The sequence below is a fragment of the Furipterus horrens genome, unplaced genomic scaffold (genome assembly GCF_987537825.1).
Source record: "Furipterus horrens unplaced genomic scaffold, mFurHor1.1.pri manual_scaffold_7, whole genome shotgun sequence".
Classification (NCBI taxonomy): Eukaryota; Metazoa; Chordata; class Mammalia; order Chiroptera; family Furipteridae; genus Furipterus; species Furipterus horrens.
The window spans coordinates 748,647-801,254 of NW_028327177.1; the positions used below are offsets into that span (position 1 = coordinate 748,647).

The following is a 52,608-nucleotide window of genomic DNA, read 5'->3' on the forward strand; positions in this document are numbered from 1 at the left end:
CTAGAGGGAAGTTTATAGTTCTAAATGCTGATATCAGAGACGTTTGCGTTCCCATCTTAAGAAGCTAGGAAGCAAAGAGAAGATTAAACACAAGCAGATAGAAAGAATGAAATGACGAAGACAAGAATAAGAGTCACTGAAATAGAAAGTGGACAAGCAAGAGAGAAAGCCAGTGAAAACCCAGTTCTTTGAGTAAACGGAACGAAATGTATCTGGACATTAAAATGAAGTGAGAGACAGCCCATTACTACCAAACCCAAAAACCTTGAAAAGACAATGCGCATTTATTATTACCATCCTCACACCAACACATTTGGTAACTTAGATGAAATGGCACATTCATCGAGTGTCCCCAAACTTAAGTGTGAACTGCAAAGCTAGCAGAGTAGAAGGTGCCGCCCTGGAAGCGGAGGGAGGACTGGGGGCCACCTGGACACGCTGAAGGGGATGAGAGCTGTACTCACTTGTGGAGGCTCCAAGGCCAGGAGGGGGGCTGTGATCAGAGCCCACCCCAGACCCCCCTTGCCCCACCATCTGCCATGAACCCCAAGCCAGAGGAGGCCTTGGCTCTGCCATTGTGCCACTGAGAATGTGGCCAATGAGCAGAATTGTTCCAACATCAGTGAATTATCAAATCAATTTCTAGTGGACATTTGTCTCATCTATTAGTTGTATTATTGTTATTATTATTGTTTGCTGATTTTAGAGAGGAAGGGGGGAGGAGGGAGAGAGAGAGAGAGAGAGAGAGAGAGAGAGAGAGAGAGAGAGGGAGAGAACCATCGATGTCAGAGAGAAACATTGATCGGTTGCCTCCTGTATGTGCCCTGGCCGGAGACCAAACCCATAACCTAGGTGTGTGTCCTGGCTAGGAATAGAACCTGCAACTTTTTGGTGGATGGGATGATGCTACAACCAAATGAACCACCGGGCCAAGGCTATTAGTTGTTCTAAAATCTGCTATTATGTATTTTTTTCTTGGGGCCATTATTTCTCCCAAGTCCCATTTTCCCTTGTTCAGATATCCTTGCAGACATCAATCTTGTGAAAAGATTTTATTTTCTTATCAATTGTTAGTGAACAATAGGTTTTGGTCATATGCAGTGGTAGCCTTTGGCTTTCTTTTGAGTGAATGCATTATCAACTTGGGGTACTTATTATGCATTAGATAAAAAATTAGCCCTGGCTGGTGTGCCTCAGTGGGTTGAGTGCTGGCCTGCAAACCGAAAGATTATCAGTTCAATTCCCAGTCGGGGCATGTGCGTGGATTACGGGCCAGGTTCCCAGTTGGGGGAGTGTGAGAGGCAACCACACATTGATGTTTCTCTTGTATATCGATATTTCTCTCCCTCTCTAAAAATAAATAAATAAAATCTTTTAAAAAATGGACTGTAAATTTATTTTTTATTAATTTTAGAGAGAGACATTGATTTACTGTTCTACTTATCTATGCATTCGATTGATTCTTGTATGTACCGTGACCCAGGATGGAACCTGCAACCTTGGTGACTCTCTGACTCACTGAGATACCCAGCCACAGCTGGACTGAGTATTTAACTTTGGGCTCAACCACGGGCGGTATAGGGAGGCCTGGTCCAGAAGACCCAGCGTCAGTGGGGAGTGGTGGTGGCAGGTCAACCCCTCAGGTTGAAACCACCTGGTGGGAACCTCCAGCTTCAACCATCACCAGCCTCCTTGTAATTTAGGAGACCAGACCCAGAAGGTCCCCTGCACCCACCTCCCAGGCTGCAGACTGTCCCAGCCCAAGTGTGTGGGCCCTGCCCTCCTGTGTCACGGTCACTGAGTGAGGGCCCCGCCCCTTCCCTGCCCATCAGTGTCAAAGTCTGAGTGGATATCACAGCTCTGTCCCTTTCTCTGTCACACTAGCCACTGCCCTTCCTGTCTCATGCACAGCCTCCTCCACCCTGCTGGGCAAACCTAGTGTGCTCCTCCAGCATCCAAGCTGTCTGCTCCCCGCGTGGGCTACGGACTCAGGTACCCAGGTTACTTTGGGCACCTGCCTGGGCCCCTCCCGTGAGGGCTAGTTAGAGTTATGTTTATGGTGGTCTCTGAGGTCCTGCTCCAGACTCAGAAATGAGGCTGCCTGAGGAGGTGAGCCTGGGAGGAGGCATTTATGAGCTTTAAATCAAGGGCAAATCACCAAGAAACTCAGGAGGCTGGAAGGACTCACAAACTCTGCCCATCGAGTCCCTGACCTAGCAACAGAAATCATAAGGCCAAGGTGAACCCAGATACTCCCGTGACAGCTGTGTCCCACACAGGAGCCCAGAGGGGCAGGGGCCATGTGGCCTGGGAGGACAGGGCCAGCTTGTGAAGGACCAGACCGGCCAAGGGAACAGGTATCTGCCTCCTGTGGCCTCAGTTTTGCAATCAGCCCAACAGGGAGCAGGTCCCCAGCAGGCCCTGAGGATGGTGCCGCAGGGCGCGGGCAGCCACAGAGACGCAGGCATGTCGGTGCCAGGCCCTGAGGGTGGCTGGAGGGAACACACCAAGGGTCTCCATGAAGCCCCCCGCTTGCAGGTTCAAGGTTTTCTTGTTTTTGTTTTCCCTTGTTTATACTCAATCTTTTGTAAATTTTCTCTAAGTCAGGCACCGATGCCATATTAAAAGCCCGTATTATTGAAGGCCAACATTCAGATGTTGTTTTAGTTTATCAGCAACATTTCTTTAATACTTTAATGTTAAAACGGAGTTTCTGCATTGTCTTGAAATATATGTCCTCTTATTTTTATTTATAAAATACTTTTTTCTTTTTTTTGCCCTGGCTGGTATGGCTCAGTTGGTTGGAGCTTTGTCCTGTAACCAAAAGGTTTTGAGTTTGATTCCTGGTCAGGGCTCCTACCAAGGCTACGGGTTCGATCCCCAGTCCGGGTGTGTATGGGAGGGAACCAACAAATGCTTCTTTCTCTCCCTTCCTTTCTCCCTAAAAGCAATGAAAAAGTGTCCTCTGGTAAGGATTTTAAAAAAAATACGTTTTTTTTACAAGAAGGAAAATGCCTCAACTGTGTTCCTACTTTAAAGAGGCTCTGCCACTCCTTTCGTGCAGGTGGGGCTATGAGTGAATTCCCACGACTCTGAAAGCTACCTGCTATGTCAAGTCTAGCAGGTGGAAAGTGGGAGCTTCTCGGGCTCTGGTAGATTCGGAAGCAAGTCTGACGACGTCCTCTGGACACAGAAGTTCTCCACGTCCGGGCCTGACATGGGCAGGGCGCATACACGGATATCAGGAACTCTGAGTGAGAGTTAGGAAGACTGGAGGTGGGGGAGCAGGGCTGTTGCCCAAGAACGGTGTGAGAGTGGGGGAAGGGCAACTAAGTTCTGTCTCCATGGAGACTGTATGGGCTGAACGCCAACATTACTCAAGGAGGTCCTACCGACGGAAGGCCAAGGTCCCCAAGGAGCCCACGAGTAAAGGTCGGCCACGGTGCCCGGACTCCTGATTAATCCCATACGCTTGATTCTATCTCTCCCAAACTCCTCCTTCTGAGACGCATCCCACCCCGCTAGAATATTCAGGCTGGGGAGGGGAAGGGCTGAGGTGGAGGAGCGGGCTGCGGATGGTGCCCTCACGCGTCCCCGTGCCCAGGACCAGACCCATGGCAGCCAAGAAGAAGAGTGGGCAGAGGACGGGGAGCAAGCCAGGCGCGGTGGAAGAGGTCGCCCGGCCGCAGCTGTCGGAGCGAGCGCAGTACCTGCAGCGCGAGTACAAGCTGCTCTCAGAGCAGCTGGACGCCTGCGAGGAGCGCGTGGACCTGCTCCTGCAGGAGAACGCCTTCCTGGATTCCGAGGCGCTGCGCCTGCGCGAGGAGAACCGGCTCTACTCCAGCTTCGTGAGCACGCGCGCGCAGCGCTGCGCCAACGCTGTCGTCCGACTTGACGACCAGAACCGCGTGGACCTGACCAAGATCCACCGGCAGCGGGCCGATCTGGAGTCTCTCTATCAAGGGCGCGAGGACGGGATGCGCGCCCAGCTGCTGGAGATGGAGGCGCGCGCGGCGCAGATGGAGCGGCAGGTGCAGGAACTGCAGCCCTACAAGGCCAGTGCGCGCGCGCGCCTGGGGGCGGGCCGGGCGGGGGCGTGCCGCCGCCGGGCTCTGACGGGCGCCGCCGCTGCAGGAGCTGCAGCTGGAGCAGCTGGCCCGGATCCGGACGCTGGAGCGCGAGCTGCTGCACATGCGCGTGGAGCATACGCAGCTGCTTCACCGCGTGAAGGGGCGCTTCCTGGAAGACAAGGCGGCCGTCGAGCGCGAGGCGCGCCAGCGCGTGCAGTCCCTGGCGTGCCGCGCCGAGCGGGAGGCGACGCGCGCGCTCGTCACGCACACGCAAGCCATCAAGGCAGACAATGAAAGGCTGCGGGAGGAGCTGCTGCGGCTGCTCCACCGGGCCCAGCTGCTGCATAACATTCGGCGCCAGCTGCTGGAGCAGCGTGAAAAGCTGCGGCGCGAGCACCAGGACGCATGGGACCTGGTGCGCGTGCACGGTTGGCTGCGCCGGGGAGCCGGGGGTCCAGCGCTGTGGCAACCGCCGCAGCCCGCCTCTCGCCCGGCGTCCGTTGCCTCCCCCGCAGGCCCGTCGCACGCGGTTTCCAGGAACCCGTCTCAGGTCTCTTTAAGCGCGTTACCCAGGATCCCGTCATTGATCCCCCTGCATGTGGGCTCCAAGGTCCCGTCGCTGACCTCACTGAAGGCGGGTTCTCGGATCTCATGCCAGGACCTGTCGCAAGCGGGCTCCCGGGTCCCATCCTTGGCTCGGTCCCACCCTGACTCCCAGGTCCCATCCTTGGCCCCGTCCAGTCCTGACTCCCGGGTCCCGTCTTTGACTCCGACCCGCCCTGGCTCCGGGATCTCTTCGCGGTCCTCATTGCGCGTGGCCTCACAGAACATCACTCCCTCTGCTAAGTCTGTCCCCGGATCAGGCCATTCTCATCCCCCAGTCGAAGGAGACCGTGAACACTGACGCTGCAGCCTGGATCTACCCGGAAGAAGGCCAGGGCGGCGGCGATCCGTGGGCAGGACGCTTATTTGGTGAGTGCTGTTGTTAATAAAAGTGCCCTCCCCAACACGCACACGCCGTTCTGGCACTGCCTGCCTCGCTGCTCCAGCATTTCCTGCCGCCTCAGGGGCCACTTACTCTGGCTTCCAGCTTCCAGGCAGCAAGGTAGCTTGATGCATCCTTTGCCCAGTGTGTCAGCTGGGATTCGGCATCCCTTGACAGGATGGCTGATGTGCTGCTCCAGCCGGGGCAGAGAAAGTCGGCCACATCAGCATCCTGCCCACTAGGGCTGACAGTGGCGGCAGAGAGGAACATCACCAGCATGGCCAGCCAGATGGTGGGGCGCAGGAAAGGAGCCTGGGGGGCCAGGGAGGAGCTGGCGACCGCGTGTTGCGGTCAGGGGGAGCAGGGTGGTGCCAGCTGCGGGCGGGACCATCACTGGAAGCCACGGGGAGTTTTCTGTTTAACCTCTTGGCGGGGTTAATTATATCAAAATAAAATAATTTTTATTTTGATATAATTTCCAACTTAGAGAAAAGCTGCAAGAATAGTACAGTGAAGTCCCATCTACCGCTTATCCAGAATCACCAGCAGTTTGCTTTTTACCACTTTTTGGGTGTGTGTGTGTGTTTGTGCACATGCATCCTCCCTCCCCCCACGAGGTTTCAGATTAGGCTCCTTAGGTCGTGCCCCTTCCGCTCCAACAGTGTTCCCTGAGTGCAGCGACGTTCGCCTACATCACTGCAACACAGTGACCCAAGTCAGGAAATTGCGCGTGGAGCAAACAGCATTAGCTTAGCCACACACAGCTCACATTCAAGTTTAGCCGTCCCGACAGCGCCCCTGGTGGCCGGCCGTCGGCCGGGATTACACATTTAGTAGTTCGTCCCCACATGCACAGGCCGGGTAAAATGTCCCTTGGGTGTGGTGCGTATTCATTGGTGGCGGCACCAGGAGCCACCTGGCTTTCTGAGGAGGCCAGGCTCCTGCAGCATCAGTGCTGGCTCCAGGGCAGCGACCTCATCCTCAGCGTAGAGGGGAGGTTTTTAACTGGCTGGGTCTTGTGCAACCCTTTGGTTCGCAGGCCGGCGCTCAATCCACTGAGCGACACCAGCCAGGGCCCTTTCTCCTTTTTGAGCTGCAGTACTAACAGCAGTGTTGCTTTTTATCTCTGTATTTTACAGTTTCTGAATTTCGGTTCTCGTTTTGTTTCCATTGGATCCCTCCCATTTCATTCGCTCTACTTTGTGGAAGCCACGCCCCCTTGCAGTGGTCATCTGAAGGACGTTAACATGCACGTTGAAGCTCATAATCCATGAAGACCCCACCCTTAGCCCCCCCTAACCCACAGAACGCTGTACCGTCCCATCACACCTTCCAGGTTTAGAACTGATGTCAGGTTACCCACAGACCGGCCACCGCTCCTTCCTTTGTGAGCAGCTGTTCTGCACACCTGCCGTGCGGGGCACACCTGTGTGCATGTTATGCTTCAATACAAGTTCACTGTGAAGCCCCGCTGCCTGCTTCTCATTCCTAGCACAGTTTTCCAACTCTCCTGCTAAACAAGCTGCTCAGTCCGGCCACGGTCTGCCCCATCCGTCCAGGGCTGCCTGACCGCTCCCGGGGCTGGAGGCGGAGGAGAGCGCGGCCCTGCAGGCTTGAGCCTGGGCCACGGGGAACACCCAGCAGCGGAAGGGGCAGCCCAAGCCCCATGCAGATTATGACACCCATCGTCCTCTCTCCCCTCACCACCTGCCTGCCGCTCTGTGGCTGCTGCCCCAAGTCACCACTGCTCATCAGGCGGGGGCTGTGGGGGCTTTCCTGTCTCTGCCTGGAGCCCCTGCCCAGGGTCTGCGGGCCAGAGATCAGGACAAGCCCAATTGCTGCCATGTCCCCTGCTGAAAAAGCGCCGCTGACCCAGTTCGGCTTCCAGTCACCTCAGCAGGGCTGGGAGGGACACCAGGATCCAAGAGACTATGGGGAGGCCCTTTAGAGGAGCGCGAGGGCAGCACCTCAGGGGTTGTGCGTCAGGCTGAGCAGCAGGACACGCCGGCGTGAGCAGTAGGCCGTGGGAGGTGGATCCGGACACAGGGTGGGTGCTGGCACCCCCCAGCCTGCTGGGGAAGGCCTCGTGGGCAGGGATGGCGCCTGTCTGGTCCTCCCTGCCTTGTACAGAGGACAAAGCCAGGGTGCAGGTGCTCAGGCCAGGCCTCGGGGGATCCCTCCAGAAAAGCCATCCCAAAGCAGATGACACCGCATTGTGATGGGCTGTCCCTACCCCTCCACACCCAGAGCTGCTGCGGCTGCCTGGGGACTTGCCAAAGGTCAGGGAGCTGGGGAGACCCAGCCGCCAGAGCGGAAATGGGAGAGCGGTGCTGGGGAGACACTTGGTTCATGCACTGGAACACCCTGCCCGGAAGGCAACATGCTCCTTCCCTTGTTAATGGGACAGCTGCGCAGGGAGCGTTGCGGGTGCCTCGGTCCCCTGGCAGGAGAAGACCTGCACCCTGGGGTCTGGCCCCTTTGATCTTTAAAATAAAAAAACCATTAAGAAAATGAAAGGACCAAAGACTATATTTGGAAAGAGACTTTCATCTAGAAAAGTCTTACAAGTCAATAATGAGACAAACCACCCAACTTAAAAGTGGGCAAAAGCTGTGAACACACACCCCACGGATGGTCCCCAAGGGAGTAGTGCAGGCGGGAAGGTGTCTGCGTTCACTCAGCACGAGCAGGACGCCACGTGCACCTGGCGGGCGCAGCTCGGGGAGAGCGAGGCCACCTAGCGCCGGCGAGCACGGGGCGCGCTGGACCCGGGACACACCGTGGCGGGGGTGTAAAGCGCTGCGGTCAGTGTGGAGGAAGTCGTGGCCGTTTTTTATAAAGTTAAAAACGCCGTGCGCAGTTGTAACTCAGCAACTAAATTCCTAGCCATTTACCCGAGAAATAAAAAAGCACATCCAAATAAATCCTTTTACACAAATGCTCGTAGCAGTTTTATTCACAAGAGTCCAAAATGGAACGCAAAATGGAACGCAAAGTTCTGTCCCCAGAGGAAGAACAAGTGGTGGGTTATCCACACAACCCAGTGCAACCCACAGCGCGCTGGGCTGAGTCTCTAGAACATGCCAGCACAGATCAGTCGGACACAGACGGCTACACACCAAGGGCACCCACGTGCACGAAGGCCTAGAACGAGCAAACCCACCCGCCCCGAGTGGCCCCCATGGGCGGGGCGGGGCAGCTGAGAGAGGGCGGGGGGCCTCCGGGCCGCGTCAGCACTCTGCGCACCAAGGCCTTGCCCTGCGCGGAGGCCGGATCTCAGCCACGCGGATGGAGCGATCCACGTTTCCAATGGCGAGTCCTCCGGCCAGAGGACTGGAGGCCCTTTCTGATTTACTGCCTGAAGGTTTTAGGGCTGCTAGAATTGGTTAGGAACTCAAAACACTCTTTCGTTGGGAACAAAAATAAGTTTTATACAATTTCAAAAATGGTTATTTTGGTCAATGTTCAGAACAGGAAATGGTCCCGGTAGACAGTTCCTGCTGCGTAATGAAACCCGCCTGCTTCTGAACCGCTGTGCCGAAGGAGGGGTCTGCAACAGCCCCTTCCTGCTCCTCTTCCCTTCCGTTCCTGCTCCTCTAGCTCACAAATGTCTGCTCTCTCTGGCCCAGTTCAAATGCCACCTCTCCTGTGAAGCTGCCTGGGGCCTCCCCGCCACGCAGGTCCCCTCCGCGCCCGTGCACCCGCACAGCTGGGCGCACGCATCTCCCTTGCACTCGCCCGTGCCCCGCGATGTTTGCCCCGCCAGACTGGGAACGATCCCAGGCTGGACGGTGTCTTCCTCATCAGTTCTCCCAGAAGTTCGCACTGGGCCCGACAGGTCAATACATTTCCACAAAGGAGACGGAAGGAGCCCAAGAGCAGGGACAGTAGCAGGAGCTGAGCTCAGTCCTGGAGCCGCTCAGACAGATAGAAGCCGTGTGCGGCCCTGCGGTGAGCCAGCCAGGCGGAACGACGGAGCACAGCGAGGGCGTGGTCACGGCCGAGCTCCGCCCCCCGGGAAACGGCCTCGGCGAGCAGGAGACTTCAGCCAGACTGAGGACGAAGGAGCTTCCGGAAGACCAGTTATGATACTTTACAAAACTACAACAAAGCCAAAGGCTTGGCAACAGCAGTAAGAAAGGACCAAGCAGGAGACTCACGGCTCACACAGATGGGGGTGTGCTTTTCACTGTCCTGTGCTAGCCACCAGGGATGAAGAAACCAATCGGATGTGACAGCTGTCCTCCAGGCGGCAGTGTAATAACGGAAGAGACAGATATAAAACCTATCACAGTAAGTGCAGTACAGAGGTGAGGGCCCGGCAACACTGCGGAGGACGGGCGCGCGCTCACGGTGAGCAGCTGGCCAGGCGAGGGGACGCCATGCGGACGAGGCCAGAGGCCAGGAGGCAGGGACAGCGAGGCCAAGGGGAACGCCAGCTACCTGGCCGGGACTTGGTGGTGGGAGACAAGGCTCCAGGACGCAAAAGGCCTGAGGACAGATGCAGGAGAGGGGGCTTAGACTGCATCCTGAGGGCCACAGGGGACCAACATGTGGTTTTAAATATGAGTTTTCCAACTAGCCTTTTTGATAGATCCAAATTTGCTACATAGCACTCGTAAAGGACTAAGACTAGACACCCAGTTCTCCTTCAAAGGAGTCTCACTCAGGGACTAGCTTTAACTGCAGTAAAACACAGGAACGTTTTCCAGACCTTGCTCCTGGCCACGAATGGTCCCAGCTCTGCCAGCTGTCCGGCCAGGCGGCTCTCCCAAGACACGCTCCTGGCCCAGCACTGCGGCCAGGGGCAGCTGGTGCCCATGTGTAAGGCAGCCCCGTCCAAGGCATTGGGAGACGCTGACTCGTCCACAGACACTGGAGGAGGATCGCGCTGCTCACGGCCAGACGTCACTCACTCACCAAGGTGGAGAATAATCACTCTACGAGCTGTCTGTCTGTGCCCCCGGACTTACGGGTTTGTCACTCAAATGTAGGGGGGTCTTACTCAAGGGACATCCCTCCTGAACATCTTGATTAGTTTTAAAGTTTGGGGCAGAACTGAAATCTTTCCCGTACTCACTACATTCATAGAGTTTCTCTTCGGTGTGAATCTTCTGGTGCTGAAGGAAGTTTGACCTCTGAATGAAGCCCTTCCCGCAGTAGCTGCACACGTAGGGCTTCTCCCCGGTGTGGACGACCTGGTGCAGCAGCAGCTTGGAGCTCTGGATGAAGGCCTTGCCGCAGTCCTTGCACTCGAAGGGCCGGTCCCCGCTGTGGATCTTCTGGTGCTCGGTGAGATGCGCTTTCTGGAGAAAAGCCTTCCCGCACTCCTTACATTCGTACACGCGCTCTCCGGTGTGGATTTTCTGGTGTCGGATAAGGTATGAACTCAGAAAGAAGGCCTTCCCGCACTCATTACACTCGTAGAGCTTCTCGCCCGTGTGGATCCTCTGGTGCTGCGTGAAGTTGGACGTCTGGCTGAAGCGCTTCCCGCACTGGCCGCACTCGTAGGGCCGCTCCCCGGTGTGGATGCGCTGGTGCTGGATGAGCTTGGAGCTCCGGATGAAGGCCTTGCCGCACTCGCCGCACTCGAAGGGCCGCTCGCCCGTGTGGATGCGCTGGTGCTCGATGAGGTCGGAGCGGTGGCGGAAGGCCTTGCCGCACTCCGCGCACTCGTACTGCCTCACCTCCGTGTGGACCTGGTAGTGTCGGACGAGGCTTGAGCTCCGGATGAACGCCTTCCCGCACTCGTTACACTCATAGGGCCGCTCGCCCGTGTGGATCCTCTGGTGGCGGATGAGCAGCGAGCTCTGGCTGAAGCCCTTCCCGCACTCTTTGCACTCGAAAGGCCGCTCCCGCGTGTGGACGTGCTGGTGCCGAAGCAGGTCGGAGCTGTGGCCGAAGGCCTTCCCGCACTGCGCGCAGCGGAACGGCTTCTCCCCTGCGTGCGCCCGCCGGTGCTCGGCGAGGGCCGGGTAGTGGGCGAAGCCCTGCCCGCACGCATCGCACACGCAGAGCCGCTCTCTGGGCCGCACGTCCTGGTGCTGGGCAAGCTGCGGGCTCGGGCTGAGGCCCTTCTCGTGCCGGTCGCATCGGTAAGGCTTCTCCCCGCTGTGAGAGATCTGATGTTGAACTAGGTCCGAAGTAAGTGGGAAGCTTCTGCCACAGGCTCCGCACGGGTGGGCCTCCCCCCCTACCAGCTCTCCCTGAAGGATGAGGAGGTTGGAGTCCAGAACTGCGTCTCCTGATTCACTCCCCGCCGGGGCTGCCTCTCCTGTTTGGATCTTCCAGTGCGTAACTGTCACCTGCTTGAAGCCTCTCTCCTGAGATGGGGGGCTCCCAAGGCCTTGCCCTCGCAGATTCCCCAACAGTCCCCCTATTCCGGGGTCAGAGACCCTCCCCGACGCAGATTCAGGGGTGGGAGGCTCCATCACTGTGAGTGTTTCTGACATCTTCATATGTGGATTTCCATCCTCAGAAACTCGGACTCCTGGGTCACCTTCTCGTCACCAGCTCCCACATCAGAATCTAAAGAAAGACAGAACAAGGTCACCTTCCCCTCACTGACAGCGACCCGCTGGAGCAGGTGGGGTAAAATCCACCCAGAGTGGGAAGTGTGTCCCCTGCCCACACTCTCGAGCCCGAGAGCCTCCTTAGCCCATGCACACAGCCCGAGAAGCGCGGCCCCGCATGGGGCCTCAGCCGCACTGAGCGCGTCTGGCCCGGAAAGGCCCCCTCTGCCGGCAGTGCCGTTGCTGCAGGTGGGCCCAGCCTGTTTTTTAAGTGTATTTACATGGAGCCACACAGCATGCTCTCATCTGCTTCTCTGCAAACTGTGCCCATTTTTAAAATTGAGATACATTTCACACACCATTTTCAAGTGCACAGTTCAGTACTTTTTCTAGAGTATTGCTATGGCTGTGGAACCATCGCCAATGTCTGAGTCCAGACTTTCGCCCCAGAGGCATCTAACAATGTTGTGCTTCTGGAAGTCCCTCCTCCCCACAGTGCCCAGAGCCCCGCTGTGGGAGCCATCCTCGTCCCTTTCACCCAACTTCTCTCTGCATCTCCCATAAAAGGGACAGTTTGGTTATTGCCAGTACTAAGATACTGCTACAACGGTCCAGATATAATAGACGAATGTCCCACCTCTGTGGACAGGAGCAAGGCATTCCTGAGAGCTTGGTCAGACCGGCATCTCTCGGGGGAAAGGCTGCAGAGTGATGGTGAGCCTGAGCCCGGCAGACAAACTGCTTGAGATCAAAGCCTGCTTGCCGCTACGTCCTCGGGATGCAGCCAGTGCGCGACACCCCTGACATCAGAGACACGGCCAACGGGGCCGATGAAGGCTTTTAGGGAAAGGGGCCTTCAGGAAAGAGCTAGGACAGCGCAGCCACACCGCCTCTCCCCACTGGCAGTTCTCCTTCGGGCCGAGGGTGGGAAGAAATTTTATTCATCTTATCCTCCTGTCCACCCCACGCCCGCCAGGCAGGGGCGGCCCTGCACCTCCTCCAGCACAAAGAAGCGCAGGGCCCCGGCCACTGTCCCATCAGCATTTGCAGAGCTCTCTCGGGCTCCCGGGAGAGGAGGCTGGTTTAGAGCAACCGCACCCCCACCCGCAGGCCCCCGCCGGGGCCAGAAGGCCAGAGAACTGCCCCACAGACGCCTGAGCTAGAGGCTCCGTGGCTGGGTGGGGGCTCCTGGACCCGGGTATTTACCGACAAGACGCTCCTTAGGGAGAGAAGCTGCGAGCCGCGGGTCGGGGTGGCAGCCCAGCGGGCTGGCCGTGACGGTTGCGGGGAGACGGCTCCCCGAGGCCCGGGCTCGGGGACACAGTGCGGGGCTGAGCGCTCAGCCCGTCCGCCCCGCCCACCCGGACAGCCCGCCCGCCCCCGCCTGCGGCCCGGAGCGCGCCACTCACCCGGCGCCGGCGGCGAGAAGACGGCGCGCGCCCCGCACAGAGCCGCGGCCGCCCGCCCCGCAGGCCAGCCGACAAAGCCGCACGGCATCCCGCACCCCGCGGCCGGAAGTCGGCCCCAGGCTCCGCCCGGGGAACTTCCGGTTCCGCTGTAGGCGTGCCGGCCGGCGGGCCTCTGGGGGCGTCAGGGTTTCCGGCCGGGCGCCGGCGGGGGGCGCAGGCTGAGCCTGGCACCCCGGAGCGTGGAGAGCCGCGAAGGGCAGAGGGGGGCCGTGGCTGCCAGGGAGCTGCCGGTGCCGGCGCTGAGGCCGGGTGCAGCTCGGACGCGCCGGCCCCAGGGGCCCCATCCCCTCTCAGCATTAGGGTGCGAGTGGTGGGGGACTCAGGTACCAGCTAACAAGCTTAGTAACGGAGTGTGCAAAAAGCCGTTGTTCCAGGAAGTGCAGGTACGGCCCACCTTGACCCCAGGAGACCACAGCAGTTCCACCTTTGTGCGTCGGGAGGACCGCGGGCCATCAGACGGTCTCTGAGCCGTTGTGCTCCAGGGTGAGGTGACCACGGCCCAGGCCACAGATGAAAGGATGCTGCAGCTTTTATCCGATTAACCTTTTCCCTGAATCCCAGACCCCTTGCCTACGCTTTTCTTCTCCTTATGAAAAGGGCCCGTTTATACTGGAATTTAAGACAGTCTGTTAGGGCACAAACCCGCGGTCTTCTCAGATCGCTGACCATCTCAATAAAGCGTCCGTAAAGATCCTGTCCCTGTGCTTATTGGGTCTGGTAGGTGGCAGGCGGCGCGGACGCCGGCTTTTCCAGCTTCACAAGCAGGACCTGTAGACCTACAAACACACATGCTTAAGAGGGATGTGAATTATTTGATAATGCAAAATTTACTAACATGAACGCTACACTAATTCGTGAGGGCCTCTGAAGCCACAAACTGCTGCATAAAAACGTAGTAGTCTCTGTGTGTAGATGGCTTACTGCTGGCGGCCATGAAGCCTTTCCGCTCCTCCTCCCCTTGGCCACGCATCTGGGCAAGCTGATTAGAAAGCCTGGCTGTGTCCTGGTCAGGTGGCTCAGTTGGTTGGAACATGGTCTCGCACAGCAAAAAGGCTGCGGGCTCCAACCCCGGTTGGGGTGCGCGGGAGAGGCAACGTATCGATGTTTGTGTGCGTGTGTGTGTGTGTGTGTGTGGCGTCACAACAAGTGCACATCAGAACCACATGCTCGGTGAGGGTCTACCCTGTTCCTGCAGGATGATTGCAACAGAAAAGAAGCAGGAAAAGGGACCGTCCTCACTACTACGAACTGCTGCTTCCTTGGGCAGGATCAACTGCCCGCTAAGGAAGAATGCGACAACTCGTTCATCTGTCTTTCCTCTTCCGGAAGCAGCAAGTCCGCTACTCACGTCCTGGAAGCGGTGTTTCCAACACCAGCTGGTTTAAAAGTCAAACAACTGCAAACGTTCTTGGCATCTGGACCAGTCACCGCTCTTTTTATCTTTCTAAGGCACATTTGTTCCAGCGCCCCGCTCAGACCTGGGGGACAGGGGCGCCCGTTAGTGTGTTACTTGAGGTCCTCTGTAGGGCGGGCACAGCGCACCACTGCCTAAGTCGTGGATGGGAGGTGGACTGTGGTCGCAACAGGAGCGTCCGGGACAGGGTTCTTACGTCTCCACTCAACAACTCTCCAGGAGAGCAGTTAAAGTGCATTGCCTAGTCTACCCAGACACGCAGAGCCAGAACATCCACGCCCCAAAACGGTACTTCGTGCCTTAAGCAAGGATCCCAGGTGAGCCAGAGTAGGTAATAGAAAAAGGTGGGACGTAAGCGCGCGTACGCGAGGGAGGCGGGGTCGAGTGCCGGCGCAGGGGCGGGGCCTGAGCGCGTTCACGGAGGGGGTGTGGCCTGTGGAGCAGCTTTAAAGGGCGGGAAGGGGCGGGGCCTGTGGGAACCAAGAGTAGGGAGGAACCCGTAGGGGACCCGCCCACTGCACTTTAGCCGGGTCTGTTGGTCTTGACGTTCGTGGGCGCGCTCAGTCCAGTGCGGATTCGGCTCCCGGACCGCGGCGAGCCCACCTTGGGTGCCCGCTGGACCCAGGCGGTAGGCGGGCCGGCGCGTGGGTTCCATGCCCGCTGCGGTCCCTGCCCCGCAATCCGGCCCGCGCCAGTCCCAGCCGGGGTCCCTCGGCTTCTACAGCCGAGTCCGCACTGAGGCGGCCCAGCTCCCCGGATTTATTAAGTGCAGATAAACCGCACGCGTGCGGGGAGTGTGGCCGCGTCGTCACGCGCTTCTCCACGCTGAAGCTGCACAGCCACAAACGAGTCCACAGCAGCAAGAAACCCTTCGGGCGAGCGGTGAGGGAAGGCGTTCAATTACGGTACAGCATCCTCCTTGCCCAGCACCAGCGGTTCCACACCCGGGAGAGGTCGTTCTGTTGCGCGAGACGCAGGAAGACTTTCATCAGGAAGCCAAGCTTTAGAAACCATCACAAATCCCACCTGTGCAGTGGTGCAGCTTGGACCTCAGTGAGTTGACCTTTGAGAGCAGCAGCTGGAGGGGAGAAGGCTTGGGACCGGCTCCAGGTCTCTATAAAAATGAAAGGGCCCCAGGAGGAAGGCCCGTGGCCAGCAGGGCAGCGCCACAGCAAGACCAGCCCAGGACAAGAAGTCATCATTTGGTTCTGGCGTTTTCTTTCCAGATTTGTTGCAGTGGAATGTGATTCATGCATCCTGCGTCGTTCAGGTCTGATGCTGTTCTGCACTAAAGGCCTCACCTGCTCAGGTTTACTTCCGGGCATGCGTTTTGCTTGACAGGCAATATGAAGCATGCAGAGTGCATTTTATTGAAATTGTTTTTTTCAGTCAGTCATTCTACAAAGAATTAGCTTGCATAGTACAAATGTTTTCTGTACGATACCATTAAAAACTTAAAACACATGGTCGAAATATGAAACCAGTTATATGAAGTAAGCCAGTGGTAGTGAAACACCTAAGATCCCTGTGGAAGTTAGTTGGTCAATGCTGCCCAAGCATCAAGGAGCCGAAGAAGGTTGTGCCTCTGCATGCCCCGATCTGGCACTGAAATCCTGGCATTCCTGAGGTCTGCCTGCCTTTGGCCAAGGGACCGCGGGAAGGCGACAGTGGAGGGGAGCCCAGCGAGCCTTCAGCTCTGCTTGTGGCTTCTCCCTCCGGGAAGCCTGTGGCCAGTCACCATCGGGCCTGCAGGCGCAGAGCGCGAGCCCGCGGAGACCCTGGTACCACCCAGTCTGCAGAGTGCCCGCGGAGTGGTAACTGCTGCTCCTCCCAACTCAGGCTACGGAGCTTCGGCAACGCACAGTCTCTCTTCTCGTATTTCCCTATCCTCCCGTGCAGCGTCAGACCCTGCGCCTCGGCTGGGTTAAGGCGGTGGTGGCCCGGGCAACCTCAGGTCACTGTGCCAGAATCAGCCCCCCCGGACCCGCCCCGCGGGTGCAGCGCCGGCGAAAACTACATTTCCCAGGCTGCTGTGCGGGCCCGGGCGTCTCGCGAGTACTCCATGTCCCAGAAAGCTGCGGGAGGGCCCCCGGGCCCCGCCCCCTCCGTCTAGCACCTGAGTGCGCGGCTGGACACTGCCAACGCCGGAAGTAGCCGTCTGGACGCTGAGCAGGTAGAGTGGGGTACAGGTGAGACCGAGAGAACCCCAGGAGGGTGCAGCGTGGCGAGCCAGGGCATGGCCCTGGGCTCTCCATGACGGCAGAGAGCCCTGAGGGGTGCCGGGACCCCGGGATCATGGGACAGGACCGAGGGCGCGGGCGGGGATGACGGGCGTAGGAGGGTCCTGGGGACATGAGAGGGGACCGTTGGGATTGTAGGTGGCCCTGGGCCTAAGGAGGGATCCGAGGGAGCGGTAAGGAGGCTGGCTGCGGTGGGGTCTCCCCCACAGGCCTGCTGCTGGACTGCCTGTGCCGGGAGCAGCAGATGTCTGGGCATGGGTCCGTAGGGGCTTAAGCAGATTCCCAGCCCACAAGATAGGGTACTCGAGGGTGGTGGCGCCCCGAGGCCTGGGGACCAGTGGAACTCGGGACAGGCTCTCTTAGCTGGTGGTAGCCCCAGGCTCTGGGCAGAGGGCTGAGAGGAGGGATGACCCAGGCCAGCTGGGTGTCTCTGTTGCCCAGAAACTATCTCCCCTCCCTAGGGGCATCACTCTGGGCCAGCCTTTGGACAGTTGTTGTGGGCCAGTGCTGAGGGGCAGTGACTCCAGGCAGGGGCGTCTCAGGGGAGTAGGGTTATGTTGGATGGAAGCCCAATGGCGTCAGCCCCACAGCCTTTGGCCCTACAGGTGCAGCCAACATGGGTGAGCCCCAGGGGTCCATGCGGATCCTAGTGACCGGAGGCTCTGGGCTGGTGGGCAGAGCCATCCAGAAGGTGGTAGCAGATGGAGCCAGGCTGCCCGGGGAGGACTGGGTGTTCGTCTCCTCCAAGGATGCTGATCTCACGTGAGTGGGCCCATCTGTGGAGCACCCACACACACCCTCTCTGGACAGAGCTCTGGGCCACACCTGTCCCAGGGCCTGGTGGCTTCATGTCTGCGCCTTCCCTGCCACGTGGCTGGTGTGGCCTGGGTGTGCACAGCTATGCTCCTAGGCAAACATCCTCCCATATCTTCCCGGAAGCCCACACCATCATAGCAGCCAGGGCTTGAACTGGCCACTTTCCCTTCTGGTAGCCTGTCCCACCACGGGCCCTGCCCAGCATCTGTTCCCAGGACCCCAACCCCAGGGTGCTAGTCCCTTCAGGACTTCAAGGAACCCTTGATGGTCCGGCTACCCCCAGGGATGCTGCACAGACCCGAGCCCTCTTTGAAAAGGTCCGACCCACACACGTCATCCATCTTGCTGCAATGGTGGGAGGCTTGTTCCGGAACATCAAATACAATTTGGACTTCTGGGTAAGTGAGGGACCCCATGAGCACCAGGAGCCAGGACTGGGTTCTGGGAATTTCCTGGCCAGCTTCCCACAGTCATGTTCTAGCCTCAGGAAATCCCTGATGGTCAGGCTTGACACAGGCCGATGGGAGGGCCCAGTGACCCACACTTGCTCAGTATGTAGGCAGAGGGGCACGCAGGTGGATCTGGGGCATTTGGCTCCATAGGAAAAACCATGGAACTGAGAGAAGCCAGTGTTCACCATGTGACTTGGGGCTGGTTCCTGCCTCCTGAGCTGCTAGACTCTCCTGCTCCTGGGACCTTTCTGGTCCAGCTGCACTGAACCGGGCCCACTGGTGCCAGGTCGTGCGCTGGGTCCTGGGTCTGCAGCATGTGCCCCGGGGGATGGGGGTGATGTAAGAGCCAGAAAGAGAATGGGGCTCTTCCAGGCTGTGCCCAAGGGTTAGCCTCACCAGCCCTGGGCAGCTGGCCTTGGCATAGCTCAGCCTTGCAGCAGGCACTGGGACGGCAGAGACTCAGACGAGGTGTAGGCCAGGGCCCTCCACATCTCAGTTACAGCCTTCCCACCACCTCTCTTCTCCCCAGACCAGTCCAATCTCCAGAAGGGGTGGTGAGGCCCTGGAAGGGCTGGGGCTGGCCAAATGCTTCACTGTTCCTGGGTAGTTGAACTGGGTGAGCTCCTCTGCGGTGGGTGACAGGATGGCTCCTTCTGCTGCAGGGCCAGCTTGGGCCTTCTGAGTGCCTTTCTGCCCCTGTGCCACTTGCCCTGCCCTTAGCAGCCCCCGTGGCTGCGGCCCAGCGCCAGGCTGAGGTGTGCAGTCCTGTCCTCCAGGGCCCCAGGATAGGCTGGCTCAGGCCCTCCTGCAGTCCTGGAGTGGGACTGCCAGCTCGGGTCGTCACAGCTGGGAGGGCCAGAGCAGGTAGGAGAAGCAGGCTCAGATACTGTCCACATCTGAGAGGCTAGGGTGTGTCCCCACTTCCGTCCCTGGGGGAGCAGGTAAGGGCTCCGGTCCTGCTTGGAGTGGCCTGAACCTGCCGCCCCCCGCAGAGGAAAAATGTGCACATCAACGACAACGTCCTGCACTCGGCCTTCGAGGTGGGGGCACGCAAGGTGGTCTCCTGCCTCTCTACCTGCATCTTCCCTGACAAGACCACCTACCCCATTGATGAGACCATGGTGAGGGGGCGGGCCGGGCTTGGGGGTGGGCGGGGCCGGGCCTGGGGGCGGGGCCGGGAAGCAGCGGTCTCCTCTGCTCCTCCAGATCCACAACGGGCCGCCCCACAGTAGCAATTTTGGCTACTCCTACGCCAAGCGGATGATCGACGTGCAGAACAGGTTCTCCTGGAGCCCGCCCAGCGGAGGCCAGCCAGGAATAGGGGAAGCGGGCCCGAGGGTGGGTGGGGCCCAAGGAGTAACCCCTGGAGGGCTCCCAGACCCCATCTCCCTCTGCCGGACTCTGGTTTTCCAGTCGATAAGAGGCCAGGGTGTGGTGGGGTAAGTGCTCCCAGAGCAAGGGCCGGAGGACACGCTGCGCCTCTGCAGGGCCTACTTCCAGCAGCACGGCTGCACCTTCACCGCTGTCATCCCCACCAACGTGTTCGGGCCCTACGACAACTTCAACATTGAGGACGGCCACGTGCTGCCTGGCCTGATCCACAAGGTGCACCTGGCCAAGAGTGAGTGCTGCCGCGCAGCACACCGGCCAGATCATCCTCCCGATGGGATACCTGGGGCTCAGCTGGAGGCACAGCCTGACACCCACCCCCTCCCTGAATCTGCAGGCAGCGGCTCAGCCCTGACGGTGTGGGGCACCGGGAAGCCTCGGAGGCAGTTCATCTACTCGTTGGTTCGTGCAGGAGGGTGCACAGCTGGCCCCAGAACATCTCCCCAGGCCTGCCGTCCTGGCTGCGGGGAGGCAGGAGGGAGCCTGGGGAGGATTGAGGGTCTGGGCTGATACCCTAGAGGAGCAGTGGCTGGTTCTTGCTGAGTCCCTGCATGCATCTGGCCTCATGGGAGTTCCTGGGTGCAGCTCTGAGCTCAGCAGGAGAAAGGGTCTGGTCCGTTGGGGCTGAGCTGGGCAAGGACTGCTCAAACGGAGGGACCCTGCTCTCTGGGCTATGCCCTCACTGGGCATGGGTGCTTGGGAGAGGTGACCTGTGGCCCCACTTGACCTGCCTGTCTGACTCTAGGACCTGGCCCGGCTCTTTATCTGGGTCCTGCGGGAGTACAGGGAGGTGGAGCCGATCATCCTGTCAGGTGGGCACTGCAGCGGACAGCAGCAGGAACATCCGTGGGTGGCTGGGTGGCAGTGGGGCCAGGCAGAGGAGGTCTGACTTGGTCTCCGGCCCCTCGATCCCCACAGTGGGTGAGGAGGAGGAGGTTTCTATCCAGGAGGCAGCCGAGGCTGTGGTGGAGGCCATGGACTTCCACGGGGAGGTCACCGTATCCTTCCACTCCCGCGGGGCGCTCTGTGGGCAGAGAGTGCTCGCACTGGCAGCTGGCGCAGGGTCTGCAACTCTCCCAGAGGCTCCTGGGGAAAGGCAGAGGAGGCTCAGGGGAAGGCTGGGGGGAGGGTGGGGCTGCCCTTTCTGCTATGGCCTTGACCAGGCACCTAGTTTGATACAACCAAGTCGGACGGGCAGTTTAAGAAGACAGCCAGTAACAGCAAGCTGCGGGCCTACCTGCCTGACTTCCAGTTCACACCCTTCAAGCAGGGTGAGCCCCCGTCCCTCCCACAGCCCTCCTGGCTTCTTCTTGGCTTCGGGCAACCACTGCCCCTTCCTAGGCCTCAGCATCCTACTGCCCACTGGGGGCGGGCACCTTGCAGGCTTGACCAGACCCTCACTGGGCAGTGTGGCACAGGAGTGACCCCCGCCCCCCGTGGAGGCCAGCGCTGTCCTCGCCCTCACCTGCCACCCCCTCACCTGCCCTCTGCAGCTGTGAAGGAGACGTGTACCTGGTTCACCGACAACTATGAGCAGGCCCGGAAATGAAGCGCGATGGCGGGCCAGGGGCCGGCTCTGTGCACCGCCACCGCGGAGACCCTGGTAGCTGCTCACCCTCCGACCCTACCAGGGGTCAAGGGCACCGCCCAGCAACTTGGGCCCACACCCCACGCCCTCCAACAGGGTGACTCCAGGCAGCTGTCCAGTAGGGCCACCATCACGTCATTCCTCAGGAAAACCCAGGCCAGGCCAGCCCTGGCACCTTGCTCCCCAACACCAGTTCCAGGGCCCTGAATGTGCCCACTTGTGGTCTTGCTCTCCCACTCCTGGGAACCAATAAAGTGGATTTCACAGGCCTGGCCCTGGCAGCTCTGTGCCAGCTGTCCCCCACACCAGGTACTGCCTCCTGGAGTCTGGCCAGCCCCAGGGTGCACTATCCCCTGCTGACTGCTCAGCCCCTGAGAGCTGCTGGGCCAGGGTGGGCAACTGTCCCTGGGTGACAGACGTGGAAACATGGAGAGGCAGGTTTGTGGGCAGGGAGCAGGCAGACTGCAGGGGTGAGACAGTGGGCTGTCGGCCAGTGGGGATGCAGGATGGGGCATTCCGTGCAAGAGCCCTACCTGAGAGCAGGCCAGATGACCAGGACTTCAAGGGATTCCCTCCTCAGCCCCAGGGCTTGGGGAAAGAGGCTGGTCTGGATTTGGACAGGCCGAGGGGTGTGGATCTGAGCGAAAGATGGCTCAGCCTTTCCTGAGACGGCAGGAGAGCTGGGCCAGGCCTGGCCCCTCATCTCCCTACCTGACTCTAGTGGCAGCTGGGCTGATGGGTCCCAGCCTCCCCTTCTCCCAGGGACAGTAACAGGGGTTACCCAGGGGGCCTGCTGGGCCTGGTGGGCAGGGAGATGAGTGCTATGGGCCTCCCATTCTCAGTGGGAGGTGTTTCAGGTCCAGACAGGTTGAGTGACAGGTTCCCTCCGCCAGCCAGTCGTTATTGAGGTGGGGACCCAGGAGTACCCTGCTCCAAAACCCTCACTGGACTGCCCCACCCAGGACCCTTCCCAGCCTGAGGTGCACCTCTTCTCAGGGGCTCTCACTCCCATGCCTTCTGCCGCATTCGTGCTGAGAACTCCCAGCTTCCTCCTGACCCGGAAGTGGCTGCCGCGTCTGTGCCTTCCTTGTCTATTCAGACAGTATTGTCTGTCCCCAGTGCCCAACCTCTCTCTGAGCCCAGCTTTGCTTTTACTGCACGTGCCCCGCCCCCGCCCCCCCCTCCCCCGCAAGCCCGGATGTTTATCCAGTGAGCCACTCAGGTCAGGGCCACCCTGCCTTTCAGGTCTCAGCTGTGGCTCTAATGCCCACCCAGCCATGCTGGATTGTAGCGCTGCCTGTTTGCTGTGTAGCAACTCCTGGGAGGCCCCCTCTCCCCCACACTTTGGAGCTTCAGGGCCTGGGTGTGGCCTTCAGTGTAACCCCTGGGAGTCAGCCCTTTGGCATGAAAGCTCTGTGTGAGGTTCAGGGATTTGGTGGAGGGCATGGCACCTGGGTTGTAGCTCGGACCAGCTGGGTGAGAACAGTGGGAATGGAGCCAGCACAGAGCAGAGAGGCCTGGACATGCCTGGCAGGACACAATACTAGTCTGTCCTGAGTCCCCTGGGTTTCCTGTGTGTGCGTGTTTGCTATAGAGGGGCTGTCTCCCAGATGGAATGCAGGCCCTCAGGCCGAGACTGCAGCTGTCAGTTCTGCTGTGTGGCACTCATGCCTGCCCAGAGCAGAGCCACACGCGGCAGGGCAGCGTTGAATTCCATTGTTGAAGAGCTTAGAAAATAGAAGTAGAGTTTAAAAGAAAATAAGATATCCTTAAAATGCAATCTTAGCCCTGGCTGGTGTGGCTCAGTGGATTGAGCGCCTGCCTGCAAACTCAAAGGTCGCTGGTTCAATTCCCTGTCAGGGCACATGCCTGGGTTGCGGGCCAGGGTCTCCAGTTGGGGGCGCGCTAGAGGCAACCACACGTTTCTCCCCCTCTCTTTCTCCCTTAGCTCCCTCTCTAAAAATAAATAAAATCTTTAAAAAATAAACTATTTAAAAAAGTAGAGCTGTCACTCCTGGAAGCCCAGCTGCGCAGCGACCACCAATCAGTGGCCTCCTGGGTTTTGCAGCGTCCCCACGAGGGACACCCACCAAGCACGCTCTAGGGCACTGGCCTTCGGGACAGGGTCAGAGGAGACCTCACCCTTTCCGACCCTTCGCTTTGACTGGAGCTTCTCAAGCTGCCCTTTGGAAAGCCAGGACCTAATTCGCACATACGCGCTCAGAATTGTGCCTTGGCTCGCCACCGTCTTCAGCACATGGACGCAGGTCTCTGCGACCCTTGCGATGTCACGCGCCCCGCCCAGGCCCCCGCCCACCGGAGCACTGACGCACACTCAGACCAATGAACATAGAGGGGGCGGGGCCCACCGCTCAATTCGTAAAGCGAGGGAGGAGGGGCGGAGCGTGATGTCCCGGTAGCCAATGACGAGATGGGGGCGGGGCTATAAAACCATTGGCGGGCCCGGGGGCGGGGCGAGATGCGACCTAGGAGCCTTGAGGCAATATGGCGGCGGCGGCTGTGGAACCGGGTCCTAGGCGCGTGGGTTTCGTGGGCGCTGGACGCATGGCGGAGGCTATCGCGCAGGGCCTCATCCGAACAGGTGGGGCGCCGCGGGTGTGAGGCGCATGGGGGCGTCCGAAGCCGGCCTGGCCTGGGCGGGACGGGCTTGCCAGGCCGGAGCTCTTCTGCTCAGAGGGGTGAATCCTGCAGAGTCCGTGGGCGGAGCCTGGGCAGCCGGGACCCCGCGTGCAGGGGAACCAGGGGGGTGCAGGGCCGGGCAGCCGTGGCCGGGGAGAAACGCGGACCCTCCCCTGGGGCTGCGATCCCCTGAGAACACGGCAGGGATCCTAAGGGTCGGCGGCAGCTAAGCCGCCTGTGGCCTTCAGAGCTCTTGAAATGTGGCCGGTCCGAATTAAGTGTTAAATGTGGAGAGTAAAATATATATCTGACCTGGAGATGGAGCACACAGGAAGGGAAAGCAACGTACCTAGTAATTTTTAATAGTGATTATGTGTTGGAAGGATACTATTTGGGGGGTGAATAAAATACAATACCGTTAACTCCACCTGGTCCTTCTTACTTGTTTCATATGACTTAGAAAATGTGGTTGTGTGTGTGGCTCCAGTGACACTTCTCTTGGGCAGCGCTGGCTGAGAGCCTGGGATCTCCAGCCAAGTGTCTGGCCTTGGTTGGGGTGCTTGACCTCTCTGAGCCTCCGATTCCTTTTCCTGTTTGGGTGCCAGCCCCACTGCTGGTGGCACCCCACAGGATTTCTCAGCCTCCGCACTGTGGACACTTGGGCCAGGTCATCCCTTGTGGAGAAACTCTGGTTTACTGCAAGGGACGAGCGTGCTGTCTTAACCCTACTCCACCGTAATCAGAAACCTTTACATGTAGGTAGTGGTCCGTCTTTCTGCCTTCAGCCATCAATCAAAGCCCGGAGGGGTCAAAATCAGCCACAGAATAGCTTACTGCAAGTCTCAGGTGTTTCACCTGTAACACCCAGCAGTATCGCCTGCCTCCCACGCTACCCAGATTCCGTGTGGAGCACAGTGGACATCACTGTCATGATGAATCCGTTCTGGGTTCAGGTTGGGGTGCACTCCTGCTGTCCTGTTAGGCATTCAGAACTTCAGCCTCCTTAGCCTCCCACTCTGCCAGCACAGGTGATTTCTATACCAAATAAGCACCCAACCTCTGCTCGGACACAGACGCACCCTCTCCTGGGGAAGCTCAGCCCCATTGAGCCTCCCTACCCGTCCCGTCCCCCTCCTATCCAGACTCCCAGTTTCTGGAAGCAGAGGCCCCTGGAATCTGTGTCCTCACAAGACGAGGCAAGCTCCTGGACCCTGTGTAGCAGCAGGCAGTAGCGGTTACTGCGAGTTGAATTAAATGGATCTGATTACTTGGTCCTGGCTGCACAGAACACCCCTGCTGGGCACTTGGGTTCTTGGAGAGTAGTGTCAGGCCAGCCAAAGGCCAGGATGGCCCAGGCATGGCTGAACCTGACAGCCTTCAGTAAGGGGCAGGCCAGTCTGACTCATTCACCTCCTCCTTCCACCCAGCCTCCTCAATGACCCCAGGCCTTTGCCTTTCCAGGAAAAGTGGAAGCCCAGCACGTGCTGGCCAGTGCGCCAACTGACAGGAACCTCTGTCACTTCCGGGTGAGCTGGGGACCAGCTCTTTTGAATTGAGGCTTCCCACAGTGGCCTAGGGTAGCTCTTGGCTCCTGTCTTTCTGAGATACTTCTTGAGCCAGGGAAGTGCTGCTTGTGTAGCTAAAGTTTGAGACTGGCTGGGCTGGGCTGGGCTGGGGAAGGGGAAGTCAAAGTCCAGAAGGAAGGTCAAGGCTGTGAAGGGTCAGGGCACAGTGAAGGGGTGGGTGTGTGCACGTGCGAGTTTGCATGTGTATGTGTGTATGCACATGTGTGCGTGCGTGGTATGTTGAGTGCACAGGGATGTCTTGGGCACCCACTGGGGTTGGAGTGTTCACAGAGGTGCTGGTGTCAGGGTGTCTGTGGGGCTCAGGGTTGGGTCCTGAGCAAGACTGGATGGGCCGGGTGAGTCCTGGGGGTGGTGCAGGCATTTGCAATGGGAGAGACCCGTGGGGACCCATGGGAATGCAGGGTGGCCTCCAGCTAGAAGGATGGTGGTCTGGGAAGATGGCCACTTACCCAGTCTTGGTCCCTGTGTTCCCGGTACAGGCTCTGGGCTGCCAGACCACCCATTCCAACCAGGAGGTGCTTCAGAGCTGCCCACTCGTCTTCTTTGCCACCAAGCCCCACGTCTTGCCAACCGTCCTGGCAGAGGTGGCCCCTGTGGTCACCCCTGAGCACATCTTGGTGTCTGTGGCTGCTGGGGTCCCTCTGAGCACCCTGGAGGAGGTGAGTGGCCCATGGGATGGGGGTGGGGATGAGGCTATGACCCCAGAGTAGGCTGTTCTGGCCAGATTCATCTTTCCAGCCTTTGCCATCTCAGATCAGCTCTGTCCTGGGCTCAGTGTGGGTGGGACAAATGGCAGACAGCCTCCTGGGCAGTCTGCAGAGGTGGCCAGGTGGCTAAGGGGACTGTGGTTTTCAGGTTTCTCCGGGCACCATCCCTGGGAAGTAGGGGAGGGGGCCTGGCTGAGGCGCATGCCTGCCCTGCAGGCCGGTCCCACAGGCTCCCTCACTGCAGCTTCTCTCCGGCCAGCTGCTGCCCCCAACTGCGCGGGTGCTGCGGGTCTCCCCCAACCTGCCCTGCGTGGTCCAGGAGGGGGCCATGGTGTTGGCCCGTGGTCGCCGTGCCAGGAGCAGCGAGGTGGAGCTACTGCAGACTCTGCTGGAGGCCTGCGGGCGATGCGAGGAGGTGCCTGAGGCCCAAGTGGACATCCACACTGGCCTCAGCGGCAGTGGTGTGGCCTTCGTGAGTGTTGCCTGGTCGCCTCATCCCCCACAGCCGGCCACTGGCCAAGGGAAATAGCCCCTGCCCTTGGGACCTGGCGGCTTGGTCCCCAGCTGCCTGTGAGCTCTGCTCTCCCCCACATCATTGCCTCCCTGGGCCTTTGAGCTGGCTCCTGGCTGACCCCTGGGCCCAGGCCTCGGCCCTGAGCCCTGCCCTGGTGGCCAGCACTCTGCGCCTTGTTCCTGAAGCTTCTGAGCCTCCTCTGGGCTGGGTGCCGTGTCCAGGGGAGTGCTGGCGCCCTCATGCCGCTGCCCCCACAGGTGTGCCTGTTCTCGGAGGCCCTTGCTGAAGGTGCCGTCAAGATGGGCATGCCCAGTGGCCTGGCTCACCGTATCGCCGCCCAGACCCTGCTGGTGAGTGACTTCGGCCCCAGGGGAGCCAGGGACAGGGGATGGGCCTGTGTGCCCCCTGGGAGCCATGGGGACGCTGATAAAGCTGGCTGTGCAGTGGGCTGAGCTGGAGAAGGAAGGGGCCGCCCACCACCCCTGAGTCATGGGCCCCCAATGTTCCTCTCCCCAGGGGACAGCCAAGATGCTGCTGCAGAAGGGGCAGCACCCTGCCCAGCTGCGGACAGACGTGTGCACTCCCGGTGGCACCACCATCTATGGCCTCCATGCCCTGGAGCAGGGCGGGCTGCGGGCTGCCACCATGAGCGCCGTGGAGGCCGCCACCTGCCGGGCCAAGGAGCTCAGCAGGAAATAAGGTGCAGGAGCCGGACGCGGACATGGGCCACAGCCCCTGGGTGCCCAGAGCAGCCCTGCCACCCACTCCCTTCTCCTGGCCCCGTCCTGGGGACAGTGGTTCTCTCTCCAACCTATAGGAGCCTCACTGGCTGCACCACACCTCCCGCACAGGGAATGTGAAGCATGGAGCTGGAGGGGTCCCCTCAGCCGTGGGAACTCCCTGCTCCTCCACCCAGGCACAAGGCCTCACGGTGGCCCGCCATCAGGGGTGAAGGGGGCCCCGAGGGCAGTGCTGGTCAGGGGTCCGGGGCGTGCCAGTGGGCAACAGGCATGTGCAGAGCCCCTGGCGCGGGGTCAGTGGTGTGACTGCAGCCAGCTGGGGATCAAGGACTTGGGAATCTACATGAGACCCACGCCCCTCAGTACAGCCAGCAGGGCTAGGCCACCACATCCGGCCTGGGCCTGGGTTGGCCATGGCTGTGTTGGGGCCGCTCCAGGTTCGGGACAGTGGGCCACACACTGGGCTTCTGCTGGGTGTGCACCCCTCCCCCAGAATCTAAGCTCCTGGCCTGTGGTAGGTGGAGCTGGCCCTGATGACCCTTCTTGGTCAAGAGTCCTGGAGGGTCCCAAGGCCTGGCCTCTGACTGGACCTGGCTCTCTAGCATGTCCCTGAACAAAGCGACAGGCTGGGAATGGGGCCTGAAGCCAGGCTTGGGGCCTTTGGGTGGGCGGGGCACCTGCAGCTTAGTCCCCTGCACTGCCCACAAGGCCCCATGGGGCAGCCTCAAGGGCACAGGCCCCAGAGGCTGGCGCTCCCCTGGCTTCCACCTTATGGCTGCTGCCACCTACCAGGTGAGGCTTTAGGAAAGGAATCTGCGCCTTCCTGGTGGTCTGCCGCCCACGCAGCCCCAAGGCAGCCCCTTCCCCAGGGTGTCTGGCCACCCTATTCCTACCTTCCTTTGGTCTGACTCTGGACCTGCCACTTGTTAGGAGGGGCAGCCTGAGTCCGTTTTTACCCCAGGTTTTCTCGCCTGTGAGATAGGAATAAAGTCGCTGTCTGGTAGCACGGAGTGGCCAATTTTTAATGGAAGGCCGATAAAACCGAATCCTAGAGGCTTTGCTAGTGACCCACACTGTCATCTGAGAGCTGTGCATGTGACCTCACCCTCGGCTGTCTGAGAGTGGGTCCCAACGGTGCGTCATCTCAATTCTTGGGGACCAGGTGGGCTTGGTCCAGCCAGCCACTCCCTGAGTGAGGCACCTTGGTGAGCCTGCAGCCCAGCTGGAAGTACATTGATTCAAGAGGGGGCAGGGTGGCAGCCCCGCTGGTGGCTGGCCAGGACCCTGCACCTCACATCGCAAGGCTAACATGCTTTCAGGAACCCGGAGTGTGTGGTACGGTTTCTTCTTCTTCAACGTTGTCTCATTTTATGCCCTCCCCACTTTTCAACCTGTGAGACGTTCTGCATCTAAGCACTGGTCAGAGCTGCACAAATGACTTTAGAACGGGAGTGCATGTGAAGGTGACATGTTTGACCTTTATTGTAAAGCACACCGGGCCCACCTCACCAGGTGGGCTCTGCCGTCAGCGAGGCTGTGTGTGAACGGGCCCCGCCAGTGTGCAGCCCACCAGCCACCGGCGTCAGGCCCCACCATGGGGGCCCAGCTGTGTCCAGGGCCCTGCTCCCACCCGGCTCCCCGACCTGAGTTTGGACCCCCGGACTGGAGTCTGGATGACGGGCCTCAGCCTGACAGCACTCCCCTCTTACTCCTTGCTCAGATTTTCTCTGTGACTGACATTTAGGGGGCCAGGTCCCAAGCATGCAGCCCCTTCAGGTAAGGCAGGGACCCCATGACTGTTAGAGTCTGGTCTCCCCCCCACCCCCCAGACACACATGCAGACCAGGGAGGGGCACTTTCAGCAGAAGCCTGTGCACACACTACCCTGCCCACCGTCAAGCCCATGGGGAGCTGGCAGTGGCCCCGACCAAGGGCCACTGTTTGGAAGAGCTGTGACCACCACCTGGAGTGTTCCTGAAAGGGCTGTGAACAGGGTGGGGGGAAGCCGACCGCTCTGTGCCCAGCCACCTCCCGCTGCATGCAGGGGTCCCCACACCAGGGCCAGGGGTGTGTAACCCTGCAGGGTCAGTTTCTGGCTTGCAGATGATGAAGAAATTCTAGCAGCCTCAGCCCCGACCCCTCCCCAGCGGTACACAGCACCTCCTCAGGGGCACACACCTGGGCAGCAAACTCAAATGTCCAGGGGCCCAGCAGATAACAGTGGTGAGGGGCAGGCTGCGGAATGAGGCCACCAGCCAGGGTCCCCTGTGGCCATTCTGCTCAGACACAAACCCTGGGATCTACCACAGGAAGCCTCCGGCCCAGCTGCCCGGTGACTTCACACTGAGCTGAGTCCAGGGAGAGGGGCAGCTGCAAAGTGGCAGCACTGGGATCACAGGGACCTGTGCTGGGACCGCCCACGGGGCCAGGCGCCTGCAGCCTCTGTCCCAAGGCACACAGGACACCAGTCCCTCCATTCGAGAGAGAACTCCTTTATAGGCCCTCTTGTGAGGGGGTTGCCAGCCCAGTGAAGCCAGTGGCTCCCGGACTCACACCTGACTGGCACTCAAACTAGCTTCTTAAGGCCCTGGGTCAGCATGGACCACCCTCATTCACACAGGGCTGCAGGGACAGGCCAGAGCCTTCTCTTGGGTGCAGCCTTGGTCCTCAGGTAAGAGGGGACTGGTGCAACTGGAGGCAGCAAGAGGCCCTGCTCCTGACATGGCCTCATTGCCGATTCCAGCCCTCCTGCCCAGGCCTGCGGAGGGCTAGGCGGGGAGGTGAGACGGAAACCTTAGCCAAAGCGGGCAGCTGATGCAGCCCAAAGGGCCCCTCCCAGAGGCTGCTGCATGGGACCTCAGTGGCACCCTTACTTGGTGCCCATCTGGGCCAAGGTCTGCCTCCCACACACCCCATAGGCTCCTGGCCCTGGGTCCCTATCAGGCGGGGCAGATGGTGTAAAAGACAAGAGTCCTGGAGCCCTGTGCCAGCTGCTTGGATTAGAGACCCAGGGCCCACCTGAGGCTGCCAGTCCTCAAGGTGTGTAGGCCCCAGCCAGCTGGCAAGAGGGGCCAGGTGAGCCCCGACAGGAGTGGCTGCCCTGAGCCTGGCCAGCCGATTCTCCACACCTTCCCTTAGCTTTCAGGTTTGAGATTTTTTTTGTGTGTGTGTGTTTTGACTGAGGGCCCTTCTAAATAAGTTTATGTTCTTGGACATGCGTGGAAATTACTCAGTGACGCCCTCTAGCGGCCTCCCCGAGGTGCAGCCCTTCCACCAACACCACCAGTCTGCAGCCTGGGGCCACTGAGACCACATGGGTAAGGGGACCGTGCGGAGGGGCAGGCAGCACCTGGCTGCCAGTCCCCTGCCCCTCGCGAGGGCTCTGGGTAGCATCTCTGCAAAGGAAGCCCCCAGGAGGACAGGCATCTCCGAGCCTCAGACCCCCAGCAGGGATCTGCATCCAGAGTGGACAGGGCAGCAGGCCGACTGCACACGGCTGGGCCGGAACACAGGCCTTTTCACACTGCTGCCCAGAGAGCCAACTCCTGGGCTGGGGAAGCAGCTGCTCAGCCACGCCCTTGACCCTTGACCGTGCCAGGAGAGAGGACGAACCAGGGGTGCTAAGGCACTGCAGGGTCGTCCCACACGGCTGTCAGTGCCATGGGGCCTGCTCTGGTAGGTGGGTGGCCCTGGGCCCTGAGCCTGGACACAGCAGGGTGTGGCTGTGGAGCTTGTCCAGTCATTGGTCAAGTCACCAGGGCCAAAGTCCAGCTGCACGCCAACCCCACAGAATAAGAGTTGGGAGAATGTATTTTCTCAGGAAAATTAGAAGTCCGAGTGGAACAGAAATCTATGCCTCTGCTGCACCCAGGACATTAGGAGGCCCAATTGCGATCCCGTCCTCCCTCCCCCATCCAGCCCAGGTTTGGGACTGAGACACCACACCATCCCCTCCCCCCAGAGCATCTGTAGAAATGGACTCAATGCAATTAAAACAAGACCCAGGAGTGTGCTTCCCACTGAGAACACATGGCTGTGGTGCGAGAGCCACGCAGCACCAAGGCTACGGGTCAAAGGGAGAACTGCGCCCTTGTCCAGTGCAGGTTGACAGGCCACCGGGCAGGAAGGGGCTGGGGGCTAGAGGCCTTTGCCCCACGTGGCAAGGGCAGGAACACAGGGCACTGTGCTCTGGTAAGTGCTGGGGTGTGTGTGAGCCGGGCCTGTGGGAGGGGCCCTGGCTGAGACCACAGATCCTCCGTGCTTGCCCGGGGAGGAGACGCACAAGCCCAGGGCCCCTCTTCCAGCGCCCCCTGGAGACTGGGACACTAGTGGAGCAGGGTGACCCTTCACCAACACAGCTCCTTTAAGCCAGGCTGAGCTGGGATCCCTGTACCCCTAGCCACGGGGAGGGCCACCCCAGGGGAAGGGAGGAGGGCAAAGGGGAGACTGTGTGTGACCCCGCCCTCCAGGTGCAGCAAAACGAACGCCCCTGGGGGCCAACAGGGCTGGCTTGGTCACACCCCATTGTCAGGGGCTGCAGGGGAGGGCTCAATGCCCCCCAGCCTCCGGACCATGCTGATCAGTGAGCGCAGCTGCACCAGCTTCGGGGGCCCCACCTCCTGGGGGTCCCGGCTCTCCAGCCACCGCAGAGCTGTCTCCAGACCCCGAACAGCCTCCCCGGCGGTAGGCACAGCGGCCTCTTCCTCCTCCTCCCCACCCGTCATGACAGAGGGTAGGCTGGCAGGGGGTGGGAGGGCCACAGGGACCACCACAGGGGGCCGGCCAGGGCCTGCCTCCTCCCTGCAGCCCTCAGGCAGCCCCCCATCGTCATCCAGGTGCAACCACTGAGCCACCTCCTCAGGTGCCAGGCGCTTGTAGGCCAGGGCTGCCAAGTGTGTGAGGTCACTGAGCACCCTGCTGTGCTCGGCCGCCTCCTCAGCCTGGCCGGCACACTGCCCAGCACAGTCCTCCTCCGGCCGAGGCTCGAAGGCCGCCCGCAGGCCCAGCAGCCAGCAGCGTTCGATGCTGCCCGCCTGCACCAGGTCCCAGGAGAGGCCGGCCAGGTAGAGCATGTCCTTGAGCATGAAGCTGCGCATGAAGTCCAGGGGGGAGCCCCCGGCGCAGGACACCGCCAGCCGAAGCAGCTCCCGCTTGTACAACTGCTTGAAAGCAGCCACCACTCCCTGCTCCAGTGGAGCCGGGATGTGCACTCGGCTGCTGCCCTTGGACAGGAAGAGCACCCGCACGGCCCCGTCGGGGGTCTGCAGCTCCTCTGGAGGACTGAGGGGCTCAGGCCGGAACTGCCTGGGGGTCTCTTCGCTCTCCTCCAGGGTGGGCGTCCTGGTCGCTGGGCTTGGGCAGGGCGGATGGGCGACCAGCAGTACGGCCCTCTGCTGCAGGCAGCTGCGGCGCAGGTAGCGCCTGACGCCCGGGACGAACTCCTCAAAGAACCAGCCCCGCAGCAGAGGGCGACTGAGCCAGGCGTCTGGGCTATAGCGGTAGGAGGCCGGAAACTTGTCCTGGTTGTGGTGGCGCAGGCTGGGCGGGTCGGGCAGCTGCCCGATGACCAGTGGCTTCAGCTTGTGGCTGCCAGTCAGGTTAGCGGCCAGCAGCACCGTCACCCGGTCGCCCCGCCAGCGCCGGCCGCAGCCCCCGGCGCCCAGGGGTGCAGCCTGCTCCGGAAGCAGCTTCCAGTACAGGCCGGTGACGTTGGCATTGTAGATCTGCTCATCACCATAGCCACCCTCGGCAGGGGGTGGCGGGGCCGGGACGCGGCTGGGCAGGGGGCCAGCCCCAGGGGACTGTGCGGGCTCCTGCTTGACCGGCGGGCCGGGCGCAGGGCCGACGGCGAGGGGCTCGGCCTCGCCGTAGATGCGTTGGCTGGAGATGCCGTGACGCTTCTGCCAGCGCCAGAACCAGCCGTGGCTGGCCTTGAAGGTGCACTCGGGACCGTAGATCTGGCGCGCGAAGGCCTCGGCCTGCGCCTGGATGAGCGGCCCCGACAGCGGCACGCCGTGCTGGCGCAGCGCCAGGAACCACGAGTACACGGCGCGATCGATCTCCTCCTCGTTGGCCAGCCGCATCTTCTTGCGCTGCGTGCCCACCTCTCCGCCCAGCTGCTCCAGGAACCAGCGCAGCTTCGGCTCGTCCTTGAGCCAGCCGCGCAGCGTGCCGCCGGGCACGCCGAAGTCGCGGCACACGCTGGCCTGCCGCTCGCCGCCCTTGACGCGCTCGATGGCCTGCAGCTTGTCCTTGATGGAGTAGGCCTTGCGGAAGGCCATCTTCACGGCCACGCGGGGTCGCGCGGCAGGGGCTGGGGCGGGCGCGGAGGGCCGCGGCGGCTGCGCAGGGCGCCCGGGCGGGGGATGGCGGCCGCGGCGCGGGGCCTGGCCGGCCGGGGAACCTGCGGGGTACATGGCAGCAGCGGCGGGGACGCGGGAGCCATAAGCCCGCCGGGCCGGCCGCGCGGGGCGGGGCGCTGGGGGCGGGACTGGCCGCTGCCCTCCCCTTTGTCTCCCCAGCGCCCGGCTGCGGGCGGGCTGGCCCCGCCCCCGTGCGTCACCCCGAGCGTGCCGGCCGTACCCACCCCCCTCCCGCCCTGGCCGGACGAGTCCATCGGGCCGGCACAGCGGAGGGGCGCCGAGCGGCATGCGGTCCTGTTCGCAGCTGGGTGCTCCCGTTCCTCCGGAGAAGAGCGAGCCCCGGGCTGGCCCCCCTACGTCTTCCGTCTTCGCAGCCGCGGACAGAGTTGCGCGTAGGGCTCCGGCGGCGGGCGCTCCAGGCGCTTTCCCCGCGTCCCAGCCCGCGTCGTGTGGTAGAGCCCGCGGCTTCATTTCCGGTGCGCGACCTGGGCCGCCCTCCCTCTGCTCCTCAGTCCCGCGCGCCGACCCCTGCAGTTTGGTTGCCGTGTCTTTGACAGGCGTGTGAGTACCGCGGCCCGCGCCCCGCAGGCCTCACGGGCCGGGCGGGCGGCTGGGGCTGCAGTGGCGGCTCGGCGCCGTCAGGGAGCGGGGCGCAAGTGCCGCCCGCGTGCCGGCTTAGGGGCGGTAGGCCAAGTGCGGCCCCGGCCCGAGCGCAGAGGGGCGGGGCCCGCGGGCCACGTGGCCGGCCGGCCCGGGCGGAGGGTGGCGGCGGCGGCGGCGGCCGCAGCAGGCCGCCCCGGCCCGACGGGTGCAGGGATGTCTTCCCGCTGTGGCCCGGGCCTGTAGCCCTCGGTTTATCCAGCGCGCGAGTGTTGAGCATCTGCTGCGCGCCGGCTCTGGGCCTCGGGGCGCAGGCCCCGCTCTCCTGGAACCGTGAGGGCTGCGGAGTGCGGGAAAGACCGGGGTCGGGACTGGGGTCTAGCGTCCGGACAGGAGGCGATGTTGAAGCCAGTCTTTGAAGGGGAGGGTGTCGCATTCCGTACACGATGGGCGCTGTAAGCGGAAGAACCGTGGGGGTGGAGCGGGGTGGAGACTCCACGGAGGCTGCTTGTCGGGGACTGTGGACTGAAGGGCCCCCTGCAGCCGTCAGGGTGGTCCCTGCTGCCGCGGAGACCCGTAAATGGACCCTGGCAGGTAACTGCTCTGAGAGCGGGCCTGGCCCGGGGTGGGGAAGGGCGTCAGCCTGCGAGTACGCTGGCCACGCGCAACTGTGCCATCCGGAGCTCTGTGCCCAGCCCCGTGGACAGAGCGTCCCCTGGGAAAGCGCCTTCTGGGGAGCGCCTCGCCCAGACTGAGGAGCAGGTGCCCCGTGCCACTTGTGCAGGGCAGGGCTCTGCACCCATGCCAGGCTCGGGTGTCCTCCAAGCCTGGCCACCATTCCTCACCCTGGAGTGGGCTGGGGTGCGGCCGGGAGGACTGCCCCCCACCCCCCGCCCCTCTCCCGGAAGCCTGGCTGGGCTGCCCGGGCTGTCTCCTGGGGAACTGGGTGAGGCTCAGCATTCAGCGCGGGTGGGCAGACGTGCCCGACTGGTGTTTTTGTGAGTGGTTTCTTTCTTTAACTTACTGATCTTAGAAAGAGAGGAACTTCGGTTTGTTGTTCCATGTCATTTATGCGTCACTGGTAGACGCCTGTATGTGCTGTGACGGGGGAGGGGATCGGACCCGCAACTGTGCCTATTAGGACAGAACTCTCACCTGCCAAGCTACCCGGCCAGGGCCTGTGGGAACGGTTTCTTTGAAGGTGGTGTTTCTGTAGGAGGTTGACAAGAAGAATACGTCCAGCGTGCATATCAGGTGCTAGTTAGTGCCAGCGTTTCTGGGCCGCAGGCAGCAAGTGCCAGCCCTGGCCCCGGGCCGGTGCTTTAAGATGACGTGTCTGTGTTGGGAGTGGGAGGCAGTGCGACGTTCGTGCTAAGTGTGGGCGCTGGAGATGGACCCCCAGCTCCTCACCAACTCAGCCTGCCTTGCGCACTCCTGTGCCCAGCCGCATACGAGCCCTGGATGCACAGGTGTGCACCATGTGTGCATGGGAGGGTACAAGAGGTGCCCCCAGGAGGGCAGCCGGCGCCCTGCCAGTCAGGTTAGATCAGGGCTCCTGGCCCTGGCCCCCAGGCGCCTCACAGCTGCTCACGCCCCTCCCACTTCCCGTGGAAGGTAGGCATTTTTTTGACCCGAGTGCACAATCTTGGAGCTCCTGCATGTGACTGCGATCGGGTGTCAGGGGCAGAGGGCTGTGAGCAGTGCCTGGAGAATGGGAAGGTGGTGTGGATGGCAGTGTCGGCGGGGGGGGACCGCCCCCTCCCAGAAGCCTTACCCATGCGCCCGGTGTACGGGTCCCCCCGTACTTGGTGGGCACAGCTCTGACAGGCCACATCCTCGCCTTCAGGGCCCTGCTGTCAGGAGGTGCGGGGCAGGGCCTGCTGCCAGGGCCCCGATCTGGCACCACAAGAACTGCTTTCCTGGCTCTGCAGAGACCAAGAAGGGCCTGGGACCCAGGGGCCCTGCAGCCAAGTGTGGACGTGCCAGCTGCTGTGCCGGGGGTGTCGCCAAGCAGGGCTCATCTCTAAACAGGGTCGCCTCTGCTGTGTCAGCTGCCCTCAGCCCTGGGGTCTCCCAAACTGTGGGGTGCTGAGAACCTGGGTGGCTCTGCAGGGCAGTGCCCGCTCGTCCAGGAGGGGTCTCAGTGTGCCTGATGGATCGGGGCTGGACCACTGCGCAGGGCCATCCGCCTCTTTGCCCTGCGGGTGTGCAAGTCAGCCCCCAGCGGGGACCCCTGAGGACATGCTGGTCCTCACTTTGGTGTTTGCCAGCTTCCCCCCCCCCCCCCAGGCTCCGCGCTGTGGCTGCTGCTGCCAGTAGAAAGCCCTGGAGAAGAGGGTCTGGCTGTCCCTGCGGGAGCGCGGGGTCCTCACTGGAGAGCTATAGGCTTGCGTGTTTGTCTCGAAAGGAACTATTTGAACTCTGCCCGCTTTCCTCCTGGGAGAGGTGGGCCTTCAGCTCAGCAGGCCATCGGGAGCCAGGGAGGGTGAGGGCGCAGAAGGGGCTCCTGCGTCGGGGCCGCTGGGGGCTGTTGGGCTGTCCTGGGACATGTAGTAACAGGGCAAGGGGAGGTGGCAACGCCCCTGTGGGTGCTGTGTGCCCTGCCCCCAACACTGGGTTAATGCCCTCAGCTCTACTGCCCTGGCAGCGGCCAGCCTCGGGGCTGCTCCCCCGCCAGGCTCTTCGCCCCAGGGCCCGTCTCCTCCTCGCCCCGAAGAAGCCCAGCTATGGGTGCGGCTCCTGCAGGGAGCCTGCCCGGGACCTCCTGGGCACACATGTGGGCTGCCGCCTCCCCTTGGTATTGGCTTCCTGTCATCCGCTCCTGCAGGGCGCCTTGCGTGTCCTCGTCGTCACTGACTGGGTGCTGGGCAGGGACCTGGGTGCTGGAGCTCCCGCTGGAGAAGGGAGGCAGGTTATTAGGGCTCTGTTCCCTGGGGTGGGAGGGGGCAAGGTGGGCGGGTCTTGTCTGCCCGAGGCCTTCCCAGAACTGCGCAGTCTTTGGGCTCCTGTGCGCGGCACCAGGCTAGTCGCATCTTGGAGTGTGTTGAAGGCTCTGTCCTGTGCACAGAAGGGAGATTGTCCCTGAGACAGAACCTTTGGTGCTGCCAAGACGCCTGGAGCGGTCCTTGTCATCCTGCACCTCATTTATCAGCCTGGACTGGATGGTATTGTGGGGGCGGAGCTGGGTGGGGGTCCCCTCCTCGGCTCCAGGGGACTGTGGGGGCGCTCAGGCCCAAGTGAAGAGCAGGTGGGAGGGCTGCCCATTTCGGGTGTGATGGGGACACCTGAGTGAGCAGACTCGGTCTCCTGGGACTCGGGCGGCAGGTCTGTAGTGCTCCCTCCGCTCCGCCACGCAGCGGGCACACACCCCGCCTCCCCAGGCAGCTTCGGAAGGGCCCTTCGGCCTTCTCGGACGCCCTGTCTGACTGCCTCTAACCTACTGCTTTCTCTTCATGCTGTCCCAGGAGGTCACAGAGAAAGTAAGTACTTCCTGTCCCACGTGTCCTCACGCCCTTCGCCTGAGCCAGGCAGCCTGTGCACCCAGGGCTGCCCCAGGGGGGCGTGGGGCCTGGGGAGCCTGGTTGCTGGGCCCGTTTCCTCCTCTGGGTGCCACGGAGCCAGATACGCTGGCTTCAGCCTCAGGCCTCCTGGGCGCAGGGGCTTCCCCAGGCGGGGCCAGCCCCCACCTCCTGAGCAGGGCATGCAGCTTCGGCCCCAGCCAGCCCCTTGCCTCAGGCCCTGTGCCTTGGCCACTGGTCTTGAGAAGCAGCCTTTTCCTGCCCTGAGCTGTGGCCCCCAGAGCCCTGGGCACAGCCTGGTCTGGTGTCAGAAGCCAAGGACGTGTTTAGGCCAATGTGGTCAGGCAGGGCGCCTTGTGGGCTGGGCGGACGGGGCTAGGCAGCGGAGAGGTCAGAGGGCACGGAGCCCTGCCTGGTCAGTCTGCTGCTCCCTCAGGGACAGTGAGTGATGTCACAATGCCCTACCTCCTGGGCACACGCCCCTGCCTCCCAGCGGTGCCTCTGCCGCCAGCCTGGCTTCGGTAAGTGCCGCTGCCAGCCTGGGGACAGCCCAGAATGTCCCTGAGGCCTGCTGGGATCTCGGAAGAGGCCTGCGGGATGTGCCATTGAAGGCCCCCGGCACGCCCCTGCAGAGTGTAAGGGGGAGTCTTCCCAAAGTGCCCGGCAGGTGCGGGGCTTCGTTCCCACAGCCCTTGGAGCAGTGGGAATCAGGTTGCGGTTTTGTGTGGGGCGTTAGGAGAGGGCCGTAGATCCCTCGCAGAGCCCAGGAGCCCACGGGGGTGCGGGGAAGGGTGTGCCGTCCAGGCTGAAAGGCTGCCCTGCCTCTGGGGACCTTGGCGCCCAGGTCGAGGGCCTTCCTGGCAGGTAGATGCTCTGGGCTTGTGGGTCGGCCCTTGCTTAGGCCGCACCACAGAAGCAGGGGACAGCACCCCCACACACCATCCCAGTGACAGGGCCCTCCCACCAAGTGGTGATGAAACGAGGGGGGCGTCCTGGTGTCCTGGGCCTCAGTCCAGGTGGCGCCCTCAGCCGAGTGCACCCAGAGGTATGAGCTGATTGCCTGCCAGTCTGAGGCGCCTGCCGCTGACCGAGGAGCGTGGCTCTGACCCGCTGGGCTCCTTCCGCGCACAGCGTCACCATTGTCGGCCCTGATGTGGTCTCGTGGGGCTGAGCCTTCACCCTCTGCTCCCCGCTGCCTCTGAGAGGCCGTCCCTTGTCTGAGACCCTGGCAGCTCCCCGTGGAATGGGTGGTGGGTGTGGGCGACTCAGGTGGGGCACCCCGAGATGAGCGTCCTCAGAGGCCGCCAAGTGCTTCCTTTAAAGCCAGCGCCTCAAGAGGGGCCGGACTTAGCAAGAGCATGGGGCGTCCAGTTAAAGTTTCAGGTGCACGGCGGGCAGCCTTCCAGTGTGAGGGGGTCCCACCCGTTCCAGGGGCGCGCCTGTTGGCAAGGTTACGCGTGGTCCCCGTGGGAGGTTAGCTGAGTGTGCCCTCTGTTTTGCCTGGCGTCCCTGTTTGGGGTCTCTATGGGGAAAGGTTTCTGAGGTTTGGAAACAGCTCTCTGGACCTCTTTGTCGGGTGGGTGCAGGTTGGCTTAGAGAAGCTGTGTGGTTAAAAGAATGCAGATGTTCCCACGTCCGTATACACATGCTGCTTCTTCGTTGCTTCCCTGAGCTCCTCGCAGATTTGACTTGGGGTCCATGCATGTTGCCTGATGGCACCCCCTGTGGGAAGCACCCCCAGCTCCGCCAGGCCCGCCAGCCAGGCTGCAGGGGGTGGGGCGCTGGCCAAGGGGCCGGCTGTGCTCAACTGCCTCCTTGTGCTTGCTTTCAATGCTGCGCGGAAGATGAGGAGCAGGAAGGCCTGCTGCGCCCTGGACGCCGTCGGGGAGGACACGCGGATGTGCGGGGAGGCCGCCCAGCAGCTCCCAGCCCAGGCGCCCGCCATGAATGGGCCGGGGCCGGAGGACGCCGCGGAGGCGGCCGAGGCCCCCGACAGCTGCAGGGGCGGTCCCGGGAAGAGCCGTAATGGGAGGCAGCCCCTGCAGAAGAAGAGGAAGCGCTCCCCAAAGAGCTGGCTTGGCCGGGCAGACCTGGCCCTCGTGGGCCTCTCGGCTGATCACGTCTGGCTGGACAAGCCACTTTTTGACCACGCGGAGAGCTCCTACCGCCAGAGGCTGGCAGACGTGGCTGCCCAGGCAGCCCGGCCACTGGCACTGGCTCCCAGGGGTCCTTGCATCCACGGGAGCCAGGTGGCCTGCCACCACGTGACCTGGGGCATCTGGGTCAACAAGTCTGCTTTTGACCAGGCTGAGCGGGCAGTCGTGGAGTGGTCTCAGGCTCTGCTGTTGGCCACAGAGGGGAGCAGCAGGCTGGGGGCTGCTGACACAGGCCAGCGGGCTCCTGCCCTGGACCCGACCCTCACCCACCAGCCCCACGCACCAGCCAACGGCCGGCCCCCGCTAGGCAGCCTGCAGGCGCTGGTGCGGGAGGTGTGGCTGGAGAAGCCGCTCTACGACGCAGCTGAGAGGGGCTTCTACGAGGCCCTGTTTGATGGCCACCCCCCTGGGAAGGTGCGCCTGCAGGAGCGAGCCCTCCAGGCCGAGAGTGCCAGGCGGGGCCGCAGAGACCGACGGAGCCGCAACAGCGTGGGAAGCAAGCGTGCTGGGCTGAGGCGGGCTGACGGGGAGGCCGCAGCATCTGCTCTGCCCTACGGGCACTTCCTGCACAAGGACGCGGAGGCCCCCTGGCTCAGCAAGCCCACCTACGACAGCGCCGAGTGCCGCCACCACGCTGCCAGGGCCCTGCGCACGGCCTGGTGCCTTGAAGGCGCGGCTCTGGCTCACCGCCCCGGTGCCCGGTCTGGCCCGTCTATGTCCAGCCTGAGACCCAAGTAGGAGAAACACGCGGGCGGGTGTGCATTCGGGCTGCCCAAGCTGGGCCATGTGTGCTCCCCGCCCTGCCCCTGCCCCGCGGGCTCTCCCCGAGACCCCTGGACCCGGCTGAGTGGGACACGGGAGTGGGCTGGTCAGAGCAAGCTTCAGGGTCACTCCGCAGGGGTCCCAAACTTGTGGGCTCCTGACGGAGGGAAGTCAGCACAGGGCTCAGTCTGCTCCACACAGGGTTTTCTTGGCTGGGCAGCTCCCGGGGAGCACTGAAGGCTCCTGGCTCCTGGCCCTTGGGCACCACGGGGTCAGCATGCCCCACCTGCCCCTCCTCTGTTCACCCCTGCCTCCCTTGTCCTCTGTGACCACCTGTGAGATAAGGTGGGGTCTCAGGTACACCAGGTCAGGGCCAGCCGTCGGCCTGAGCCTGAAAGATACCCGTGGCGCAAGGCAGACTTGTGTTCAGCCTGGGGACCCAGGGGCCGTGCCCAAGGATGGGGTCATGCAGTGCCAGCGGCAGTCTGGAGGCCAGGGGCTTGGGAAAGGCCAGGGCTCGGGCAGGCCCGCATCTGGCCACAAAAGCGGTTCTCAACCAGCTGGGCAGAGATTGTTGGCCTCAAGAGAAGATGCACAGCAGGGAGCTGGGGGCCGTGGGGTGCAGGAGGCTGTGCCCCACCCAGGCAGGACTTCAAGGGGCTCCCTGGGTTTCCAGGGAAGTGGCAGCGGCCTGGTCCCTGGACTCCTGGCAAGCGACCTTGGTTGTGCCCTTCTGTGGGCTGATCTGATGGTTTGACGGCATAGGCCCCACCGTGGGGAGCGCCCCTGCCAGGCAGCGGTGGGGGCACAGCTCTGAAACTGCCTCTGGACCTGGCTTCTCCCCAGCGAGCCCAGCCCCCAGAGGACCCTTGGCGAGGCTCAGTGACAGCCTGGGCTTCTCAGCACAGAATTGGTGGGGCTGGGTCCTTTCCATCACGTTCGGTGAGGAGCGGTGGGGGGCTCTGCGGGCCAGGGCCGTGGCCGCTCCCCCACCTCGTCAAGCAGCGGGGAAGCGGGTGGGTGTCTTCCCGAGCGGCCCGAACAGGCATAGCTCGTGACCCGGGTGTGGCTCTCGGGCCTGGAGCAGCAGCTCTCAGACTTGCTGATCCCGGACCCCCGTGAGCTGCCGTTGGACCTGTGGGTTTGTATCACAGCAGCAGAAACGCGAGGTGTATTTACCGAAGGGTAGCAGTGGGCCTGTTGCATGTGATAAGATGTTTTCATGAGAAACAGCTTTCCTGTAGGGAAAGAACTCCAGTGAGCAAGTGGCCTGCCTTTGCACTTTGCAGTCTTTAGTCTGGCTTCACAGGGGACAGCGGCGCCCCACCTGCTTCTGCGTTTAGGCGTGGGTGTGTGTTGTCTACGTAAATCCAGCCTTGCACAAATGTGTGCTTGGAGAAGGGGCCCTCGGGCCCCCTAGAGGTTCCTGGCCACGCTTTGAGAGCCGCTGTTCTGGGGGACAGGTCTGAGATTGTAGCCTGAGCACCGCAGGGAGCCCTGGGGGCGGCGGTGGGGGCAGGGGGCAGGGGGCTTGCACGCTCTGCCATGGAGCCTGGAGGCCTTGTCTCCCCCAGGCCGGGACCGCTGCCTGCGCCATCACGGCTGGGCTGGCAGAAGGGGTGCTTGTGCAGGCCAGGCTGTCTTAGCTTCGCTTTTCATCCCAGCAGGAAAATGACCACAAACTTCCTCGTGCACGAGAAGATCTGGTTCGACAAGTTCAAATATGACGACGCGGAAAGAAAGTTCTACGAGCAGCTGAATGGGCCTTTGGCTGGCTCCGCGTGCCAGGTGAGGGCTGCGCCAGCGCCCAGAGGGCCGGGGCTCTGCTCCAGGTGCTGCTGGGGGTCTTTGGCGGGCGGCACGTGCCCACAGCCCTGGGCGGGCCTGTCGGCACGGCTGCAGAGCTCAGCACCACGCGCTTCCTGCTGCCCCGCTGAGCTTGCGTTCTGCGCATCACTTCCTCATTCTCACCTGCGGGACGGGGGCTGCTTTTTGCTTTCTTTTTCCCTGTTTTCCTCTTTAATGGAAATAGAAGATTGGTTCTTTCTGCACTGTCTGCAGGAGAACGGCGCAAGCGTGATCCTCCGGGACATTGCGAGAGCCAGGGAGAACATCCAGAGATCCCTGGCGGGAGTGAGTACGGCCGCGCCTCCCAGCTGCCCGTCTGCTCGCGCCAGGGCTGCCGACCGCTCTGCCCTTGGAGCACTTTCGGGGAGAGGCCGGCTGTGTTCCTGCTGCTTGCTGTGGCTCCCCCGGGTTTCCCTGGCTCCCTCCCCGCCCTAGCCACTTTTATTTCTGCTCGCTCCCTGCAGGAAGCCTCCCTTCCCTCTAGGCCTTGGCCTCCCCAAAGAGGTTCACAGGGTGTGGAGTTCAGATCACAGAATGGGCACCATTTTGGATTTGAGGACCAGGCAGGGCTGCTGCAGCCCAGCTCGTCATTCTGGTCCCTGGTGGGTCAGGAGAGGACAGGACCCCGTCCACCTCTACCGCAGCCTGGGCGGCAGCTGTGTCCCTGGAAGGCAGCAAACTGCTCCGCCTTCCTGGCCAGGGGAGCTGGGACCTGTTTATCCCTCTGGACGCAAGGGGTGTCCGGCCTTGATGGCCATGTCTGCAAGGCTGTGTGCCTTCTGGAGACTCCAGGAGAAAATCCCTCTCCTTCTCCAGCTTCTGGAAACTGCTCACACTGCTTGGCCTGTGGCTCTGGCTAGCAGTATCATGGCTCTGACCTTGCCTCTGTCACATCTTCTCGCTCCCGGCTTCCCTCTTCTGTGGCCCCTTGTGATGACACTGGGCCACTTGCGTCATCCAGGGTGACCTCCCAGCTCCTCACCTTCAGCACGTCTGCCATGTGAGGTCACCTGCCTGCACAGCTGGTTCAGGTGTACTGGCTCCAGGCCACAGGCCGGGCAGCCCTGAGCAGGTGTCCCCCGGGAGGTGGTACCGCCGCATCTGCCGAGCAGGCCCTGCTTGCGCTCGGCCCCTACTTGCTCCTTTCTGCCTTGCCTCCTGCTGGACAGGGTTTGGGCCGGTCTTTGCGCCCAGGAGGCTCTACCTGCCCACGCTCAGGAGACTGGCTGTGCTGTCAGCTGCTGGGTCCGTGTCTTTGCGGAGAGCTGTGCGTGCTGCTGGGGCTTGGCTAACAAAGCCCCACAGACCAGCAGCTTAAACAGCATCCTCTCACGGCCCGGGGGCTGAGTCCAGGACCGAGGTGTGGGCAGGGCTCCTTCCCTCCGAGGCCTTGCCCCTTGGCGTGCGGAAGGCCCGTCAGTCCTTGTCCTGCGCCTTATAAGATCACCAGTCATTGGGTTAGGCCCCCCATCTCCTCATTCTAACCGGATCCTCACTGAAAAGACCCCACCTCAAGTAAACCCTGCTTGAGGTGCTGGGTGAGGCTCCCGGGAACGTTAGAGCCTCGTGACCCAGCCGATAACAGCCCCAGGCTCCGGTTTGGGTGGTGTGGCGCGCAGCAGACAAGACTTTACCCAGAGGTTCCTGGCAACTGCCTGGTGCCATGCACAGGGTCCGGGTGGGGATGAGGGTTCTAGATTCCAGACTTCGGGGTGTGGCCCTGCTCTGAGGCCCTGGGCTTGCTGGCTTCCTCGGGCCTCCCTGGATGCGCGTTCGCGGGGTGGGGCGGGCTGCTGTGGGTGAGGCCGAGGCATGCGAGCCTCCTACCCTGGTCCCCCCACCAGTGGGCCCTGCGCAGCAGCAGGCACAGCAGGGCTCAGAGGCCAGGGAGCCAGCTCACTTGCGTCCGGGCACTGAGCCCTGTGGGAGGCGCTGTTGGAGGCCATAGCGGGGTGGTGCTGGGAGCCGGGCCGCAGTGGGGGTTGCGGCTGACGGTGGCGGGGGGTCCAGCCCAGCTCTCAGTGTGGGCTGCAGGGCGGCAGTGTGCTGTTCACTGATTAAAGTCGGGTTCTGAGTTGAGCCTAGAGGAGGGGAGTGGCATGAGCAGACCCTGGTCCCCACGGTGTTCCTTCCCTAGCCACACGGTACCCTGGTCATGCTGGGCTGGCTCTGCTCGGAGTAAGCTGGTCAGTGGATCCCGGGACAGCGCTGGCCTTGCACTGCCCACTGGTCTGTGGCAGGGAGCCAGCCACCTGGCAGCCTCTCCTCTCTGGGGACCTTTAGCCGTCCTTGTTCTGGGGTGTGCAGAGCAGTGGCTTGTCCTGTGACTGCATGGGTGGGCCTCAGGCCAAGGCCTTCATCATGGTTGGACACTGGAGGGGGACAGTGATCCTGGGGACAGAGCCAGGGGCACGCTATCCCTGGAACCATTCCACTGGGAGTCACACGGGCTGGAGCCCTGGAGCCCTGGAGGTGACTCCCAAAGCAGCTCTGCATGGGTCTGCCATGGGCTGGGCTTCGGTTCCCAGGACACCCAGACTTTGCAAGCCAGACAGTGGGTGCGTGGCCAGGGGTGCGAGGCCCTGCACTGGCCAATGCACGGGCCTGCTCCTTTTCACCCCTGCTGGTCCCTCAACCTCTCCCCTCCCGTTTCCAGCTCAAGGCCATGCTGCCCAGACCCCCTGAGGCCTCAGGCCAGGCTGCCCCTGGGACCGTAAGTCCTGCTCATTCACAAGCACCAGGCAGTGAAAGCCGTGGCTCTGAGCTTTCAGTCTGTGCCTTCTGCTTGGCTGAGAATGTTGCGTGGTCTCACGCTCACAGGCCGCTGCCTCCTTTCCTGGGAGGAGCCTGGCGGGGGACCCCGCGGGGCTCACAGTACTGCTGTCTGGTGTCTCACTGGCCTCCCACCCAGCTCGGGGCTGTGCTTCTCAGTGGCTGTGAGTGGGGGACCTTGGAGTGGGGTGGGTGCCAGGCCCTTACCCTCCCCCTGCCTTGCAGAGCTCAGGCCCTGGGGGGGCCTCCAGTGGGCCCGGTGGAGACCACAGTGAGCTCATCCTCCGGATCGCCAGCCTGGAGGTGGAGAACCAGAGCCTGAGAGGCGGTGAGGCCCTGGGCCTGGGGGCGAGGGTCGCAGCCCGGCCCCCTGCTGTCTGACCAGTATCTCCCTCCCTCCTGCAGTGGTGCGGGACCTGCAGCAGGCCGTCTCCAAGCTAGGGGCCCGGCTGAGTGTGCTGGAGAAGAGCATGCCCACCCACCGGCCCACAGCCCCGCAGACCCAGGTGTGTGCCCTCCCAGAGCAGCGTCCCTGTGCCTAGTGTCACACGGGAGCAGGAAGCTGGCCTGGGAGGCAGCAAGGGCCGGAGGCCTGGGTCCCCATGTCCTCCAGGCCTGCCAGCCAGGGCGTGTAGGTCTCAGCGTCCCCTCCCCTTTGGCAGCACGTGTCTCCCATGCGCCAAGTGGAACCCCCCACCAAGAAGGCTGCCACCGCCACAGAGGACGATGAGGATGATGACATCGACCTGTTTGGCAGTGACGAGGAGGAGGACAAGGAGGCCATCAAGCTGCGGGAGGAGCGGCTGCGGCGGTACGCGGAGAAGAAGGCCAAGAAGCCTGCGCTGGTGGCCAAGTCGTCCATCCTCCTGGACGTTAAGCCTGTGAGCCACCCATCCTGCCTCCCTGTGTGGGGATCAGAAATCGGGGGCTCAGGAGAGAGAGACGGGTGCAGGGCCTCATTGGAATGGCTCTCTGCCGCACGGGAGGCCTCCCCTGGTGTCTGCAGGCTCCTGACCCAGCCTCTCCTCCGCTTTGTCCCCTAGTGGGATGATGAGACGGATATGGCCCAGCTCGAGGCCTGCGTGCGCTCTGTCCAGCTGGATGGGCTGACCTGGCAGGGCTCCAAGCTGGTGCCCGTGGGCTATGGCATCCGCAAGCTGCAGATCCAGTGTGTGGTGGAGGACGACAAGGTGGGGACCGACCTGCTGGAAGAGGAGATCACCAAGTTCGAGGAGCACGTGAGTGGACAGGCCCGCACCGGGGGGGGGGGGGGGGGGGGGTGGGGGTGGGGGCGCAGCAGCAGCGGGCCTTCGGGAGACTGGGCCCCCCTGACCACTGGCCCTTCTCTCTCCAGGTACAGAGTGTCGACATCGCTGCTTTCAACAAGATCTAAGCCCCGGGCCTGCGCGCACATCCCTGTCACTTATTAAAGACTGAGATTCCTGCTGTCTGGCTCCTGTCCTGAAATATGGGCCCAGGGGTGGGCGGCCTTCAGTGAGCAGCACCCTGCCTGGCCCCAGCAGTGTCCCATCTGACCCCCCACCTCTCCTACATGAGTGGTCCCAGGCGTGGCCTCTGCCCAGCCTTCCATGGCTCTGTGAGCTCGCCCTCCGCCCACCCCTTCTCCATTCCCTCTCTGGCTGCCCTCCTGTCTTCACTCACCCATTGGGTGACACGTCCAGCTCCAGCTGCTGAAGCCGGGCAGGGGAGGCATGGCTTAGCTCCTCACTGTACTGGCCCAGAGGTGCCCCAGCCCTTCGCCCTCTCCTCTCTGCTGCCTCTTGCTCCGTTCCTGGCTGAGCTGCCTCTGTGGGAGCAGAAGTGCCAGCCTGCAGCTCTCCAGGAAACAGAGGTCCCAGTGGCCAGCCTGGCCCTGCTGCTGTGACCAGAGTTGCCTGCCTCGCCAAGTCTGACCCGTGTGGGACCCTGCCTCCCAGCCCTGGCCCTCTCAGCCTTCCCAGGGTGTCCACCCTCCCTCCCAGCACACTGCCTCGCTGCTCTACCTGCTGGGGGCCTGGGCCCTGGGCAGGTCCCATGACACCCTGACCTGTGGAGCCCTGCCTGCCCCTCCTCCAGCCCTGTCGGTCACTCAGGGTTCCTCCCCTGGACTGGCCAGCATGGTCGGTGAGGTGGCCACACTCCGCGTTTGGGAGGAAGGTGTGGGCTGCAGTTACTGCTGGTCTCCAGGGCACTGAGCCACACAGGGATGAATGCCCCTTGGCAGTGGGGGGCCTGAGGCCACCCTGTTTTGTTTTTAAGATTTTATTTTCAGAGAGAGGGGAAAGGAGGAAGAGAGGGAGAGAAACATCAGTTGGTTGCCCCTTGCAGGCCCCCAACTGGGAGCCCAGCCCATAACCCAGGCAGGTGCCCTGACAGGGAATCTACCGGCAGCCTCTTCGTTTGCAGGCCAGCACTCAATCCACCGAGCCACACCAGCTAGGGCTGCCCTGTTCTACAGGACTCCTGTGGGGCTTAAGGTGCAGAACCTGGAGGCCTTGGTGCCAGTTGGGGGTGGGCCCCAGGCTGGCTGGTTCCAGAGCGCGGAAGTGCAGCTCACTTGAGAATTGCCTCTACCTCTGCCCCTCCGCCTGGGTTGGCTTCCAGTGGAGCCTGACGAAGCCTAGCAGGAGGTGGAGTTACACTGCCCTCTTCTACCCTCCACCCAATGCAGAGTTGGGAGCCAGAGGGCCATGCGTTTGAGGGGCTGAGAGGAGCAGACACATTCCCGTGGCAACCGGGGTCCGGTCGCCGGACACCTGAGTCGAGAGGCCGGCAGACCTGTCCCGCCCATTCTTGTGGGAAAAGCGGTTGCTTCCCGTGTGTCCCCGCCCTCCGAGCTCCCGGTTTGCTGCGTGTTGACTAGCAGCCCGGCGTTCCCGCTGTTTGGGAGCGTGGTGTCACGTGGGCCGGCCGGGGCGGGGAGGCCGGAGTCCAGGCGCCGGGGTGAGATGGCGGCGGAGCAGGACCCCGAGGGGCGCGCGGCGGCGCGCCCGCTGCTCACCGACCTTTACCAGGCCACCATGGCGCTGGGCTACTGGCGCGCGGGCCGGGCGCACGACCTCGCCGAGTTCGAGCTCTTTTTCCGCCGCTGTCCGTTCGGTGGCGCCTTCGCCCTGGCCGCCGGGCTGCGCGACTGTGTGCGCTTCTTGCGCGCCTTCTGCCTGCGCGACGCAGGTACCCCCATGAACCCCTCTTCGTCGCCAGGGACCCCAGCACCCAGACAGGGCCCTCCCATTCGAGGAGCTCCCCCTGCCCCCATAAGACGCCCCGACGAGCCTCCCCTGGGCCGTCCAGACGTCTCCGCCCCGGTGAGCGCCCCCTGGCTGCGCGCTTGCCCCAGCCCACGAGGGCTTTTGTCGCCTCTAGACGTGCAGTTCCTGGCCTCGGTGTTGCCTCCAGACACTGACCCCGCATTCTTCGAGCACCTCCGGGCCCTTGACTGCTCTGGGGTGACGGTGCGGGCCCTGCCCGAGGGCTCCCTCGCCTTCCCCGGCGTGAGTGCGGGCTGGGCTGAGCGGGGCGGAGGGGTGGGCCCGAATGAGGTCCTGCGGCTGCCAGCTGACACCCTACCCGCAGGTGCCGCTGCTGCAGGTGTCGGGACCGCTCCTGGTGGTGCAGCTGCTGGAGACGCCCCTCCTCTGCCTGGTCAGCTACGCCAGGTGGGACCAACGGGCTGCCGGCGCCACGGCAGGAGCTCGGACTTCCGGGGGGCGGGCCCTTGCGGGCGTGGGCGTGGCTCCGCGCGCCGGGGTCCGGGGTCCGGGGTCCCGGGTCCCGGCTCCGGGCTCCGTGGTTGCAGTGCAGGGTTTCCCGCTCACTTGCCCCCCACAGCCTCATCGCTACAAACGCGGCGCGGCTTCGCCTGATCGCAGGGCCAGAGAAACGGCTGCTGGAGATGGGGTTGCGGCGCGCTCAGGGCCCCGACGGGGCCCTCACAGCCTCCACCTACAGCTACCTGGGGGGTAAGGGGCAGGGAAGGAGGCAAGGGTGGGCAAAGGAGGAGACCCAGCCTGAAAGCCCCCCCCCACTCACGGCCTGGAGTCCCCCAATGCTGCCCGATGCCCTGGCCTAGGCTTCGATGGCAGCAGCAACGTGCTGGCAGGACAGCTGAGGGGCGTGCCCGTGGTGGGAACCCTGGCGCATTCCTTCGTCACTTCCTTTTCAGGCACTGAGGTGCCCCCTGACCCGGTCAGTACCCTTCTCTCCCCTGCTGAACTCTAGAGGGTAGTCCAAGGCCAGCTCTCGTGCCGGGGGGCGGGGCGGTCCAATCCCTGCTCTGCACAAGGGCAGATGCCATATCTGGGTCATCAGGCCACCCTGGGCAGGTAGCCCCAGTGCTGCACTGGGAAGGTGGTAGGCAAGTGGCATTACCCCTAATCAGACCCTCAGCCAGGTGTGAGCCAGACCCCACCCTGCACTCTGATCCCCAACCCTTCACTGATCCTTCTCCCTAGATGTTGGCTCCTGCCACTGGTCAGGGCCCCAGGGTGGATCTGGCCACCCTCGTGGAGGCCTGGCTGGAGCGCGTGTGTGCCCACCTGGGACTGGGGGTGCAGGAGCCACACCCGGGGGAGCGGGCGGCCTTCGTGGCCTATGCCCTGGCCTTTCCCCGTGCCTTCCAGGGCCTGCTGGACACCTACAGTGTGAGGAGGTGAGACCCAGGCACCCCCGGGGGGGCTCAGCAGAGCAGCTGCAGCTTCCTGACCGGCTTGTCCTTGCTCGCAGAAGCGGCCTTCCCAACTTCCTGGCGGTAGCCCTGGCCCTGGGTGAGCTGGGCTACCGGGCAGTGGGGGTGAGGCTGGACAGCGGTGACCTGCTTCAGCAGGCCCAGGAGATCCGAGCGCTTTTCCGGACCACTGCAGCCAAGTGAGTCCCGGAGGGGCTGTGCCTGCTGAGGGACCCCCGCAGGGGCACCCACATTGGGATGGGGCAGGAGGGGAGGGACCCTGCCCTTGCCACAGTGGGCAGCTTTAATCTGCGGCTACCTTAGTGGAGACATTATGGCTCTCTGGGGAGGCAAGAGCCCGTGTGGATGAGGGCAGGGAGGGAGCCCTGGTGAATTGAGACTTCTGAGGGATTGCCCTCCATCACAGGTTCCAGATGCCCTGGCTGGAGACGGTCCCCATCGCTGTCAGCAACAACATTGATGAGGAGGAGCTGGCCCGGCTGGCCCAGGAGGTGGGTTGGGGCAGGGCTTGCACAGGGTGGCAAAGGGCATCCTGGGCCTGCCAATGCTGGCTGAGCTCAGGGCACCTCCTCCACTGTCCTCCAGGGCAGTGAGGTGAACGTCATCGGCATTGGCACCAGCATGGTCACCTGCCCCCGCCAGCCTTCTCTGGGCTGCGTCTACAAGGTGTGGACAGGGCCTGGGGCCTCATGGAGGCAGGCCGTGGGGTCGTGGGTTGGGCACGAAAGGGCCAGCTCCTTCAACACCCTGTCCCTGCAGCTGGTGTCCGTGGGAGACCAGCCACGAATGAAGCTGACTGAGGACCCCGAGAAGCAGACATTGCCTGGGAGCAAGGCTGCCTTTCGGCTTCTGGGCTCCAATGGTGAGGCCCCTCCTGTTGTCCCCTCAAGGCCCAGGCCCCCACATCATTCCCAGGCCCCCCCATCATTCTTGGTTGCCCCACCACACCCAGGGGCTCTGCTGTTGGATGTGCTGCAGTTGGCAGAGGAGCCACCACCCCAGGCCGGCCAGGAGCTGAGGGTCTGGCCTTGCGGGGCCCAGGAGTCCCGTACTGTGAGGCCGACCCAAGTGGAGCCACTCCTGCGACTCTGCGTCCAGCAAGGACAGGTGACCACTTCACACACCCCCTTAGTCTGCACCTGCACCCAAACCCAGCCCTGCCCCCGACCCTGAGCCAGCCCTTGCCTCCCCTCTCCCCGCAGCTGTGTGAGCCCCTCCCGTCTCTGGCCGAGTCTAGAGCCCTCGCCCAGCTGTCCCTGAGCCGCCTCAGCCCCGAACACAGGCGGCTGGAGCAGCCTGCACCGTACCAGGTGGGCGGAGGACCCACACCTGCCACCTGCCTGGGTGCCCTCCGCGCCCGTGGCCACTATGGTCCCCTGCTCTCCTCCCTGCAGGTGGCACTCTCTGAGCAGCTGCAGGCCCTGGTGCATAGACTTCGCGCTGGCGTCCCCCCGCTGTGAGGACCTCGTGGAGCAGTGGGGCCTGGAGGGGGGGCCACCGGAAGTTAACATGAATCACTCACTGTCCCCACAACTTGTCATGAGTCATTTCTTTGTTGTTTTCTTTAAATGATCTTATTTATTTACTTAGAGGGGAAGAAAAGGAGAAGGAGGGGTAGAGAAACATCGATTAGTCACCTCTGGCGCGCCCCCAACCCCAGACCTGGCCCGCAACCCAAGCATGTGCCCTGACTGGGAATCCAACCAGTGATCTTTCGGTTCGCAGGCCGGTGCTCAGTCTACTGAGCTGCACCAGCCCGGGATCCTGAGTCATTTCTTCACACAGAGCCTCCCAGGAGGGGTGTAGCTGGGTGCAGACGAAGGCTCGTGCTCCTAGGAAGGCCCAGGCCTGGCCAGGGTGGGGAGGCAGCCCCATGCTGACATCTGAGGGGGGCCAGGATCATAGCTAAGGGGTGGGGCTGGAGGGGTCTCTGAGTCCAGGGAGCTGGGTCTCGGGGCAGGGCAGGGCTTCAGGGAAAAGGAGGGCTTCCGTGCCCACCTGGAAGTTGTGGGAGTTTCTGGGGAAGGCCTCTCCCTGCTGGAGGCTCAGGAGCGGGAGTCATGGGGTGGGGGTAAGGTGCCAGACAGAGGGTCTTGGGGCTGCCTGTATCCAAATGTGGCACTGGGCTCCCCCGCCTGTCAAGGGCACCGGGGCGGGGGGACTCCTCAAGCTTCCCAAGCTGAAGAGAAGCCCAGGTGTCCACACCACTGCTGCAGCCAGCCCCGCACAGCTCCGCCCAAGGAGCCCTGTGTCCCGGCCCCACCCAGCGGCTCTCTCCAGACCCTGACATCCGCCACAGGCACAGGCAGGCCAGGGCGTGGGGGAATGCTGGCTGTCTGGGCTGCTTCCCCGAGCACTTCCGCCTGCCCAGGTATTTGGCCTGACCAGCTCTTCTGGCTCCCTGGGGTCAGTCTGGGCAACATCTGTCATGTCACTGGGTTAGGGTGACAGTGGAGATTGGGAACAGAGGCCTGGTCAGGCCAGTCCTTGGGAGCATGAGGCTTGGTGACCCAGAGAAGCACATAAACAGCAGATTCAGGCCCCCAGGTACCCGCAGGTCCCCACTTCTCAGCTGTGCGCTCACTTCTGAGTGCCAGAATCCAGGAATCCTATGGTCCGGCACTGGGGGAGGGGCGCCTCAAACTGTCCGGGACCCTGAGGACCCACCCCAAGGATGGTGGCCACCAGCAAGGATGCCGGGGGGCTGCAGGGGCAGCCACTCCTGCCTCGATTCCTCCACCCCAGGGCTGCCTGAGGTCAGAGGTGGCGACCGCTCTCCCA

General features: G+C 62.4%; 7 protein-coding genes across 16 annotated transcripts; 5 read left to right on the forward strand and 2 right to left on the reverse strand.

Moving 5' to 3' along the window:
* Positions 1 to 3,614: 3,614 nt before the first annotated feature.
* CCDC166 (coiled-coil domain containing 166) lies at positions 3,615 to 6,238 on the forward strand. Its single transcript, XM_090283259.1, has 3 exons — positions 3,615 to 4,055; positions 4,135 to 5,042; positions 6,195 to 6,238. The coding sequence occupies exons 1-2, from the start codon at positions 3,615 to 3,617 to the stop codon at positions 4,972 to 4,974; spliced, it is 1,281 nt and encodes a 426-aa protein (XP_090139385.1). The 3' UTR covers positions 4,975 to 5,042; positions 6,195 to 6,238.
* A 1,741-nt stretch (positions 6,239 to 7,979) lies between these two features.
* On the reverse strand, positions 7,980 to 13,085 carry ZNF623 (zinc finger protein 623). Of its 2 annotated transcripts, none has more exons than XM_090283206.1 (2): positions 12,977 to 13,085; positions 7,980 to 11,583 (listed from the first exon to the last, which is right to left on the reverse strand). In XM_090283206.1, exon 2 carries the CDS (start codon positions 11,511 to 11,513, stop codon positions 9,996 to 9,998), a length of 1,518 nt encoding a protein of 505 aa, XP_090139332.1. In that variant the 5' UTR covers positions 11,514 to 11,583; positions 12,977 to 13,085; the 3' UTR covers positions 7,980 to 9,995. The 2 variants fall into 2 exon arrangements, with proteins under 2 accessions (XP_090139332.1, XP_090139331.1); XM_090283205.1 differs by lacking the exon at positions 12,977 to 13,085 and adding an exon at positions 12,205 to 12,914.
* A 3,283-nt stretch (positions 13,086 to 16,368) lies between these two features.
* On the forward strand, positions 16,369 to 21,204 carry GFUS (GDP-L-fucose synthase). 2 transcript variants are annotated; one of them, XM_090283260.1, is made up of 11 exons: positions 16,369 to 16,639; positions 17,296 to 17,452; positions 17,790 to 17,904; positions 18,951 to 19,079; positions 19,165 to 19,238; positions 19,446 to 19,579; positions 19,685 to 19,749; positions 20,093 to 20,159; positions 20,266 to 20,345; positions 20,519 to 20,618; positions 20,841 to 21,204. In XM_090283260.1, exons 2-11 carry the CDS (start codon positions 17,307 to 17,309, stop codon positions 20,894 to 20,896), a joined length of 966 nt encoding a protein of 321 aa, XP_090139386.1. In that variant the 5' UTR covers positions 16,369 to 16,639; positions 17,296 to 17,306; the 3' UTR covers positions 20,897 to 21,204. The 2 variants fall into 2 exon arrangements, with proteins under 2 accessions (XP_090139386.1, XP_090139388.1); XM_090283262.1 differs by having other exon boundaries at positions 16,369 to 16,623.
* Positions 21,205 to 23,399: 2,195 nt separating this feature from the next.
* On the forward strand, positions 23,400 to 28,125 carry PYCR3 (pyrroline-5-carboxylate reductase 3). Of its 2 annotated transcripts, XM_090283263.1 has the most exons (6): positions 23,400 to 23,537; positions 25,037 to 25,101; positions 25,641 to 25,820; positions 26,128 to 26,340; positions 26,640 to 26,732; positions 26,899 to 28,125. In XM_090283263.1, the coding sequence occupies exons 1-6, from the start codon at positions 23,441 to 23,443 to the stop codon at positions 27,079 to 27,081; spliced, it is 831 nt and encodes a 276-aa protein (XP_090139389.1). In that variant the 5' UTR covers positions 23,400 to 23,440; the 3' UTR covers positions 27,082 to 28,125. The 2 variants fall into 2 exon arrangements, with proteins under 2 accessions (XP_090139389.1, XP_090139390.1); XM_090283264.1 differs by lacking the exon at positions 25,037 to 25,101.
* Positions 28,126 to 30,914: 2,789 nt separating this feature from the next.
* Positions 30,915 to 33,601, reverse strand: TIGD5 (tigger transposable element derived 5). The gene has a single exon (XM_090283272.1). The coding sequence runs from the start codon at positions 33,536 to 33,538 to the stop codon at positions 31,637 to 31,639; it is 1,902 nt and encodes a 633-aa protein (XP_090139398.1). The 5' UTR covers positions 33,539 to 33,601; the 3' UTR covers positions 30,915 to 31,636.
* Positions 33,602 to 39,096: 5,495 nt separating this feature from the next.
* Positions 39,097 to 46,586, forward strand: EEF1D (eukaryotic translation elongation factor 1 delta). Of its 7 annotated transcripts, none has more exons than XM_090283265.1 (9): positions 39,106 to 40,492; positions 42,185 to 42,308; positions 42,582 to 42,653; positions 45,025 to 45,081; positions 45,366 to 45,468; positions 45,546 to 45,646; positions 45,803 to 46,021; positions 46,184 to 46,378; positions 46,495 to 46,586. In XM_090283265.1, the coding sequence occupies exons 1-9, from the start codon at positions 39,315 to 39,317 to the stop codon at positions 46,531 to 46,533; spliced, it is 2,088 nt and encodes a 695-aa protein (XP_090139391.1). In that variant the 5' UTR covers positions 39,106 to 39,314; the 3' UTR covers positions 46,534 to 46,586. The 7 variants fall into 7 exon arrangements, with proteins under 7 accessions (XP_090139397.1, XP_090139395.1, XP_090139391.1 ...); XM_090283266.1 differs by having other exon boundaries at positions 42,188 to 42,308; XM_090283269.1 differs by lacking the exon at positions 42,582 to 42,653 and having other exon boundaries at positions 39,105 to 40,492.
* A 1,458-nt stretch (positions 46,587 to 48,044) lies between these two features.
* NAPRT (nicotinate phosphoribosyltransferase) lies at positions 48,045 to 51,360 on the forward strand. The gene is made up of 13 exons (XM_090283273.1): positions 48,045 to 48,314; positions 48,507 to 48,634; positions 48,717 to 48,799; positions 48,972 to 49,102; positions 49,213 to 49,328; positions 49,595 to 49,791; positions 49,866 to 50,006; positions 50,234 to 50,318; positions 50,413 to 50,493; positions 50,587 to 50,689; positions 50,780 to 50,934; positions 51,030 to 51,137; positions 51,222 to 51,360. The coding sequence occupies exons 1-13, from the start codon at positions 48,089 to 48,091 to the stop codon at positions 51,285 to 51,287; spliced, it is 1,620 nt and encodes a 539-aa protein (XP_090139399.1). The 5' UTR covers positions 48,045 to 48,088; the 3' UTR covers positions 51,288 to 51,360.
* Positions 51,361 to 52,608: the final 1,248 nt, after the last annotated feature.

What these genes read in the sequence shown, in the direction of transcription:
- CCDC166 (XM_090283259.1), top strand. Translation starts at nt 3,615, where the DNA reads ATGGCAGCCAAGAAGAAGAGTGGGCAGAGGACGGGGAGCAAGCCAGGC. An exon ending in AGGAACTGCAGCCCTACAAG is followed by an intron (nt 4,056 to 4,134) that starts GCCAGTGCGCGC and finishes CCGCCGCTGCAG; the next exon opens with GAGCTGCAGCTGGAGCAGCT.
- ZNF623 (XM_090283206.1), bottom strand. Translation starts at nt 11,513, where the DNA reads ATGAAGATGTCAGAAACACTCACAGTGATGGAGCCTCCCACCCCTGAA.
- GFUS (XM_090283260.1), top strand. Translation starts at nt 17,307, where the DNA reads ATGGGTGAGCCCCAGGGGTCCATGCGGATCCTAGTGACCGGAGGCTCT. An exon ending in ATGATCGACGTGCAGAACAG is followed by an intron (nt 19,239 to 19,445) that starts GTTCTCCTGGAG and finishes GCGCCTCTGCAG; the next exon opens with GGCCTACTTCCAGCAGCACG. An exon ending in GGCAGTTCATCTACTCGTTG is followed by an intron (nt 19,750 to 20,092) that starts GTTCGTGCAGGA and finishes GTCTGACTCTAG; the next exon opens with GACCTGGCCCGGCTCTTTAT.
- PYCR3 (XM_090283263.1), top strand. Translation starts at nt 23,441, where the DNA reads ATGGCGGCGGCGGCTGTGGAACCGGGTCCTAGGCGCGTGGGTTTCGTG. An exon ending in GCAGGGCCTCATCCGAACAG is followed by an intron (nt 23,538 to 25,036) that starts GTGGGGCGCCGC and finishes TTGCCTTTCCAG; the next exon opens with GAAAAGTGGAAGCCCAGCAC. An exon ending in GCGGCAGTGGTGTGGCCTTC is followed by an intron (nt 26,341 to 26,639) that starts GTGAGTGTTGCC and finishes CTGCCCCCACAG; the next exon opens with GTGTGCCTGTTCTCGGAGGC.
- TIGD5 (XM_090283272.1), bottom strand. Translation starts at nt 33,538, where the DNA reads ATGTACCCCGCAGGTTCCCCGGCCGGCCAGGCCCCGCGCCGCGGCCGC.
- EEF1D (XM_090283265.1), top strand. Translation starts at nt 39,315, where the DNA reads ATGGCACCCCCTGTGGGAAGCACCCCCAGCTCCGCCAGGCCCGCCAGC. An exon ending in GCCAGGCTGCCCCTGGGACC is followed by an intron (nt 45,082 to 45,365) that starts GTAAGTCCTGCT and finishes CCTGCCTTGCAG; the next exon opens with AGCTCAGGCCCTGGGGGGGC. An exon ending in TCCTCCTGGACGTTAAGCCT is followed by an intron (nt 46,022 to 46,183) that starts GTGAGCCACCCA and finishes TTTGTCCCCTAG; the next exon opens with TGGGATGATGAGACGGATAT.
- NAPRT (XM_090283273.1), top strand. Translation starts at nt 48,089, where the DNA reads ATGGCGGCGGAGCAGGACCCCGAGGGGCGCGCGGCGGCGCGCCCGCTG. An exon ending in GACACCTACAGTGTGAGGAG is followed by an intron (nt 49,792 to 49,865) that starts GTGAGACCCAGG and finishes CCTTGCTCGCAG; the next exon opens with AAGCGGCCTTCCCAACTTCC. An exon ending in TCGGCTTCTGGGCTCCAATG is followed by an intron (nt 50,690 to 50,779) that starts GTGAGGCCCCTC and finishes CACCACACCCAG; the next exon opens with GGGCTCTGCTGTTGGATGTG.